The 72,089-nt window shown below is 40.6% G+C and overlaps 1 protein-coding gene and 1 pseudogene across 1 annotated transcript; both read right to left on the bottom strand.

Moving 5' to 3' along the window:
* Positions 1–33,021: 33,021 nt before the first annotated feature.
* LOC118906728 lies at positions 33,022–34,124 on the bottom strand (annotated as a pseudogene).
* A 2,501-nt stretch (positions 34,125–36,625) lies between these two features.
* SKA1 (spindle and kinetochore associated complex subunit 1) lies at positions 36,626–51,420 on the bottom strand. Its single transcript, XM_036823375.1, has 7 exons — positions 51,211–51,420; positions 50,476–50,574; positions 47,671–47,795; positions 45,411–45,508; positions 41,839–41,976; positions 38,092–38,261; positions 36,626–37,244 (listed from the first exon to the last, which is right to left on the bottom strand). The coding sequence occupies exons 2-7, from the start codon at positions 50,561–50,563 to the stop codon at positions 37,096–37,098; spliced, it is 768 nt and encodes a 255-aa protein (XP_036679270.1). The 5' UTR covers positions 50,564–50,574; positions 51,211–51,420; the 3' UTR covers positions 36,626–37,095.
* Positions 51,421–72,089: the final 20,669 nt, after the last annotated feature.

Below are 72,089 nucleotides of genomic sequence, written 5' to 3'. Positions count from 1 at the left end.
AGCACCTGAAATGATGCTCAACATTATTAACATCAGGGAAATGCAAATTAAAACCATGAGATACCACTTCACATCTACTAGGTTGGCTATAATCAGAAAGTCAGATAATAACAAGTATTGGCAAGGATGTGGAGAAATTAGCACCCTCATATACTGGAGGGCCCTCACCATGATCTCAGACTTCCAGCCTCCAGAACTATGAGAAATAAATTTCTGTTTTTTATAAGCCACCCAGTCTGTGGTATTTTGTTATAGGACCCAAATGGACTAAGACATCATTGAATGGGATGCAGAGATGAACACTATGTGATGATGATGATGATGATGATGGTGACAGGACCTGACATTTGAAAAGCATTTGGACCTACCTAATGGAAAAAATTCAAACCATTATCATTGTCATTAATAATATTACAGTAAATGAAGATAGAGCTTAATCTTGGGAATGCAAGAGGACCTGGAGCATTTTCTCCAAGATAGCCTCTTGACTGTGCTCTTTCTTCCATCCTCAATAAATGGGAATTATTTGTGTTTTCTTTTCTGCAGAGCATTCAAGCTGTTTCAAGTTGTTCTCACTCCCATCGTCCTGTACGAGTGAACTCCTCTTTCACTGATATATGAGCCCATGTGATTTCTTTCCAGCTTAACTTCTGACATTTAATGGAAGGGGAGAAATCTCCACCACTGAAGTAATTGGCTTTTAGAGGAAAGATGACTCTGAGTCTTGTATAATTGATTAATGGGAAAATGCGATTATTCCACATTTCATTCAGCTGCACAATCTATTTGACACCAGCCAGTTTGGTCAGCTTGCAAGAGCAGAGCCTGGCTTCTAAAGAAAGTGAATGTGGAACAACAGCTGTGGGACTGGAATGGACCTTGGCCTTAGGCTTGACCAACTCTCCCTTTGTAGGTTAATGTGCTTATCCAGAATGCTGCACAGAGAAGATTCTGGGAGAAAAACATGACATCATTTCCCATGAAGGAAGATCATTTTATTATATATAAATGTTCAAAGCATAAAAAAGCTGAGGAAATATTATATAATGAGCATATCAGAAATTCTCTGCCTCTGAAAAATTTCTCCTTTTAAGATTAGAAGTAGAAAAAAACAGAGATAGGAGGAACAATCACCAATTTCTACACAGTTTCTTAAAATGGTGTAGTGAGAGGAGTCCTGGATGGAGGCTGGTGGAGCTGAGTTATGTCACTTACTGTGTAGGACGTGGACAAGTCACATCACCTCCTTAGGCTGCAGTTTCTTTTCTTGTAAAATAATGGTGTTAAATTAAATAATTTCTAAGGACTCCTACAACCATCAAAAGTTCTATGCAAAGTTATTCCTCCTGCAAATCCTCACCAGTTTCTTCCAATCTTATGAGAGCTTGGTTGATAATGATCACTTGAGAGAGTGCAGTGAGCCTTTTTTCATTTTAATTAAAATCCTAGCCTGCCTGAAAACTATTTCTATCAAGCCAGGGACCCAGAAGCCTATGTGAATTAACATAGATTGACATTGCCAACATTCTTCATCAAATCATATTTTCCATCTTGGAGACTAATATTGTGCAACTTCTTATTTCTGAGTTGTTTTTAATAATGCTTGACACAATTTTGGGTGGCCATGATGTGTGATTTATTCTCTTTTCCAGATCATTTAAGTTAAAAAGAGTTGGGCCAAAGGGTACTTCTTCAGCCCTCTGTCAGATGCCACCAACCAAGCCACCATATGGTCTTTTGCCCTGAGTGTGGCCTTTCAGGCCGAGACAGTCTGTTTAGAATTAAGAGATTCTGAATGTCAAGTTTCAGTGTACCGACCCTTGTATTTTTCTGACTGCTTCCCTATTTTAATTAGAAACAATAATTTGTATCTTCACTCTACATCCCAGGAACCTTCCTCACTTGCAAGAGAATAGGCCTAACTCAAGAAGATAATGGTGATGTTGATGATGATGACAGATGACATTTACTGAGGGTTGATGACACACCAGGCACTATGCTAAATATGACTGTGGTACAGGAAGAAATATATGGGGCTTCCCTGGTGGTGCAGCTGTTGGGAATATGCCTGCCAGTGTAGGGGATACAGGTTTGAGCCCTGGTCTGGGAAGATCCCACATTCCACGGAGCAACGAGGCCCGTGCGCCACAACTACTGAGCCTGTGCTCAAGAGCCTGCAGGCCACAACTGCTGAGCCTGCATACCACAAATACTGAAGCCTGCACACCAAGAGCCCATGCTCCACAGTGGGAGAGACCACTGCAATGAGAGGCCCACACACCACAACAAAGAGTAGCCTCCACTTTCCTCAACTAGAGAGGGCCTGCACGCAGCAATGAAGATTGAATGCAGCCAAAAATAAACAAACAAACAAACAAACAAATAAATAAAATTTATTTAAAAAAAGAAAGAAAGAAATATATGTGGTCTATGTCCTCAGTTCCTGGCAAAGAGCTCCTAAAACAGTTGCAATTTCCTGAATGATAGTGAAATCTAGCAGGACCCTGAGGGGCTCCTGGAAAGGCTCATGGAAGCCTTTCCATGTCCCCCGTTTCTTGTTTGTAGGGAACAGACTCCAGCCTCCACGACCTTCCCTGAGTTCCAAAGGGCAGATTCAAACAGTTGCTGATCAGGGAAGGGAGGGGATGAAGAGACAAGGGAGGAATAGCCAAGACACAATAGTGCAGCCTTGGGGCAGGGTCCTGGTTCCACCTCAAGAGATACACATAACAATATCTTTTGAGCTCTTTACAGAACTAAAACCCCCAATAAATGGAAGATGTCAGTATTCTTCATTCCAGAGAAGACCACCTGAGGCCAGAGTAAAGGAACCAGAGAAGCTCATCAAGAGATTACCTGAGACCAGCTTAAAGGAGTTCAGACCCTGCACACACCCTAATTTTATCAGCAACCCCATCCTTGAACTATTGCTATAAAACTCCTCACCAAATCCTCCCAGGTTGGGACACACAGGTTTTCAGGGCAAGAGCCTGCTGTGTCCCCCTTTGCCTGGCAAAGCACTAAACCTATTCTTTTCTACTTCACCCAAAACTCTGTCTCCAAGATTCATTTCGGCACTGGTGCACAGAGGCCAAGTTTTCAGCATCAATAGGAGTGTCTTTTGTTCTTTTAAGGGACCCCTTTCATCACACCTGAGTTTATGCTAATGAGGGAGCTTAGGGCAGGGCCACTACATAACCTTAGGATGGGGCTTGTCACCAGAAAGATCAAGTGAGTAGAGAGTGGGAACTTTCAGCCCCACTCATCAACCTCTGAGAAGTGGGAGGGGGCTGGAGACTGAGCTCTATAAAAACCCTTGAACAAGATTCAGAGAGCTTCCATGTTGGTGACCACATCAAGGTGCTGGCAGGGTAGCATATCCAGAGAGGGCATGGAAGCTCCATGCTATGTCTCCCACCCCATTCCTTACTTGACCCTATGTATCTCTTCCATTTGGCTATTCCTTAGCTGTGTCTTTTAAAATCAACTAGTATATATAAGTAAAGTATTTCCTGAGTTCTGTGAGCCATTCTAGGGAATCACTGAACCTGAGGAAGGGGTTGCAGGAACCCCTGATTTATAGCCAGTTGGTCAGAAGTATGGGTGCCCTGGGACTTACAAATAGTGTTTGAGGTGGAGGCAGTCTTATAGGACTGAACCTGAGCAGGACCCTGTGGGGCTCCTGGGCACAAAAGTCTTTTGGTGTCCCCAGTTTTTTGTTTGTAGGAAATAGGCTTCATTTAGCCTCCATGACCTTCCTTGAGTTCCAAAGGGCAGGTTCCAACAGTTGCTAATCAGGGAAGGGAGGGAATGCAGAGACAAGGGAGGAGGAGTCAAGAAACAATAGTGCAGCCTTGGGACAGGGTTCTGGTTCCTCCTCAAGGGATACACATAACAATATCTTTGAGCTCTTCTGCAGAACTAAAACCCCCACCAAATGGAAGATGTTAACCACTTGATGTTAACTTCTTTCTTCTTTCCAGAGAAAAGGGAGAAGTTCACAGTTCAATAACCTTGAGAACAACAGAAGCCAGATGATCCCTGGATTGGAGGAATGCAGGCCCTGCAGGCCCTGCAGTCACCCTGATCCTTATTCAACAATCCTGACCATAACACTCCTCACAAACCACCCTCCCTCCCCCTGGGTTGGGACACGGTTGTTGTTGTTTTTAATTTTTATTTATTTATTTATGGCTGTGTTGGGTCTTCGTTTCTGTGCGAGGGCTTTCTCTAGTTGCGGCAAGTGGGGGCCACTCTTCATCGCGGTGCGCGGGCCTCTCACTGTCGCGGCCTCTCTTGTTGTGGAGCACAAGCTCCAGACGCTCAGGCTCAGTAATTGTGGCTCACGGGCCTAGCTGCTCTGCAGCATGTGGGATCCTCCCAGATCAGGGCTCGAACCCGTGTCCCCTGCACTGGCAGGCAGACTCTCAACAACTGCGCCACCAGGGAAGCCCCTGGGACACAGTTTTGAGGGCATTAGCCTGCTGTGGCCCCCTCTGCCTGGCAAAACAATAAAGCTACTCTTTTCTACTTCACCCACAACTCTGTCTCCGAGATTCAATTCAGTACTGGTGTATAGAGGCCAGATTTCCACTTCAGGACTAAACTCTTAAATCTGTGGTAGTTAGTGTCATAATTCAAGAATTATTGGGTACCCAGTTGGTGTCCAGAGAACTGGTTGTTGGTGTTGAAAAACACCCCAGAATGACACACATATTATCCCATATTGAATCCTCACAACAGCCTTATGATGCCAGTACTATTATTACACTCATTAGACAGATGTGGACCCCGAAGCTCAAAGAGATGTCCTTGAGTGACTGTCCAAGGTCACACCATAAGTGGTGTAGGCAGGATTCAAAACCCCACCGTCTGACTCCTAACTTTTTTGATACCTCAAAGAATGAAAGGAGAATGGGATGGTCCCCATACGTGTGAGCACTCGGCATAGCAGGAGCAGAAGAAAAAAGACCCCGTGGTTGAGTTGGTCAGCCTGCACTTGCTTCTGCAACAAGGATTTATGAAAAATCTACCATGTGCTTAACCGTATGCAGCATCTTTAGCGCCTGCAGTGGTCCGACAGAGTCTCTGCACTCAGAGAGCCTGAATCTAATGAAGGAGACACTAAATGTGTAGAAATATTACAAAGGAGGAACAGAACGTGATAAGTGCATGGAAGATTCAAAGTACAGGAGGTTCAGGGCAGGTCAAGCATTTCGAGCTGGAGGGACCAACAGAAAATTGCAGGCTCTATAAACAACTTTGCTTATCTGAAAAACTGACACCACCCACCTCAGGGCTTCCTTTTTTGTTTTTATTTGTGTGTGTTTTAACACAAATGCATGTAGAAAGTCAAATGCCCGTGATCTATTGTGAGTGAACCAGCCGCTTTATGCTTTCTTCTTTTGGGTGGAACCCAGCAAGTTCTACCCCACTGATGGGCAGGAGGCTCTTCCTCTGGGGAGCAGGGTCTGCTGCCACCATAGCATCTAGCCCAGATGACCTGAAGTTACAGCATCTCCTTTTCCTGGTGATAAAGGAGGCTCTCCACTGTTAGCCCTGCTCGCCAAGACCGCCCTCTTAATGGTAGATCTCAGCAGGTGAGACCCCTGAGCTCAGGCACCATGTCAGTTTTATGCAGAGCTGTGAGGCTCTTTCCAGGGTGATCCTGGTTTAGAATGCTATCCTGCTGTCCTACAGTGCTCTCCTACTAGTCAGACACACTCCTACTTTTAATTTTATGAAATGTGGTTACTGGAAACTTAACAAAGGGTACTCTGAAGCATCCCATCCTACTCTGGGACCTTGGACCCAGCTCCGGTACTAACCCGGATGATCTTGGACAAAAGACTTCCTATGCTGGAACCTCAGCTTTCTCATCTGTAAAATGTGACAATCAGTCTAAGCTGAACACTACTGACCTTTTAGTTGGGACGATTCTTCTTGGGAAGAATTGCTCACTGTGGCAGGATGTTTAAGGTCCCTGAATTCCTGGGCTCTAACTGCCAGTTATAAGGCCGCACCCACGGTCATCATGAAAACCAAAACCACCTCCAAACATTTCCAGATGCCCCGTGGGGGGCGGGTAGGGGAGAGTGGGGTAATACTACTCCAGTTAAGAGTCACTGAACTAAGTGATCTCCAAAAGGGCCTTCCAGCCATGATTCTAGTTGATAAATGTTAGGATAGAGGCTTGTCCCCAGGCTATTCCTCTGAAGTATATGAGGTGTGCTGTGTCAACAGGGCTTGCAAGAGCTATCAATAAAGACCTACTTGGTTGTCAGGTGTGCTGGAGTATTCGATGTTTTGATGTTGATGTTTTGTTCCATCCAAATGCCTATAGTTGCACAGAGTGCTGAATTGAAGCCATCTAGGCCTCGGGAAAAGGTTACTCTTGACAGCCCAGCTCTTGATTCCCACCAGGCAGAACATCCAGTTACGAGATAACGAGTTTGCTGCTTCTTCACCTTCTCTAGTAGGTTTGCTATTTCTAATTTGTACCTCTTCTTAGCTATCAAGAAAGTTCAGATACTAAGACTTTCTAGTTTATCACAACAAATTGCACCAAATTAAGAAAAGCCCAAAATGGCCCCAAATGTCTTTCCTGTAGCCAAGGATGCCAGCATTTCCCGTATTCACATCGGTCACTAGAGCTTCGGGCCTGACAGCTAGCCGCCTCCTTGCAGGAGCTCTCTCTACACTGGCAGCTGGCAGGATTTGTGCTGCAAATGGCACCACTTTGCTGTTCATTGAAGTGAAGTGGCATACTGTGTTTAAGGGACCCGAATGCCTGTGTGTGTTTATGAAGCATGAATAAGTTATGACTTTCTGTCTAAGAATCTCCTTTGAAAGCAGCTGCTCTGTGCTCCCGGCCGGGCCCCCGAGCTTTGAGCTCTGTGGCGGTTCCGGGCTGTGGCTTTGCTTAGTCAACACCTGTGATATGCAGCTCATTGTTTGGCCTTTTGAGATCTCTTCTTCTAGCAAGGGCTTCAGAAAGCAACCCATAAAATGAAATGCTTGTCACATTTGCTTTATGGCCCTCCCTCCTGAGCCAGGAGCAGAGGACCCCGTGGCTGAAATTAACAAGCACTGATGGGGACCTCACCCAGCGGGTGGGGAGCCGGAATAGCTCCACTGTGTCTTGGGTTCCCTCTGCTCAGGCCAGCAGCGCCAGGGGGTTTTCTCCAGCAGTAACTGACAAGATGAACCAAGTCAGAGGGAGCGCCAGGAAGCCAGCCTGAGGCGGCAGCCAGGACTTCAATGCTTCCCAGGCTGAGGAGGACGGGCCAGGCACAAACGCACTGTCTGAGCCAAGGCCAGAGCTGGCGTTCATCAAGGCAGTTAGAAAAGTGGCCCTCTTGCCGGTTTTACTGCTAGGCTGACATATTAAATACTCTGCTCTGTAGAGAATCAGTCTTAAAATGTGCCTCTCCTGAGAATGTCCACTATGCAGAAAATGGAAGCATTATCATTTTTCTCTATCCTCAGCCACTGCAACCTCATTAAGCGCCGTTCTTTATCTCTAGTTTCAGTTTCTAGTCTCCTCTCTCTTTCCCCAGCTCTGGCCAACACCCTGATCCAGACCCTGACTGATGCACCCTTCAATTACCGTTGTAAGCCCTAGGATAGAAACCAAGTAAAGAGGGTTATAAATGTTCCTCTTCCCATAGACCAAAAACCTTACAGGCTCCCAACGAAGACCATTTAATTCACTGATAATCATGGTAGAACAAGTCAAAAGCTCTGGTTATCTAGGATTATCTGAACACTCTCTGGGGAAAAGACATGGGAGGGATCCCCACTGTCAACTGAAAAAAAAAAAAAAGCACAACCTAAAAGTTGAGAATTGTTTTATTCAGTGGACTTGCTGAGGATCTATGCCCAGCACACAGCCTCTCAGATAGCTCTGAGGGACTGCTCCAAAGAGGTAAGGAAGGAGCCAGGATATATAGGAGTTTTTGCAAACAAACAGACAAAAAACCCAGGTAGTCAGAACATCAAAAGATTATTGTTAATTAAAGAAAAACAAGACATCTCAAGTTAATGAATTCAGCCTGTTTCTGTGTATGGGAAGATGCAAGAGTCTGGGCTCATTGAAATCATTCCTTTGATATGCACCTTAACCATCTAAGGCCAGTATCCTGCTTCTCTGCATCCTGAACCCCCTCGGGGGCGGCTGCACTGGTGATGGCTTGATGGCGGCAACACCTTTAGTTTACTGATAAGGCAGGAGACGTTTTTGGTCCACACGTCCCTAATCTGCTTCCCCACCCCCACTTCTAAACCGCACCCACAGTGCCCTGTCCCTTAAGCGCTCCCAGCTAGAGAGTATCTGTCTGAGTCGCTGCCTTAGGGGGATAGGGGAAGCAGTAGATGGAATCAGAGGTCGAGACAACCTCACCTCCCAGAATTCTCAGGCAGGCACCACATCCCTCCAGCCTCCCAGGGCTGCCTTTCCAAATACCCTAGGGCGCTTGGTCATAACCCTTCGTTTGCGAACCTTTCTTACTTACTCAGTATTTAGAAATCAACTCACGTTATGTTGGCCCAAATCCTGCTATTGAAGGATATAGATAAAAACTTCTCAAAAATGCAACACGGGATTTGTGTGTTGAAATTTTACATTTTGTCGTAAACACTTAAATTAGACTCAGTCAATATTTCATACAATGACACTTGTAATTAAAACGTAGGCTCTAATTCCAGAACATTTTACTCTGTTAGAGGGATGGGCAAACTACAACCCCATAGGTCCGCTACCTGTTTTGGTAAATAAAGTTTTACTGTCACACATCCACACCCACTCATTTGCATATTGTCTATGGCTACTTTTGCTACAAGGGCAGGGTTGACTAATTGGGACAGAGACCATATGGCCCACTAAGCCTAAAGTCTTTACTATCTGGCCCTTGGCATCACCTGCCCTAGAAGCACCAGGAGACGACTAACAAAAGTCCCAGTGTTCCTTCTGTATGCAGGGCAACAGTCTGAGAATACGGGTTTTGCCTTCAGACCAACTTAAATCCCGGGCCTCTCACTTATTTGCTGTGGGATCTGGTGTAAACGGGCACCCTTGTCCTCCTCTGCCTAGATTCTACCCACAGTAACAAATATCCCAACTCAAATAGGCTAAAAAGATTATAAAAGATGTCATCTCACATAACAGGAAATACAGAGGTAAACAGCCCCCAGGGTTAGTGGAATCAAAGACTCAGCAATGTCTCCAAGGCACCAGGTTCCTGGCATCTCTCTTTCTCTGTCACTCTCAGTGATGTCTACATGCTCAGGCTGATAGCAAGTGAGCTGTAGCAGTGCCAAGTAACACATCTAGACTCAGATTTCCAGAGGAAGACAGAAACCATCTTTCCCTTTGGTTCGCTCTTGGGAGCAAGGACGAACTCCCCAAAGCCCAACAGCTGGTCTCCTCTCATCTCTCGTTGGCAGATATCAGGTCACATGGCCATAGCTCTGGGTTGTTGAATTACAGCATTGGTTTAATTCACAGCCTCATTCATTCTTATGTAAAAATTTGGGCATATAAAATGAAACGGATATAACGGGAGGATCTGAAAGCCTCAGAAGGAGCCTTTCCTTTCCCTTCTGATGAGGTTATCCTTTCCTTGCCCAAGGACCCCTAAAGATCATGGCTGAGGCGGTATCGACTAAAAAAATATTCCCAACCTAAAAGTTGAGAGTTAGGTTTTATTCAGCAGAAATGTTTAGGACTTCAAGCCTGGGAGGCAGTATCTCAGGTAACCCTGAGAGAGAACTGCTCCGAGGAGGTGATACAGGGGAGCCAGGATATATAGAAGTTTTGCAAGAAAGGGCAGGTAGTCTGAACGGCAAAAGATGGTTGTTAATTAAAGAAAACCAGGCATCTCAAGTTAAGAAATTTAGCACTTTTTTATGTATGGGAAAATGCAAGAGTCTAGGCTCACTGAAATCATTCCTCTGATACGTACCTCAGCTATCTGGGGCCAGTATCCTGTGTTTTCATATCCTGAGTTTCCTCAGGGCTCGCCAGCTCACCAGCAGGTGGTGGCTGCAATGGCTCATGACTGTGACATCCTTTGTTTCCTGACATGGCAGGCAATATTCCATTTCTCAGTGGGTACCTTGCTGAGGGAGCCCATTCTCCTTGTGATTCAGGTCTGCCACCCCTATTTGTTTCCAGGCTTTTGACTAGATTCCAGTTTTCAGTACCTGCACAGCCTGGGATGTAATTACAAAGACAAACCCAGGAGAAGATGAACCACACCAAAAGATATGCAAGATATTGCTAATTTTTATTTTCAAAACCTTGTAGAATAGGGGTCTAGACCAAGGAGAGGGAAACATAATGTTACATCAGGCTGAATTTACTGGTGTTTGTGTGTACCCGAAACTCTGAATTCAATATGCCAGGTCGAGCAGGTGGAAATGATTTTCGTTGTGTTTTCAGTTAGGTGACTGATACCTGGGCTCAGGGGTGGCCTAACTGCAAGATGCTGAGATGCCAGAAATTCGCTGGCATAACTGCAAGTTAGTGCTTCTCAGGCTTTAACGTGCACACGAACAGCATGGAGGTCTTGTTAAAATTCTGACTCAGTAAGGTCTGGGAGAGAGTCCAAGATTCTGGATTTCTAACAGGCTCCAGGTGATGCCATTGTCCCTGCTCCTCATACACTTTGAGCTGTGAGGATGCAGGGAAAGGATCCAATGCCTTGGGGTACAGGAATGTTGAAGTAGAATTATCATGGGCATCCCACTCATCCATCTCCCATGTACCTCAAGAGAATCTATACTGTACTTCCTTTACCAAGCTCTTGAGAATTACATCGGTGAAAGTATTGCCATCATCTTCAAAAGTAATGGTAGGGCCTATTCTCTACAGGCTGAGGATGCTGGTGGGAGACCCTGCAATGGAAATGAGTTTCCTGATTTCAATGACAATGCTGGGGTTCCAGGGTGGATAAAATCTAGGAGCAGTGTTTAACTCCCAGAGACAAGGTAGAGGTGGTTATTGAATAGGATGTGGGACCAATGTAATAGAATAGTCTGACCCATGGGGACCTTTGGCAATGGTCGTTGATCATGAGCTCTTTACAACTGAAATAAATGGCCAGTCCATTTAGTTCCTTCTTCAGTATAACAAACGAACAAACAAAATCAAATTCTGATGAACAGAGACCTGAGCCACCAAAATTGTTATGACTCCTGTTTTAGGTCAAGTTCTTTGGAAGCAGACCCTGAAATGAAGATTTCTATGCAACTTATTTACTAAGGAAGTGCTCCCAGGAGGAACTGGTAAGGACAGAGAAAGCATGATAGGAAAGGAAAAGAAACCAAGCAAGGTGCAATTTCTGGCAAAGTCTCTGCCTCTGATCCCACTAAGAAATCTGGAGTTTAAATTATCTCAGAGTTTGTTCCAGCTCCAGGCAAGGAGGCTATGCTTTCACACTCTTGCTCCAATCAGTCATTGACTAGGAGTCCCAGGAGGGAGGGGGTCATAAGCTCCCAGGCATTTCCGGCTCTCTGTGTATGTGACCAAAGTGGCTCCAAAAGCCAAAGGGCAGGTGTCTGAAGACAGTTGCAGATATGGACATCAGAAGCAGAAGAACCCCCAAATCAGGGGAGGGTTTCACAGAAATGGTAAAAGGGATCCAAGGGGATGTGGGTAGACCCAGAATGTCTACTAAAGCACCTCATCCCAGACTTTGTTAATTTAGACTTAGAGTGCCCTGAATGAAGGGGCATTGTAAGGGAAAGATCCTGCTGACCATCCCAAGGATACACTCCAATTGTTCCTTTTAGTCTTGGCCAAAGGGAACTGTGGCAACTTACTAGGGTAAATGGACTTTGGGGAATGGTAATTATCCAGACTTCTTGGGGATTATCAAACACAGGTTCTGAGCTAACAGTAGTTCCTAAGGTCCCAGAATACTACAGTGGGTCATCGATTACAGAGGGAACTTGTGATGGTCAGTTGATGAGTGAAATTTGGCCCAAGTTCATCTCATGGTGGTCCTAGTGGGACTCCAACACTGATTCAAGGTTTTTGCCCCATTCTTGAGGGTAGAGTTAGAAAAAATATACTCTACAATGGGCAGAAATTCCACATTGACTCCCTGATCTGAGGAAGAAGGGCCATTATGGTAGGAAGAAACCAGAGGAAGTCCCTAGATCTCCCTGTCCTCCTAAAATAATAAACCAAAACCAATACTGCATCCCTAGAAGAACTGAACATCTTTTGAAAGGTGCAGGGGTAAAAATTCCTATTGCATCACCTTCTTAATCGTATGTTGGGTTAGTATAAAAGACAGCTAAGTCTTAGAAAAATGATACTAGCTTAGTCAAGTGATACAGCATCTGTGACTGCTGTTCCAAACGCTGTTTCTATCAAAACATATTAACACAGTCTCCAGAAACTTGTATGCAGCTGTTGATCTACTGGGTGTTATATAAAAATCTATCCTAAAAAAAACAGAAAATGCCTGAAGAAAATTCTTTCTCCTGTCAGTGGCTGCAGTACCCCTTCACAGTTTTGTAGAATGTTGCACTTTCCAGATTTGTCCTACGGTTTTCTTGTAGCTGTGTTGCTCTGACCCATTTATATGCTCCAGCTCTGAGTGGAATCCACACCGAGAGAAGTCTCTTCAGCTGCTTCAGTCTGCTGTATCAACAGCTCTGCCATGTAGTACTTTTGACCAAGGAGATCTGAGTGACTATGGCAGATTGGCATGCCATAAGGAACCTATAGCAAGCGCCCAGTGGACAATTTCAGCCACAGCTCTGAAAGGTTTTGAAGTAAAACCACTCCCTCTTTAGAAAGTGAATTCTACTTTTGAGAAACAGTTCCTGGATTTCTACTAGACACTGGTAGTGATTGAGTACCTGGTCACCATGTGACATAGAGTGTGAGTTTCTCCTCATTAACTGGGGGTTTTCTGATATACTAAGCAATAAATTCAGATGTGCCCAGTAGCACTCCATTAGCAAGAAGAAGCAATATGTGGTAGTCAGTCTCACCCCAATGATTCCACCTCTGGTATTCATGCCTTATGTAGTCCTCTCCCACATGGTGTCAGGGTTGGTCTGTATGACCAATGGAATACAGCAGAAATGATGGTATGTAACCTATGAAGCTAGATTATAAAAGACATTGTGGTTGATGCCTTGTTTTCCTTCCTGGATCACTTGCTCTGGGACAACTAAGCTGCCACGTCATAAAGACACTCAAGTAGCCTATGGAGAAGCCCACGTGGCATGCGACTGAAGCCTCCTGCCAACAGCTAGGTAACAACTGAGACCCCCTGCCCTCTGCCGTGTGAGGGAGCCACCATGCAAGTGGGTCCTCCAGCCCCGGTCCAGCCTTCAGATGACTGCAGCCCCAAATGACACCCTGATCACAGCTTTGTGAGAAACCCTGAGCCAGGACCACCCGGCTAAGATGCTCCCAGATTCCTGATCCTCAAAAACTACGTGTGATAATAAATGTTTGCTGTTTTAAGTTGCTATGTCTTGGTGTAGTTTGTTATGCAACAATAGATAACTGATACACAGCATAGTGTATTTGAAAAGCTCTTAAAGTCACACGTAAGTGTCATGAGGAAGCTCATATTCCCAAGGGCTTACATCCATCACAGTGACACCCCTCCGTCAACAAATGGGGAGTTTGCTAGAGAGTTTGAATTTTCGGAACACTCTGTATGTTATGTAGGCACCAGTGGAATGACATAATGGGCTTTAAGGTCAATACAGAAGGGAATTCCTCATAACAGGCAGAACTTGAAGCTGTGCATCTCATTGTCTGCGTTGCTTTCTAAGCCTGCCTTGTGCCCAGAGTATGGACATGTAAAACCAGGCTCCACCAATTAGACATACCAGAGTGGATATTACTCAACAACTAATGCAAAAAAAGCAGGAATCTATTCTTGTGAAGGTGGTGGCAATAGGAAAGGCTATGTCCAGTTTCCAGTGGTTACAACATTGTCCAGGGCCCAGTATTGATGGTACCTGTGACGCCAGTGTAAGTGGTATCTTCTTGGCACAAGCTCCATGGAATTATTTTGGACATTGTTACTGGACTTGCTTCTACAGCACTCTAGGATTGATCTCTATTATTTTCAATTAAGAACCTTGAGTATGGGACCTAATTAAACTTAAAAGCTTTTGCACAGCAAAGGAAACCATAGACAAAATGAAAAGACCACTTACTGAGTGGGAGAAAATATTTGCAAATGATATGATCAATAAGGGGTTAATATCCAAAATATATAAACATCTCATACAACTCAATATAAAAAGAAAACCACAAACAACCTGATTAAAAAATGGGTAGAAGACACAGATAGACATTTTTCCAAAGAAGACATACAGGCACATGAAAAGATGCTCAACATCTCTAACCAAAGAAATGCAAATCAAAACTACAATGAGATATCACCTCACACTTATCAGAATGGTTGTCATCAAAAAGAACACAAATAACAAACATTGGTGAGGATGTGGAGAAAAGGGAACAATTGTACACTGCTGGTGGGAATATAAATTGGTGCAGCCACTGTGGAAAACAGTATGGAGGTTCCTCAAAAAACTAAAAATAGAACTACCATATGATCCAGCAATTCCACTCCTGGGTATATGTCAGAAGAAAACAAAGACATTAATTTGAAAAGATATGTGCACCCCAATGTTCATAGCAGCATTATTTTCAATTGCCAAGATATGGAAGCAATCTAAGTGTCCATGCAACAGAAGAATGGCTAAAAAAGATGTGGTATATACATACAATGGAATACTACTCAGCCATAAAAAAGAATGAAATTTTACTATTTGCATCAATATGGATGGACTTGGAGGGTATTATACCTTGCAAAATAAGTCAGACAGAGAAAGATAAAGACTGTATGATATCACTTATATGTGGAATCTAAAAAATAAAACAAACTAGTGAATATAACAAAAAACAAAGCAAACTCACAGACACAGAGAACAAACCAGTAGGGAGAGGGAAGGGGGGGGAGGGGCAAGATAGGGGTAGGGGATTAAGAGGTATAAACTAGTATAAAATAAATAAGTTACAAGGAAATATTTTACAGCACAGGGAACATAGCCAATATTTTATAATAACTATAAATGGACTGTAACCTTTAAAAATTGTGAATCACTGTTGTACACCTGAAGCTTACATAATATGGTAAAGCAATTATACCCAAATAAATAAATAAATAAATAAATAAATAAATAAATAAATATTTTAAAAAGAAATGTTAAAAAAAAAGAACCCTGAGTAATAGATTTGTTATAGTTTATTCCCTCATATCACTATACTTCTTTCTGCCACAGGACCTTTGCACGTTTTCTTCCATCTGCCTGGAACATGCTTTCTTCTCACTTCATGAATGAATTATTTCCTCTTCATTTTGAGGATCTCAGCTAAAGTATACTTCTTAAAGAAGCCTTATCTGGGGCTTCCCTGGTGGCGCAGTGGTTGAGAATCTGCCTGCCAATGCAGGGGACACGGGTTCGAGCCCTGGTCTGGGAAGATCCCACATGCCACGGAGCAACTAGGCCCGTGAGCCACAATTACTGAGCCTGCGCATCTGGAGCTTGTGCTCTGCAACAAGAGAGGCCGTGATAGTGAGAGGCCGGCGCACTGCGATGAAGAGTGGTCCCCACTTGCCATAACTGGAGAGAGCCCTCGCACAGAAACGAAGACCCAATACAGCCATAAATAAACAAACAAATAAATAAATAAATAAATGGATTATCACGTTTAAAAAAAAAAAAAAAGAAGCCTTATCTGATTCACTATTAAATATTCTCATAGTATCATTTACCTCTCCTTCCCATTATTTATCATCTTTTCATGGCTATTTGATTAATATGCATGTCCTCTCTAGCATATAAACTCCCTCAGAGCAAGGACCATATCTGTTTGGGTCAACACTGTATTTCAGGGACTAGTCCTATGCCTTGAGTGTAATAAGCACATAATAAATATTTGTCAAATGAACAAATGAAAGAAATTGAAGATGTTTCTCCAGCTACTCAAAGGATCACTATGAGGAATAAAAGGAGCACATATGTAAAGCAGACATCAGAGTTTCTGGCGTAAAGAAGTAGATCAGTACATGTTTATTCATTTCCTTGTAGCTTTTTTTCCTCTATTCTCCCAGCTCATGTCCAATCCTTTCTTGGTCTTCAGCTGTATCATCTAAACAGCTAAATGATATTTTATAAATCCTCGAAACACAGTTGGTGGCAACTACTGCAGCAACTAAATTGTGAAAACTTTAGTTACTCCAAAGCTTCTGTAATCAAAACTAAATTGCTAAGTTGAAAAAGACTTTTCAATTTTGTTCTACCTGCAGAAAGAATCAAATCACTCTCAAAGACCAGGCTGTAAGCTAAGAAGTGCTTTTTTGTTCTTAGGTTCATTCATACAGCGTAGGCTTGTCTGCAGACTTTCCATCCCCCTCACTGATAAATTTATTCGGTTTCTTTCCTTGTTCTTAGCTGCAAGTACCGATTCGAAGCTGCTTTGGGATAGCTGATATAAGAATATGTGACGGATCACATATGGTTACATGAGGCTTTACCAGGGAGGGTGATCCGCGTGAAACTCACAAGCACACACACAGGGTGAACTTGCACTTGACACAGGCCCATCCGCCCACACGCGTCTTCACAGACACGTTGCCATGGCATTTCTCTGACAATGAGAAAGACTCCCTGTCTGCATGCTATTGTTCTTCTAGGGATTCTCCGGCACCTGTAATGTGTGTTTAAATGTCAGACCCCAAAACAAGGCCCTTACTACTTTGCTATTCACTTTTGCCCAAACGGAATACAAAGGCACCAGCACCCTAGGACGGGCTCATCGACGGCTTCAGGGGGAGATGCTTTCCATTCAGAAGGTTTTAATGGCTGAGTTTTATGCATTCACTTAATCTTCTGTAAATTCAAAAAGGGCAAAAAGCTATTGTTTTTAAATCCAGTAATTTCTAGTTCTCCATTCAGTTTCATTTTGAAGGCTAAGATTAGGCAGAAAGTCTAAATTACCTTTGCAAAGAAGACAGCTCAGTTCAAATTACATTTTATGTAACTCACCCTAATTAGACTGCAAAAGCACTCAGCAAGGAATCCAGCTGTTTGCTGTACTGATGCTCTCCTTCTCTCCTTCTACTACTGAAATTAGAGCAGTCACCCATTTTTCCGTCACAAAAACCAGACATGTAACACTCTGGAAATTATTCTTCCTACCAGTGTAGGAGGAAAATATAATAAAAGGAAGTCGTTTAGGCAGTAAAGAACATTCTAGCAGCATTGAGATAACACTCACCTAGATTAATCCTAATTCAGTTTCTTTATCCTGGAAAATCAGTGCGCAGCATCAGGACCTCACCCCACCCCTTACAGATCAGGGAGCTCCAGGCAATGGATGCAGGGCCTGACCCAACCATGGCGTCATAAAACTGTTGGATATCAGCCTCTCGGAGATGCTGTCCTGAAGTTTTATGAGGTGTGTGGGTTTTTTCTTTTTATATCCACTTCATCTGTGATATTTACTTGCTGCTGTAGGCCAAACCAGGACCTTACTGAACTGAGACTGAAAACAGCAATTGAGAAAAAACAAACAAACAAACAACAATTGAATCTGCCTTGCTTCCAGGAGCACAACACACTTTTCTTTTTTTTTTAGGGGAAAGGTCGGGTGAGGGGTGTGGAGGATTTATTTTTATTAAAACAGGAGAGTAAATTGACTTTGAATTTGTCAACTTGAGTTCTATCCCAGTGGCATCCACCATCTAGCTGGGTCCTGTAGCCAAATTACTTTCTTTCTCATTTGCAAAATTGGAGTTGGATTAAATATTCTCTAAATATCAGAAATCAGAATGGAATTCTGTTAAACCAAACCTAATAAACCTAACCTATTGTAGTAAAACAGGTATTAATCAGAGAGACAATTTCAGAAAAAAATGTAAATAACAGAGATGCCTGAATGTCCTTTGCCAACAGATCAGCAAATATTTAGTGATGACCTGCTTTATGCTGGACACTTTCATAAGTGATTTTGGTTCAGCTTGTTTTCTTGATGGCCCCAGGAAAAGGACTCCAGGGACCTAATTTTGCCCATGGCACTTATTACTGTTAAGCTACACAGGCCTGGCCTCTCTAGGAAGTCTTAGTATGGAGCGGCTCTCAGCCCAAATATGTAATATGGACAAGAGTCTCTGGAATAAATTGTCTTTCCTCTGGCTCATGTTTCTAGTTGGGCTCAAACGTGCAACAGCTTAACTGCCTTAGGCTAACTGGCCAAAGGGCATTCAGTGGAGATGATTTTAAAATATTTAATGAGTGGTAAGGCCCTTGCTCTCACCAGTCAGAATGAATACTGACCATCCTGACGGTCTGACCAGTGCAAACAGCTGAATGTCAGCCCTGAGTTGATGCTAACCGGGACGTAGCACAATGCCACAGGGCTTTTGCACGTGCTGTTCGCCCTGCCTGAAATGATTTCTCTCCCCTCTTCACCAAACTTGCCTCTGAGTCACTCAGGTAAGCTAATTCCAATCAACCTACGCACAGAGGTGCCCCGGAACCACTAATTTTCTATGCAGACCCAACGGTCCTTGGTCTTGCTACTTCAGCAGCAGCACTGATTAAACACTAGCAGTATGCATCACATTGAAACATTAATATCTGCAATTCTCTACGTGGGGTGAGAATGACAGAAGTTTAGCAAAAATTCCCACAGTAATTCCTTAGTTCCCTCGTCTCTACCCACCCCAACACCACCACAATCCCCAAGAAAGGTATTAGTTTGGCGAGGCCTGATCTCGTATGTCCATGAATTATATGCATAGACCAATAGAGGCTATTGAATCCAGGTCTGCTTCATGTAATAACATCGGCCTGCTCTTGAAAGTGGTTTGTAAGACAAAAGTTTCCATTATTTCCCATTGGTCTTCATTAGAATTTCAAAGTTAATGTTGCCACAGAGGAAACACTTGTCTTCAAGAACAATTAAGGATACTGTTCAGGGGGCTTCCCGGGTGGCGCAGTGGTTGAGAATCTGCCTGCCAATGCAGGGGACACGGGTTCGAGCTCTGGTCTGGGAAGATCCCACATGCCGCGGAGCAACTAGGCCCGTGAGCCACAACTACTGAGCCTGCGCGTCTGGAGCCTGTGCTCCGCAACAAGAGAGGCCGCGATAGTGAGAGGCCCGCGCACCGTGATGAAGAGTGGCCCCCACTTGCAGCAACTAGAGAAAGCCCTCGCACAGAAACGAAGACCCAACACAGCCATAAATAAGTAAACAAATAAATTTTTAAAAAATTTAAAAAAAAAAGAATACTGTTCAGCAATTAAAAGGCTACAAACTGTATGATTCCATTGATATGACATTACGGACAAGACAAAACCACAGGGACAGAAAACAGATGAGTGGTGTCTCAGGACTGGGGATGAGGGAAGGAGACTGACAGCAAAGGGCCAGGAGGAAACTTCAGGGGTGGTGATAGAAATGTTTTATGTCTTGACTATGGTGGAAGTTACATGACTGTATGTGTTTGTCAAAATTCAAAGAAGTACACATCTTAAAAGGGGAAATTTTTACCATATTTAATTTTCACCTCAATAAACCTGACTTACAATAAAAAAAAAAAAAAAAGTGCAACTAAAAGTGAAATAAAACTCCAAACCTTAGCATGTAAGAATATGTGTGACTTTCTGGACAGAATAATAGCTGGCTCGGGTGATATCGCCCTTTCTTTTACGGCACAAGTGTCCCTAAGTTTAATAAGCAGGACATTTTCTGTGACACCCCTGACAGGGTCATGTCTGAGAAGGGGTGGGTTCTGGGATTAAGGGGCATGTCCTCAAGGCCAAGTCGAAGGCCGCATTGCTTTGTTGTCAGGCCGTATGTGCAGGGCAGAGATGACGGAGTAACTTCGGAGCTGAACAGTGGGAAGCAAAGTAGTGGGCCAGGCTGGACAGAAGCACAGAGAATCCAGATGTTGGCTGGACAGGGGGCAGAGCATATAGAACTGGTGGAATAAACTGAGGCTGACATGGAACTGGGCCCTAAAGGGGTGGAAACCAGGGAATTTTGTCGCTCAAAACAAATCCTTGCCCCCTTCATTCTCTACTTCATTAGATTCACACAAGCACACACTCCAACGAGGGCAGTATTCACTGCTGTATCTTTGTCACCTAGAATAGTCTCTGGCATATGTTAGTGATTTAATATATATTTCTTCTTAATGGAATGAATCTTACATACCACCTGGTGGGCAGTAATCACGGACTTTGAGTTCGAAAGAGCTGGGTTCAAATCCCAGCCGTGGGACCTTGGGCAATTTATGTCACTTCTCTGTGCCTGTTACTCATCTATGCAATGGGGGCTAGCCATCCTGGGGCCATATTGTAAACTGAAGCGGGAACTTGTATGAAAGCCTTAGCACAGGGCCCAGCTGGCCGTAAGCACCAATAAACCAAAGGTCACAAGTGAGCGGTTATCGCAGCCTAAATCCAGCTCACGGAAATGTTACGGCCCACACAGAGATTTTTTTTTTTTTTTTTTTTTTTAGTTAATTGCCTGCATTGAAAAATTGGGAACTTTTACCTAAATAGATGGATCTGGGGCTTTTCTTTAACAACTGGGCCTGCCTTCTCCCAGGCAACCAGATGCTGGAACTCACTGGAAGCTTCCCCTTTTAGACAAGTGCCGTCCAGTTTCGTGTTGTCCCAGCCCACATCCCTGTGACATCGCCCATCTGGTCGTTGTGGACCTGTGTGTCTGCACACAAGCAGTAAATGGTAGCGGCATGATTCACGCTTTTATGATGGCACTTAATACACAGCTGTTATTCCACTTGCTATTCCATTCCCTTTTTACATTTTCACGGTCACTGGAGGGCAATACAGATGCAATTTTTTCAAAAACAGCAAAGTTAATATTTTTTAAAAAAACATTTTACACTTGTAATGAGAATAACTTTTTTAAAACAAGAACAATGTTGATAGGTGACACACTGCTTTTATTGTTAACATCATCCAATATAAAGAATAGGTGAGACTCCATCCACCCTCAGCAGGGACCAGAGACCCAGGTAACTGAGACTCACCCACCTAAGCAGCACATATGTTCTTCCAACCTCCCAGAGCGTGAATCCTGGCCTTGACTCACATATCACAGGCCAGCGTAAGGGTTAAGAGCAGAAACTACAAGGATAAATCACCCAAGTTCAAATCTCAGTTCCGTGATATCTGGCTGGTAACTCAGCCTTTCAGGGCACTGTTTTCCACATCTGTAAAAGGAGGATGAAATGAATCTACACATGCAGAGCCAGCGTCACCGGTTTGTGACCAGTACAGTCTCACAGACCCCCTTCCCTCTCCTCAGAAAGGCCTTGTTCTTGGGGTTTAATGCCCACTCACCCACCCCCATCGCCATCTTGGAATTCTTAACAATTTTATCTTTGATTTTCTTGTGGTTTGTAAGTGAAGTCTGATGGGACAGGGGAGCACGTGCCAGGGACTTGGAGCCTCAGCCCACATGGTCGTGCCTTCCACTGTCACCCAGGATGGACCCTCTGCCACCTGCTCCATGGCTCCGGGCCCCCGGGGCAGTGACAACAGTGAGGCCAGTGAGAAGGTGTCCTGTGGGAACACAAAGCCCTGATCACCAGCCCAGCCTTCAGGGGATGGGGAGGCCTCCGCGCTGAGTCTGAACAGCCCACAGAGGAGAGAGGGGGAGGGAGGGAGGGGGAGAGAGTGGGGTGGAGAGAGAGAGAGAGAGAGAGAGAGAGAGAGAGAGAGAGGAGTCTGGAAAATAGGACAGAGAGGAAAGCAGGGGCCAGGCTGGAATCAACCTGTAATAAGCCGGCTATGACTGCCAAACAGTCCTATTAACTCCAGCAAGAAAAACTGTGGACCCAGATAGAATTATGAAAGGTTTAGCACTTCCTTCAAAATTAAGTATGTTTATATGGCTTCTTGGTGGGTGCTTCTAGATGATCAAATATCTATGTTGCAAGAAATTTTCTTTGATCTAACTACTAATGATCTCAAGGTGGTATAAACCATATTGGTTCTTGGAGGAAATAGAGATTTAAGAGAAATTCAAAATCAGATGGACATTAACAAAATAATAATATTTCAGCTTTTTTAAATTAACATTTTAAAGGATTCATAAATCCCTATGACTCAACTGAGAATTCGCCAATGACTGTAAACTCACAGTATCATTGATAGTATTATAATAAGGAAAGCAGGAATAAGTTTAAGTAGCTTAAAATGCCTTAAATAACTAATCTGGGACTTCCCTGGTGGCCCAGTGGTTTAGAATCCACCTGCCAGTGCAGGGAACACGGGTTCAAGTCCTGGTCCGGAAAGATCCCACATGCCGCGGAGCAACTAAGCCCATTCACCACAACTACTGAGCCTGTGCTCTAGAGCCCGCAAGCCACAACTACTGAGCCCACGAGCCACAACTACTGAAGCCCGCGCGCCTAGAGCCCATGCTCTGCACAAGAGAAGCCACCACAATGAGAAGCCGGCGCATCGCAATGAAGAGTAGACCCCGCTCGCCGCAGCTAGAGAGAGCCCACGTGCAGCAACAAAAACCCAACGCAGCCAAATAAATAAATTTATTTTTAAAAAAAATAACTAATCTGATCTTAGAAGGAGTTCAAGCCCCTCTCCCCCTGAATTTACATGAAGTATTAGTCTTCTACCAAATTTGATTACAAGTTACGAAAGCAATTTAATTATCCCCTTACGTTTTTGATGGTAAACATTTTAAGAAAACATTATGATTTTAATTGTATGTTTAAAACTATTATCCATGGCTTTTCATTTTATTCCTCAAAGTTCTATAGAAACTTGGTAAATAATATCATCAACAAATGATAAATTTGTCATGCAGACATAGATTGAGAACCTTATCTAGATTTATGAAAAAGAAAATCATAATGCTTCTTTTTACTCTTGCAGCTTTCACAATCAATTTTTCTCAAATTACAAAAAAAAACCTCTTTTGTTGTATCACTTACCCCATTGTATGATGAGTGAATCTCACATTTAACTTAAGAAATGGAAGAATCACTTTATAGAAGTTCCAAAGCTAGAAAGATTTAGCAACATAGCTTACAGACTTTTCTGAGATACTATAATGTTGTTTAGAAAAATTTGGAAGCACCCCAAATGCCAAACAATAAGGAACTAATTAAATAAATACATCATATGAAAGAGTACCTAACTTAAATGATGCTGTAGGATAGTATTTAACAACATTGGAAAATGCTTATGATCTAGTCAATAAAAAGGACCAATTATACATATATTGCACAAGACTATTTTATACACTTAACATATAGCTGGAAAGAAAAAAAACCTGGAAGAATGTATCCCCACTCTTAACAGTGTTTATCTTTGGGAGGGGGTGCATTTTCTAATGACTTTTCTTGTTTTCTTTACTAATTGTTATGTGTAAGGCACCACATCTGGTACATTAAACCATTTCTGAAGTACATGTCTCAACTATGGGTCATACCTGGATTCCTAGTGAGCAGGCAGTTTGTAAATAATTTATGATTTATCTTTTTAAAAAGAGCAGATTCTGATTTATCCCCACAATGACTTTACTGCTCCCCTTGCAGTCTATATACTCTCTTAAGCAGGAGAGAAAAGGGTGGGTAGAGGAGGTAGTTGGAGATGAGGCATTACCCCTGGATCCTTCCTGGGCATGTGTCCTGCATGAGGATGTGCATGGTCCTTCTGCTTGGATCCCTCTCCTCCTAATCGCCCTTGGGCCTTGGCCTAGAAATCACTCCTCCCAGAACACTTCCTTGATCCCTATACATTTATGTTTGGTGTTTCTGTGTGTCCCTACAATATCCTGTACATGCACATCAAAGCGTTCATTACACTAATATTTTTCACTTACTTAGCTGTAATCCCTCCTAGAATATAAGCTTCATGGAAGCAAAAACTCATATCTTTTTTTTGTATCACTGATCCCCAGGCTCTAACACATCTGAGTCAAAGTAGATGTTCAATAAATATTTGTCAACTGGAGGAACGGATCTATCTTGTCTATCAGACTGGAAAAAAAAGATGGAGGACCACTGTGCTAAAGTTTCTTGCAGGATCTTCCATAGAAGCCATACTGGCTGAAAGGGGCATGAGGGAGCATACCTCAGGAGGCTAAGGGTTCAGACCACATGCAGCCAGAACAGGCTGAAAATAAGGTTGGGTTTAGGAATAGATGCAGGGTGAGCCAAAGGGTAGATACAAAAGATGATTCAGAGATGGTCAAACTAGGAGATCCAATTAGATAACAAAGGGAAATTAGTAGCTAAGAAAACTGGGCAATCACTTTCCATCCTCATAAATAATCCACATGATCCATTATGGCAGCGAACATATTTCACCATCTAAGATTATAGTCACCTAGAGGAGGTCCACATAACATGAGACTTAACCTTCTATAAAATTAAACATTATACCCCACCAAGTTTCTTGGGGTCCAATCTCTTAATGTTGTGAACAAATATTTTAAAAACACGAAGATTGTTTTTATCATTGTGTCCTTGCTCTGGTGGTACACACAAGCAGAAAATCACATCTGACTCATGAATTCCCAACCTGTAGGGTCAGGACACTGCTGTTTACTCATCTCAGAACTGGTGCTCTGGGCTTCAGAATCTGGGAAACATGGCAGTTCACGTGGCATGGAGTCTCTTCTGACTCAGAGAAGGTCAAAGAGGCAGAAAGAGTAAATGCCCTTCTCACTCCTCCCCCAAGACAGAAGTCAGCTCACACTCAGAAATGGCAATGGTGTTTGTGAATAAGCATCTCTGAATCCAACCCCACCTCCGAGGAGAACCTCAGAATAGAAGAGAACCGCCCACTTCCATACCCTGCCCACACGTAACAGAAAGGCTTGGGTGTTCCAATTTAGGGAAACAAATGATTGTGTGATCTATCATGGTCTCCAACTTGGAAAGGATTACCAGAAGTGAATCATTATTTCTAGCTTATTAATACCAAGAACTGCTTCTAATAACACAAAGGACCAGAGAAGAAGAGAGAGCTGGCAAATGCACATTCCTCAATTATTGGAGTTGATAATAAAAGTATAAACAGAAGCACGCTTCTGTCAATATTCTTCCAAGCTGTAGAAACAGGCCAGGATTAAGTCTGGGTATATATGTGTCCTGCTGGAAGAAATTCCTAAATCCAAAACACACATGTCTAAAACAGAAAATTGTGGCTCTCATTACTCTTTACTCTCAGTAGGAAAATATTAATGGATCCTTCAGAGCACACAGCAGGCACATGACATTTTTTATTACTAGTGATCCAGGGAAATAATACATGTAATATGTCTATATCCTAGAAGCTTACCTTGTTGTTCTCATCAAAAAGGTCAAGAGACAGCTTCCTAGGTTCTAGTTCCAGTAATGGAGGAATAAAATGAACTAACTCCCACAGATAACAATAGTCAACTCTATTCAAGTTATTTAAAGAAAAACAACTGTTTGAAGGCTCTGGAAAATGACCAAAAGCAGGCAGAAGTGGAAGGACTGTGCCCCTTGGAAAAAGGGAATTGCACTGGGTAACTTCCATATTTAGAGAGGTTTTTCCCCGAAGGTATTCCCCAGCTGTGTGCAGGTAAACTAAAATTCAAATAGAAAGCTGCAACCTTATCTTGATTCAAGGTATCACAGGAAGGACTTTGGGAGTGCCAGGGGGGCTGGAAATAAAAGGGTGAAATCCCAGAAACGAAGGAGCCACAGAGGGAGAAGCCCCCAGATCTACTCATACATTCCACTCAAGCACTTGCTGTGCACTGAGGAAAGGAGGGGTCTGCAAGGAGCACGTGGGCAGCAACAGCTGAAGGGATGAAAAAGTCGAGTAAAGCTATCAGCTGCTGCTCATAAAGGGGAGACAGAGCTGGATATTGAATCTTCCTGGGTTAGAGGGCTTTACTAAACATTGCTAGCTTTCCACTGAAACGGCAGAAGGGCCTTAAGAGTAAACAACCTATGTCCCAGGACTAATGAGTGAGCAGATGGGGAACATACACATCGTGGGAATACCAGAAGGGGAAGAAAGAGAGAAGAAATATTTGAAGTAATAATGCGTGAGAATTTTCCAAAATTAACGACAGATACCAAACCACAGATCCAAGAATCTCAGAGACCATCAAGCAGGATAAATACCCAAAATCTACACCCAGGCACACTACATTCAAGTGGCAGAAAACCAAAGCAAAAGAGAAAAAAGAGAAAATCTTGAAAGGAGTCAGAGGAAAAAATACCTCACTTAGAGAGGGACAAGGATAAGAATTACATTGAACTTCTCATCAGAAACCAAGCAAACATGAAGAGAGTGGAGTGACATATTTAAGGGGATGGCTTAAAGAAAAAAAAAATAAAAACCAGTAAAAATTATCCTTCAAGAGTGAAAGAAAAATAAAGACTCTTTCAGACAAACAAAAGCTGAGGGAATTTGCTGTCAGTAGACCAGCCTCGCAAGAAATGTTAAAAGAATTTCTTCAGGGAGAAGGAGAATTATACAGGTCAGAAACTCAGGTCTGCATAAAGAAAGGAAGAGCCTTTAGAGAAGAAATAAATGAAGATAAAATCATTTATTTTTCTTATTTTTAATTGATCTGAGAGATAACTGTTGGTTCAAATAAAAATAGCAATATTAAAAAACTAAAAATAGAGCTACCATATGACCCAGCAATCCCACTACTGGGCGTATACCCTGAGAAAACCATAATTCAAAAAGAGTCATGTACCACAATGTTCATTGCAGCTCTATTTACAATAGCCAGGACATGGAAGCAACCTAAGTGTCCATCGACAGATGAATGGATAAAGAAGATGTGGCACATATATACAATGGAATATTACTCAGCCATAAAAAGGAATGAAATTGAGTTATTTGTAGTGAGGTGGATGGACCTAGAGTCTGTCATACAGAGTGAAGTAAGTCAGAAAGAGAAAAACAAATACCGTATGCTAACGCATGTATATGGAATCTAAAATAAAAAAAAAAAAAGGTTCTTCAGAACCTAGAGGCAGGACAGGAATAAAGACGCAGATGTAGAGAATGGACTTGAGGACACAGGGAGGGGGAAGGGTAAGCTGGGGTAAAGTGAGAGAGTGACATGGACATATATACACTACCAAATGTAAAATAGATAGCTAGTGGGAAGCAGCTGCATAGCACAGGGAGATCAGCTCGGTGCTTTGTGTCCACCTAGAGGGGTGGGATAGGGAGGGTGGGAGGGAGATGCAAGAGGGAGGAGATATGGGGATATATGTATATGTATAGCTGATTCACATTGTTATACAGCAGAAACTAACACACCATTGTAAAGCAATTATACTCCAATAAAGATGTTAAAAAAAATAGCAACAATGTATTGAGTGATTATAGCTTATGGATAAATGAAACAAATGACAACAATGTTATAAGGGATGGGAGGGAGCAATTGGAAATATTCTCTTATAAGCTACGTGCACTACCTGTTATAATGTTATTTGAAAGTGGACTTAAATTAGTTGCAAATGTATGTTAACAAATTCTAGGGCAATCACTAAAAAAAAATTTTTTTAAGAAGTATAATTTACAAGCTAAGAGAGAAGAGAAAATTGAATCGTATAAAACACTCAAAACCAGATAAGGCAGGAAAAAAGAGAAGATTTTTTTTTTTAAAAATGAAAGACAAATGTAGCAAATAGAAAACAGTAACAAGTATGGCAGATGTTAATCCAAATATATCAATAATCACTTTAAATGTGAATTGTCTAAATATACCAATTAAAAGATAGAGACTGACAGAGTAGCTAAAAAATCAAGACTCAACTATATGTTGTCTACAGAAAACCCACTTTATTATAAAGACAGATAAAAGTAAAGGAGTAGAAAGAGAGATGCCTTGCTAATAATAATCAAAGCAAAGGTGGAGTAGCTATATCAATTTCAGATGAAGCCAACCTCAGAATAAGGAAAATTACTAGAGATAAAGATGGGCATTAATGATTAAGGGGTCAGTTCTCCAAGAAGATATAACAATCCTTAATGTGTATACACCCAACAACAGAGCAGCAAAATACATGAGGCAGAAAGACAGAACTGCAAGGAGAAATAGACAAAGCCAGTATTATAGTTGGAGACTTCAACATCCCTCTCTCAGTAATCAACAGATGCAGCAGGCAGAAAATCAGTAAGGATGTAGTTGAGTTGAACAGCACCATCAATCAACTGGATTTAATTGACATTTATAAAATACTTCATCCAACAACAGCAGACTATACATTCTTCTCAAGCTCACATGGAATAGTCACCAGGATAGACCACATCCCTGGCCATAAATAACACCTTAACAAATTTGTAAACTAGAAATCATACAAAGTATGTCCTCAGACTAACATGGAACTAAACTAAAAATCAATAACAGAAAGATAGCTGGAAAACCACAAAATATTTGGAAATTAAACAACACACTTCTAAATAACACCTGGGTTAAAAAGGAGTCTCAAGAGAAATTTTGATGAATTTTGAAAGATTCTGAAGGAAGAAAAATAAAAATACAACTTACCAACATTTGTGGGATGCAGTGAAAGCAGTGCTCAGAGGGAAATTTAAAACAATACAGCCACGTTCGGAAACAATTTGTCAGTTAAAAAAAAAACTAAACTAAGAAACTAAGCATGCAGCTACCACGGGATCCAGCAATTGAACTCCTGGGAGTTGCAGTCCCAGATAAATGAAGATTTACGTTCCCACAATAACCTGTACGTGAATGTTTGTAGCAGCTGAATTCATGAGAACTACAAACTGGAAACAAGGCAGCTGTACTTCAACAGGTGGAATGATTAAGCTAACTATGGTACCTCCACACCGGGGAGCACTCACTACTCAGCAATGACAAGGAACAAACTGGGATTTTTTTTTTTAACTTTTATTTTTTTATATTTGGCTGTGTTGGGTCTTCGTTGCTGCATGCAGGCTTTCTCTAGTTGCAGCGAGTGGGATCTACTCTTCATTGTGGTGCGCGGGCTTCTCATTGTGGTGGCTTCTCTTGTTGCAGAGCACAGGCTCTAGGCACGTGGGCTTCAGTAGTTGCAGCAGACAGGCTCAGTAGTTGTGGTGCACGGGCTCTAGAGCGCAGGCTCAGTAGTTGTGGCTCACGGGCTTAGTTGCTCCGAGGTATGTGGGATCTTCCCAGACCAGGGATCGAACCTGTGTCCCCTGCATTGGCAGGTAGATTCTTAACCAGGGAAACTGTTGATATGTGCAACCACCTGGATGAATCTCCAGAGAATTATACTGAGTGAGAACAGCCAGCCAGTCTCAAACAGTTTCATACTGTATCGTTTCATTTATATAACATTCTTGAAATGACAAAATTATGGAAATGGAGAACAGATGAGTGGTTGTCAGGGGCTAAGGAGGAGGTAATGGTGGGAGGGGAGTGGGTGTGGCTATGAAGGGGCAGCGTGAGGATTCCTTGTGCTGATGAAAATGTTCTGTGTCTCCACTGTATCAATGTCAATATCCTGGTTCCGATATTGTACAAAAATTGTGCAAGATGTTACTATTGAGGTAAAAAGTATAGGGTACAGGGCTCTCTCTGTATTATTTATTACAACTGCATGTGATCCTATAATTATCTCAAAATAAAAAGTTTAAGAAAAAAACAAAAAAATGATACAGGTGTAGTTTACATGGGTATGTGCACTGGTCAATATTGATCTGTATCCTTAAGATCTGTGCATTTTACTGTAGGTAAATTTAATCTCAATTTTAAAGAAATGATGTAGCCTCCTAACCACCTAATTTACTACTTTTTAATACAGCAGAGCAAAAGAGTGCTCACAATAAAGAATTTGAGGTACAACTTGCTAAATACCATAATTTCCTCTTTTTTTTAATAAATTTATTTTATTTTTGGTTGCATTGGGTCTTCGTTGCTGCGTGCAGGCTTTCTTTAGTTGTGGCGAGCAAGGGCCACTCTTCATTGCTGTACTCGGGCTTCTCTTGTTGCGGAGCACGGACTCTAGGCACAGCACGCAGGCTTCAGTAGTTGTGTCTTGCAGACTATAGAGCGCAGGCTCAGTAGTTGTGGCGCACGGGCTTAGTTGCTCCGTGGCATGTGGGATCTTCCCGGATCAGGGCTCGAACCCATGACCCCTGCATTGGCAGGTGGATCCCCAACCACTGCACCACCACCAGGGAAGCCCATGCCATAATTTCTGATAAATATTTCTCGTGTGTGTTCCTTAGAGAGTTAACCTAACTTGAACAAACTCCAATTGATATTATATTAAATTATTTCTACTTTCTATTCATGCATATAGTCTTGGAACCAGTTTGAGTAATACTGTTGGAAATATATCCAGGAAGAGTCCTCAATATCTTGAGTAACCCTTCTTTTATGCCACTTGTATTAATAGATATATTTATGGAACAATGGCAATCATTTATTAGGAGATGGAATGTTTCATAAAAGAAATCATTTGGGAATTCCCTGGTGGTCCAGTGGTTAGGACTCTGCACTTCCACTGCACTTGGCCTGGGTTCCATCCCTGGTCGGGGAAATAATATCCCACAAGCCACGTGGTGCGGCCAAAAAAAAAAAAAATTAGAAAGGGAGAAAACTTTAAAAAAAATTTTAATATTATGAAGCAAAACTGCATTCTATAACATATAGGTCTATTCAACATACCACAGAAGTTTCCTTTATGATCAGGCATAACATTTATAAATTGTGAAATCTTAAAACTATTTCTAATAAGCAAAACTAATTAGAAAACTAAAGATGTTGGCTGAAAAAATTTTAATATATTTCCTTAGTCAATGGAAGCTTCTTTTTATTATTTAACTAGTAACTTAAAATTTCAGTATTTCTTGAAGCTTAATACTTTACAGATTCTTTGGGTAAAAGATGAGCGTTCCATGTAATTATCAGCAGTTTTTTTTTTTTTTACCATTTTTTATAATCCTGTCAGAGAGAAGGATTTCATCATAAGTATATTTCCCAGAAGTAACTGGGAATATTAGAACCATAGAATATTAAAACTAGAAGGTCCTGAGAGAAATTTTTGTTCAACCATCTCAATATATACAGAAGAAAACTGGAGTCTGGAAAGATGAAATCTCTTGCCCATGGCCACAAACTGTGCCAGTTACTGTGTATTCAGGAAATGTTTATTTAGCGCCCTCTACTGGAAAGCCCTGTGAAAGTAGCTGAGGACACCACAGTGAATAAAAGGGACAAAAACTCCTAGTGTCGGTAGTTTATATTCTAGTGGGAAGAGAAAGACAAATAAATTGGTAAAATATATAAACCGTGAGATAGACGTTCGTGCTAGGAAGGAAAATAAAGCAGGGAAGGAGAGAAAGTGTTGCAGAGGGAGATGTAAATATAAATGTAAGGTAGTCCAAGAAGCCCTAAGGGATCAAATGACTTTTGAGCAGATATAAAAGATGTAAGGGGGAGGGTCACATGGGTGAAGGATGAGGAACTTTCCGGGCAGAGCAACAGCCAGTGCAAAGGTCTGGGGAGACTCATGCTGGGCCTGTTCCAGAAAGAGCATGGCGGCCAGAGTGGCTGGAACAGAGTTGGGAAATAGAGGAGTAGGAGACGGTACCACTGTGCTGAGGAGGGACCCATGAAGGGCCTCGCGGGCCTTTGTGAGGATTCAGCCTTCACTCTGTAAGAAATGGGGAGCTATTTAAGGTTTCTGAGTAGCAGAGTGACCTAATCTAACTTTGGTTCATGTGGAGAATAGACAGTAGTAGGGCAAGAATTAACACAGAGACCAGTTAGGAAGCTTTGAATTAATCCAGGGGAGATGTTTAGAACCAGGGTGGTAGCTTGTGAGACGGGGTCAAAATTTTTATTTTTGAAGAATGGTTATATCATTTATTTATTTATTTATTTATTTATTTTTGGCTGCATTGGGTCTTCGTTGCTGTGCGCAGGCTTCTCATTGCAGTGGCTTCTCTTGTTGCAGAGCACGGGCTCTAGGCACGTGGGCTTCAGTAGTTGCATCACTCAGCCTCAGTAGTTGTGGCTCGCGGGCTCTAGAGCACAGGCTCAGTAGTTGTGGCACACGGGCTTAGCTGCTCCGCAGCATATGGGATCTTCCCGGACCAGGGATCAAACCTGTGTCCCCTGCATTGGCAGGCAGATTCTTAACCACTGCACCACCAGGAAAGTCCCTGAGAAGGGGTCAAATTTTTTTTTTTTTTCATTTTGAAACCACTCAAGAATCCAAATTTTTAATTTATTCAAGCAGGACTAAGATTATTCAAAGGAAAATGTCAATATACCTAGAACTGGATCACACCATGTTTCAAAAATATAGAAATAAATGACTGTGAGCTTATCAACTTGACAACATAGATATATGTTCCAGTCAATGTTCTAGATGGGATAACAACTCCAAAGTCCTTCCTTTAATGTTACAAAGTAACATTAAAAAATGAACAAATGACTTAGATTTTAGGATTGGGGTCACTAAAATCAGACTGGTCATCCAAAATTTGTATCCTACTCATAAACTGAATGTAATGATATGCTGACTCATGGTGCTGGCTTTTCTTCATAATAGAAACATGTCATTTTTGAGAATTATCAAAGCTACATTTAAAGAGGAGAGCACAATAGGAATGTGAAAAAAATCTTTTCTTCCTAGAAATGTCTAGGCAATTGGCAAAGAAAGGAGGAAAAAACAGTCTGAATATTAAATTCAGATTGGCCACAAGCAATCAGCTTTCCACATTTGCAAAATACAATACCTGTATCATCTCTACTGAATGTTACTGAAAATGAAAACAGGGTTAAATACAACTGTAGAACACTGCTTAGTTTAGAAAAACTCTTTCAGAGAATCCTATTTGTTAAGTATTTTCACTTAATATAGACCTGATCCATTCATTCACCATTCACTTAATATAGACTTGATTCATTCACGCCATAGTGTTTGTTTAAATTCTAAAGTAACGAGTCTACTACTTGTAAGCACTGCATCTCTCACAGCATCAATACATATGTATACTCTGAGACTAGTCTTTGGATTCCTTTTCTTCCTCTGAGTCCCTTGACCGCTTCCGGATATTCAATGAACCTTCTGTTTGCAATGAATGTGCAGTAGCAACAAGAGCATCTCTAAATCCCTGAGGTGTGATTTGGAATAGTACTGTAGCATCCTTCTGGCTTGGTGATTTGTACAATGTTGCCAACCTTTGCTTCTGGTCCCAATGAAAGATTAGTCATATTGTAGCAGCATGCCCCCAACTTCCCCCCAGTGCAGGAACCAGCAAGGCCTGATTTTTATCAATCTCTGTTGTCATCTGATTGGTTAAAATTACAGCTAATCTGTGGTTATTTGCAAGGCTGATCATTTGCTGCGCTAGGCCATTTAGTAATCAAGTACGAAGGGATAGGTCATCTAGGTCATGATGAAAAGAAAAAGCAATACCGTCCACTATCACTAATTGAACCTTTGAGTGTTCTGAAAGGAAGTCTGGAAGCAGATAAACTTGTGCCAGTAGCTCTGTGTAGTCACGACAACGAAAATAATAAATATGGGAAAGAATATTTTCAAGAGTGAAATCCTGCAAAGCTTTTGGGTGCTCTTCCACTCCTCCAAAACATTCTGGTATCTGCACATCTACTGCCAACTGCATACTGTCAAGAGAAAGAACATAATTGTGTTTTTCCAACACCTGGTGCACCACAAATTTCTGTTGTTTTGGTTAAGGGTACGCCACCCCCAAGAATATTATCTAGTGCTGAACAGAGGGTAATTATGAAACTCTGGGTATGCTCCTGCTCAAGAAGTTCCAGTGCTGTACACTTCTTGGTCTGACTCAGCTGTACCAGAATAACTTGTTTTATTTGTAAGGCATTCTCTTCTTATAATTTGCAGAGTTTCTAAGGCTTCCTCTTTAGATATCCCAACTTCTTTGCTGAGCTCGGAGGGTTTCACCTCTAGGAGTTCCTCAGCAGTCTGGAAACCTGCAGACACCAGCTTCACCCGCACCGATAGGGATAGGGGCAAACTCACTAAATCCCGCTGCATTTCGAAGCCGAACACCAGGGGTCAAATTTTTGAAGGTAGAACCAAGAGAGAGCAAATGGCAGAGGTAGGGCTAGAACCAGGTTTCTGAGGCTTAAGTTTTCTTTTTGATGCACCATGTTGCTGAATTATTTTGTAAAGTTGAAGAGAGTATCCCCAAGAAATAATTTGATTTCTGAGTCACAATTAAGGATTAGAGTTGTAATTTTTAGTATACAGCTGAGGCACAGCTCACAATCACTCTGCCAAGAAAACTTTTGTAGTTAGAAGTGCCCACATTTGTTATGTTGACCCATCAGAAGGAAGGGAATTTTAATTACTTGAGCTTTGTGAGTTGCTGCATTGATCCTCGATTTAAAATATGAGTCTGAGGGGGCTTCCCTGGTGGCGCAGTTGTTTAGAATCCGCCTTCCAATGCAGGGGACACGGGTTCGAGCCCTGGTCTGGGAAGATCCCACATGACGCGGAGCAACTAAGCCCGTGCGCCACAACTACTGAGCCTGCGCGTCTGGAGCCTGTGCTCCACAACAAGAGAGGCCGCGATAGTGAAAGGCCCGCGCACCGCGATGAAGAGTGGCCCCCGCTTGCGGCAACTGGAGAAAGCCCTCGCACAGAAACGAAGACCCAACACAGCCAAAAATAAATAAATAAATTAATTTTAAAAAAATGAGTCTGAAATTGCACTACAGTTGTTAAAAAGACAGGCAAGTAGGCTCATCAAGTTAAACCTGCATTAGAAATGAACATCTGTCCATATTCATCACCTGCAGAGCGTATGTCCTGCCTAAGCTTATTTGAAAACATGGTTCACTAAAAGTGACACATTTCCCAGATATCAAGCTTTGTACACTGTGCATCATTTCTCAGTGCAGAAGTTAGATGCCCAATACATTGCTTTGTGTGCAAACATAATATTTACATCCAGCATAATTCAAGAAATTTCATCTGACGCATCAAGTTCAAACACCCAGCCTAGGCTCAGTGAGCAGTGCTGGGAAGCACGGATGCAGGAACCTGAAGTTCACAAGTGCCTGAAGGGGCACATGAGCTCATGACTGATGGCTAACAACCCTTCCTTCCCAGCTTCACGTCACCAGCCCGCAAGTTCTGATCTGTGTTTTCATGAAATGTAAGTATCTAATCAGTACATTTGTTTCACAAGTATTCTAAATTTTATTAGGAAAAAAATGTTAACACATAAAATTAGAATAATACAACGAATGCTGTTCTAACCATCAGCTAGATCGAACAATTAACACTTTACCATATCCGCTCTATGTGTGTAAGTATGTATGTATGTATCCAATTATATTGCTTGGCCATTTTAAAGCATATTATTTTATCCCTAAATAAATATCTCAGATGCATCTGCAGAAAATAAGGATATTCTCCTTCATAACCATGACTATTATCATAACTAAGAAAACGGATACTAGTTCTCTCACAGCATCTAATACACAACCTATATTAAAATTTCTAAAATTGTCCCTCAATCTTGCTTTCAAATGGAATCAAGGTTCATGGTTCATATTTGACTAAGCTCTTAGTCTTTTAATCTAGAACAGGAGCCCTTTATTTTTTTCTGTTATTGACTTGTGTTTAAGAGACCAGCTTACTTATGTTATATCTGGATTTGTCTGATTGCTTCTTCATGATAACATTTAACTTGTTTCTCTCTTCCTTGTGTTTCCTACAAACCAGATGATACAGTTAAACCAAATCATGAGCATTGGAATCAGTGGACTCAGTGAAACAGACTACCCTCCCCTGTGTGGGTGGGCATCCTCCCATCCGTCCACGACGTGAACAGAACAAAAGGTGGAAGAAGGAAGGAGGAATTTGCTCTTTTTTCCTGCCTCACTGCTGAGCTGCAACATCTCGTCTCCTCTGCTCTGGCCTGGCTCCCCTGGTTCTCAGGCCTTCACACTCAGACTGAATCACACCACCAGCTTTCCTGGGCCTCCATAATCCATAAGCTTGCAGACAGCAGACCTGGGGGCCTCTCAGCCTCCATGATCACATGAGCCAATCCCTCATAATGAATCTCCATAGATAGATAGATAGATAGATAGATAGATAGGTAGATAGATAGGTAGATAGATAGACAGAGAGATAGAATGGATAGATAGATAGATTGGGGAGATAGAATAGATAGGAGAGAGAGAATTAGATAGATAGAGATAGATAGATAGAGATAGAAGAGATAGTCAATAGATAGATGATAGATAGGTAGATAGATATAAAGATAGATAGATAGATGATAGATAGATATAGAGATAGATATAGATAGATAGCCTTTTGGTTCTGTTTCTCTGGAGAACGCTCACTAAGACATAGATAGACAAACAGCCTCCCCAAGTGTGCAAGAGAAACTCCATTAAATTCTTACAATCCAACCACTCATTTTCCATGACCTTACACGTCTTATTTTATCATCTTTTTCATCTCAAAATACTTTTATTATAATTTCATTACAGGTCAGTGTTTACAGACTGATTTACACTGAATGCATTTCAGGTAAGCTGTTCCTTAACCACAGATGGGAAGGCAGAATAACCACGTGGATGGGCTGCCTCCAGATCCACCTTTTGCCTATAGACTGAAATATCATTAGTGGAATTTAGACACTAATGACCTTTAATTCCAAACAGCCTGGCTATCCTTGATCTTATCCTCTTGAACTTTGACTTTTATTGTCACATTTGCAACCTTCTTACTGGGGTCAGCAGCACTGTCACTAAACACAAAAACTAAATATGAACATTTTTATGCCTAGAGCAGAGGCTCACATGGTAGGTGATTAAATATTTACTGTAAGGAAGTAGATTTTAAAATATACATGCTTTATTTATTTTTAAGTTTTATTTTTACAAGAAACAAAGAAAAAGAAAATGAAACGGCTAAAGAAATTATATATAAAGAAATTACATATAAGGAAACTATGGGAATAGCCTCTATACCCTACTGTTGGCTGGTTCAAAAGCTCACAAGGGCCTTATGTTATAACATATCGGGTAAGTCCTCCCCCTCGGACCTCTGATAGCCTCCGGCAGTGTCGTAAAATATTCAGTATCACGTGAAATCTCTTGTCAACTTTCAAAGCTGTGAACTCCTTTATGTCAGCTTCCACTACAAAATAATGGCCTGAAAATAAAGATATTAATGCTAATTTTTATTAGGACAACTTTCAAGATGACTCTTTAATGTATTACATTATGACTATGAATGGCATTAATCACTTTTTCCTATCATTATCCAACCACAGTGACAACTGGTATTCTTGCTAAAATAATAATTATTCTTTCAACTGAAGTTGCATAATGTTTACTGTAGCATTTCAGAAATGTAGCCCTGCTTATTATATCACTGGCTATCTGCTGGTATCTTTTGAACAATTCACTTTTCAAGACGTGATATGGTAGTGGTTAAGAGAATGAAACCCACAGCAGCTTTATCACTTAACTGAATGACCTTGGACAAGTAACTTAAGCCTTCTTTGCCTACTCTGAAAAACAGGAAGAATAATAGTACACAACTCATAAGGATGCTGTGAGGACTAAAGCCCTTAGTACACTATCTGGCACATAGTAAGTGCTATAGTATAAGCATGAACAACTGTTATCATTACTATTCTAATTCTGAAAATATTGGGTATCATTCCATAATAGACTCTAATGTTGTATTTCTCAGCCTCGGCACTACAGACATTTTAGGCTAGATAATTCTTTTTTTGTCAGGGCTGTCCTCTGCATTATAGGGTACTTTAGCAGCATCTCTGGTTTCTACTCACTAGATGCCAGTAGCACCTCCAAACCCAGCTATAACAACCAAAAATGTCTCCAGAGATGGCCAAATGTTCCCTGGTGGGAAAACTGCCCCTGATTGAGAACTACCTCTCTAGAGTTAGAAGTTTCTGGAATTAATCTTGTTTCTCATGTTTAGTTACATTCCAAACAGTTGACATGTACACATATATATACTCTCATTTTACCTTTGGTTTCCTTTGTTTCTTCATCAATAAATCTGTGATAGAGATTTCTGGCCACAGAACTCATAGACTTTTTTGGTTGATGTAAGATCTTATATTTACTAACTACTGCCTTGTTGATTTCTTTAATAACATCATTAATTTGACAATAGGTTAAGCGTGATTTCATGTACCTGTAAAAAAGAAAATGATTAATTTTTCTAAAGAATCATCATACACAACTGTTTTCTTTGCAAAACATTTACATATGATGACTTTATACAGTAGCAAAGCTATTAGTACTCTATATAAAAAATTTTATACCAACTTCCAAATAAACCAGACACATCTCAACCGTTGAAAAATTAGAGACCACAATATATTAGTGCTTATCTTCCCTAGTTATGTCTGGATACATAAGTTCCTATTCTCCACCTACAGAATTAACATTACAATTTAAAATAGGCTTTCAGACTCTGATTCAAATAGACTGATGAATTGCAAATAGAAGTTTATTTAAATATTTTTAAATGTTTGTGAGCAAGGGAAAGAAAAATTTAAATATTAATAAATTATATGTCATACCACTCTAATTTCCTGCAAAAATGGATCTGTTCAGAGAGAAAAAGAAAAAGGAGGAGGAAGAGGGGGAAGAGAAGATGAAGGATGACAAATGTGACAACAAAGATGACAAAGCTGATTGAGACGAAGAAGAACTGATGGTGCAGGGGCTGCAAAGGGACGAAAGGGCCCGGAAGTTAAGCTGCACAGCTGGCCGGCAGAGGAGAACTACAGGCAGCCTCGACGGACAGCTCACTATTCATTCTGAACTCAAATGCCCTTAAGCATTGTCTCTTTCACTCTAAAGCCCACTCTTCCAATCCAATCTCCCTCCTGCCCATCCTCCCAGTCACCAGAGTCTTAGAATATAAGAATAGGAGACCCTTGATTTTGAGTGGTCTGTACAGACCAAAAACAAAATTTTCATCATCTGCTTCAATTTTTCCCTTCAACAAATCGTGGATTCATTATGTTAAACTCTGTCCTTTGCCTCTATTCAAAGGGGCAGTTTTCTAATCGAAAATTCCTTAAGATAAAATAATATATAAATATGTTTAAAGGAAAATGTTCTTATTGACCAAAACCCATTCATTTTCATTATTCCCTTCCTTTCTAGATTCATTTTCACCACTCATTTTTCTAACCACAATTTCCACAGTTGATGCCACAGCTCAACACAATGCAATTCCTTTAAATCATGTGAACTATTTCCTAATTTCCTCAAAACAAGTGCCAATGTTTTCCACTTTAATTCCATCTCAGTATTAATTTTTTAAAGATAAATAAAGTCCCATGCTTGGAACACATTCTTCCTTACCCTAATCTTCTAACTTCTCGTTATTTAACGAATGACTTCTCATAGTCATTCGTTAAATAACTCCTTAGTTTAAAAATGAATACTCTACCATGACTATTCTAATATCCTCCCTTCAAGGAAGCATTTTCTGAAGACCCTTCTATTCCAATGTTCTCACAGCCATTTGTTCTTCCCTTTAGCTCAGCCGATGGGCAACAACAATAACAACAACAATTTAAAAAACTGAATAGCATCAAACAGAATTTTGGTGACAATAAAGCTGTCAATAAAGGAAAGGACCAAGTGACCAAATCAAACAAACAAACAAAAAAACTAAAGAGAATTGTCAGCCTCATTCCTAGTCTCAGAACAGTGAAACTGCCAGATATTTTTCAAGTGGCTACTATGCATATGAAAAGATGGTCAACATCCTATGTCATCGGGAAACTGAAAAGTAAAACAATGAGGTACATTATACTTACTAGAATAGCTAATAGAAAAAAACTGACAAAACTAAATGCAGGTGAGTACAGGGAACAACAGGAACTCTCATTCTGCTGGGAATGCAAAATGGTACAGCCACTATGGCAGACAGTTTGACAGCTTCTTACAAAGCTAAACAGTTTTACCATAGGATCCAGCCATCACACTCCTAGGTGTTGACCCAAGTGAGCTGAAAACACGTCCACACAAAAACCTGCACGTGAATGTTCACAGCAGCTTTAGTCATAATTGCCCCAAACTGGAAGTAACCAAAATGTTGTTCAACAGATGAATTGATAAACAAACTGTGCTACATCTACACGATGGAATATTAGTCAGCGATAAAAAGAAAGCATTATCAAGCCATGAAAAGACATGAGGGGAACCTTAAATGCGTATTACTAAGGCTACAGTGTATGACTCCAACTATATGACACCCAGGAAAAGGGAAACTATAGAGACAGTAAAAAGATCAGTGGCGCCAGGGGCTCAGGGGGCAGAGATGAGAGGGTGGCATACAGGGTATTTTTAGGACAGTGAAACTATTCTTATCATGGTGGACACATGACATTACGCATTTGTCAATATCCATAGACTGTACAACACAAAGAGTGAACCCCAATATAAACTACAGACTTTAGTTAATATCTAGTTAATAGTATCTAGACTGGTTTATCAATGATAACAAATGTACCACACTAATGCAAGACGTTAGTAATAGGGGAAACTGTTTTCAGGTATGAGAACAATGTACTATCTGCTCAAGTTTTCTATAAACCTAAAACTGTTCTAACAAATAAAGTCTATTAATTAAAAAACAAACAACAAAATCCAGATGGACAACTCTCAGACAAGTAAAATAATCATGCCCTTTGCCCCAGGGATTCTCCTCCTAGGACACTATCTCAAGGGAATAAGGAATTATAAAATAGACTTGTCCAAAAGAAATTTCATTGTACCATTCTTCATAACAATGCAATCAACCCAAATATTTAATAAGGTCATGCTTAAATAACTTATAGAGTAGCCACACAATAAAATATTATACAACTATTAAAATCCAAGTGTTCCATGATAGTTAATGATGGAAAAATGCTCATGATAAAAAAAAAGTAAGTAAACTATATTCACAGAATAACTACACTGTTGTAATGACAATCAGAAACAACTTGTTATGTAGGTGAAATTAAAATATAGAAGGAAATACTCTCTCTTGTCTGAGTGGTGGAATTACAGATGAGTTATCTTCTAACAACAAACATTTTCTAACAACGTGCATTATTTGTATAAGAAAATAACAAGAAATGTAATAATATAAAGCCTAGAAGTTAATTAAGTAAAGCCCTGGAATTATGAGAGTTTAAAAACATGGATTTCCATAATTGGTTCCCCATCAATGTCATCTGTGAAGAGCAAAGGTGCCCTCTCTCAGGGGAGGCATCCTGTCTTATTCACCCTGTATTCTTTTCCTCAGTGACCCAGACCCCAGAACAGAGCACAGACTCAAACAAGTGTGTGGCATAAGTTAATGGACAAATGGAAACCAAACAAACACAGCACTCTCTGTTCTAACTGTCAAACCTATACAACACACTCACTTTCCTTAAAATTATAGCAAAACTGAAGCTACTTCTGAAATGTAACTGGATAAATCTGTATCATAAAATGACCCTGAGAGGACTCAGCAACAAACTGATCCATCTCTAGATCTCTCTATGAAAAGGTTTTACAACTAAACAAAAAACATAGTTTTAAACATCTTCAACAAAAGATTTCCTGCATTTTCACAGTACAACGGAAAACTATTTTAGAAAAGATTGATGTTGGAACACAGCATGTTACAATTAATATAATCAAGGCTTATACTTATCAACATGTATGTTGATTATTAAAGAGTTGAATTTATCTTAAAATTTATCTTAAATACTTACGCAGGAATGCCATTAAACTCATCAGAAGTTATAAATGGCATTTCTTTAACATTTTTTTGTTCTTTGGAGGGCTTCTTTGTGGGTGCAGGTTCCTCAACTTTGACTGGTTCTTCAGGGTCAAGATCTGATCCATTAACACTACAGAATAGAGATGCACAGATGTACAGGTAATCGTCAGAATTCTGCAGCATACCAGAAAGCTTTGCAACTGAAAATGATCAGTATCAAACACATGATTCATCTTGTTATAAGTTTATAGCCAACCTTTTTTTCTATCCCTACCATTAATGCTCATGAAGATCTGAATAGTGAGAATGCTAAAAAATCAAGTCCCTAAATTTTCAGTAATATAATTGTTCTTTACACACTCAAAACATGGTGTAAGTAGAACATGTGCCAAACATCTTCATCAGTTATCCCACTGGCTCCTCAAAGTCAATATGAGTAAAGTTGAATTTAACTTCTACATGGCTTTTCTTCCTGACTTCCCTATTTCTGGACATGGAAACATCAATCACCTTATATTTCTGTCTTTCTAATTTATCCCATTGGTTGCTAGTACAGTAAGTCCCCTACATACAGATGAGTTCCATTTCAAGAGTGCGTTCGTAAGTCCAACAAGTTAGTCTATGTACCCAACTAACACAATCAGCTACATAGTACTGTCCTGTAATAGGTTTATATACTTTTCACACAAATAATACCTAAAAAACACACACACAAAATAAAGAACACATTTTTAATCTTACAGTACAGTACCTTGAAAAGTACGGTAGTACAGTACAACAGCTGGCGCTTCTTAGCAGTACCAGCTATATCACCGCTGCTTTTACTCTTGTTTCTGGATATCCTGGGCTTGAAATAAAGATACTGTACTACTGTACTCTATACAATACTGTACTGTATAGCAAAGTACACAAAAGCACAACCACTTGTAGAGGATGCACGCATGTGGCAATGTACGCCAGACACGTGAACTAACTTACATGACTGGACATGCGAACGCATGTTCACATCTTTGAAAGTTTGCAACTTGAAGGTTCGTAAGTAAGGACTTACTATATCAATCCTGCCTGCTACAGACTCATTTTAGTTGCCAGCAATGAGCATGGGTCACCCTTGGCTCAGTCCTGCCCAATTTCTGGAGTCAGTGAGAAGCCTAGTATAGCTCCTACCCACAAGCAAATAGAGTCTACAAATAGGCTGTATCTTCTAGGTTGTTTAGCTGCCAAGGAAGGAACGGAGCCCTGTTGCCAGCAGCAAGTCAAGCGATAAATGGAGACGGGATACAGGAAAGAGAAGATCCAACCCAGGAGCAAGGGAAGGGAATCCCAGGAAAGACAGGGAAGTGAGATCCCAAGACGACAGCTGAGTACCAGACACAGAGGGCAACCAGGCCTGACTGAGGCGGTGTGATGAGGATACGGCCACGTGGTGGGTTGTCAAGATGAAGATGCCCGATGTCATGGTAGCATGATCCTTACATGAATCCTAACCTGAGACTCCACGGTAAGCCTGGCTGATTCTTACCTGTACTTGCTTATCTTTAGGCCCTGCTGTGTGTATCAACTGAAAATAACCATTTCTACCTATAGAAAGGTTCTGCTGTGGCCTGGCCCTAAAAGCTGACGCTAGGCCATAGTGAGTTTAGAAGAAAATTCCTCCTATTCCTCGGGCCATATTCCTGCTGGGTAGCCAATGTCCAGCCCAACAACCCTGGCAGATATCCTATGATGATCTCTGTTCCTAGCATTTATTCATGACCTTCTGCCCACTAATTTTCTCTTCTTGGAGTGAAATTCCAAGGTACCCTGACATGCAAGGGACTCTGTTGAGCTTATCTGTTCCTGGAGACCTTCAACTATCAGCAGCAACATGGCTCTTTTCCTACACAGCAAGGTTCGTGCCTTCCTTTCAGTTTTCAAACTTAAGCAGTATGTTGTTTGTGGAAACACATACGCAAAACTGTGATTATCATAAACTCCAGGATGATTACCTCTTTGATAGAGGGAGGGTCTGCAATAGAAAAAGTGCTGTAGGTACTGGTAGTGTCCTATTTCTTAATCTGACTGGTGGATATGCTGATGTTTATCATGCTTCTTTAATCTACACTAATAATACTTTAATTACTTTTCTGTATATACGATACATTCGAAAGTTAAAAACTTAAGTTAGCTATGGAATGTTTTTACGTACTTGGAGCCCCCTTTTAGAAATATAATTTTGTAAATCAACTATACTTCAATAAAGTTAAAGGAAAAAAGAAATACAATTATGGGCAGAGGACTGGAGAGAAGGGAGTGGAGAAATACTGGAAAGACAAAACACAGGAGCTCCCCAATCATGACGACAAAAGATGACAGAAGACCTCATGGAGCCAGACAATCAGAGGGAGGGCAGGGACAGACAAAACCCCGCAGAGGCCGAATGGACGGCTGGGGCTATGAGACAGAGAGACAGGTTGAAGATGCCGAGTTCCTGTCTAGGCGACAGGAACACCTGTCTAGGTGGGTAACAAGGAGACAGTTTAGTCTTAGACACGCGAAGCTGGAGGAGAGAACAGCTCATTCATGAGATTCCCAGCAAGCGATTAAAACAGAACTAGATGCCAAGTCAAGGCCAGAGTTGGACATTTGAGAGCATTAATAATGGTGTTAAGTAAGCGTGAGTAAAACAGAGCTTTAGGACATACTTGTAATTTAAAAGAGGGCAGAGAAAAAGGAGGCAGCCTAGTCGAAGATGTAGGATGACAACTAAGACAGCACAGTGGCAGTGCAAATAACAGAATTTCAAAAAGATGGGCAGCAAAATAAAATCTGAAAAGAATCAGGGCTGAAGAGGTATTTTTTACCTCTTTGTGACCTTCAAGCAATCATTTTCATAAGTATGGTAGTAATTAACAGCCAAAGGCTAGGTTTTAGGGGCTTCAGGAAAAGGGCAGGCACAAACATACACTGGCAGGGAACAGAGGTGGGACAGTACTTTGAGGGTAAAAACAGAGCTAAGTTTTTGTTCCTTGAGCTGTTTTTAAAATGGGAAGCTCATTAAGTTTAGTTTTACCCTAAGGCAGTAGTTCTCAAGGGTCAGGGGAAATTCTGCCCCCCAGAAGACATATGGCAATGTCTGGCGACATTTTTCATTGTCACAACTGGGTGGAGGGGTGGAGGTGGGAGGGGATACAGGGGGCTACTGATATTTAGTTGGAAGAGGGCAGGGATGCTACTAAACATGCTATTTTCACAAAAAAGAATTATCTGACCTAAAATGCCAATAGAGCCAAGGCTGACAAACTCTGCTCTAAGGGAAAGAAATGAGAAAAAGTAGAAAAAGACAGTCTAGAGGAGACTTACCCTTGGGAAAGAGGGGGGACATTTTTCCCAGAGACTGTGGGATAAGAAAACTGGTAAAGATGGGGGAAAGACTATTTCTTGTATAAGTAACAAAACAAACAAAAAAAACCCTGGATAATCACTAACAAAATTGCAAGTATATAGAAAAGCAAAAAGATTTGAAGTGTTTGTTTTAATAGTTTTATAAAACCAGATAGTAAAAATAATTATAAACACACTTACAAGTTCTGGGTTACTGTTACTTGAGGCAAATGGGGAGGAATGTTTTCTTTGAGATGTTCCACATCTTTATAATCTTCTTCAAGACATTCAAAGAGTTCCTAAAATAAAAAAAAAAAAGCTCACAAATAAGCATCTGTCCTGCCTGTGTGTGTTTTAACATGTTAGATAGAACATGAAAGGGGCTCCCCTGGTGGTCCAGTGGTAAAGACTCTGCGCTCCCAATGCAGGGGGCCCAGATTCGATCCCTGGTCAGGGAACTAGATCCCGCATGCTGCAACTAAGAACTCGCATGCTGCAACTAAGAACTCGCATGCAGCAACGAAGATCCTGCATGCTGCAACTAAGACCCAGTGCAGCCTAATTCATTAATTCATTAATTAATTCATTAATTAATTAATTCATTAATTAATTTTTTAAAAAAGAGCATGAAAGACTATGTACCACAATCACAATGATTCTGAGTATTCAAAAAGTAGAGCGGTGAAAAAGCATTGAATACAGCAATATTTAAAAAGAGCCCTTTGGTTTCTCGAGCTGATTTTGGACGGCAATATATTATTTTTCTCTACTGGATTTTTTCAGAGGACAATTGTTAGAATAACATTACAACAGGCAGGGTTGACATTCATGTCTTTCTAAAATACTTTAACCTTGGGAAGCAACTGAAAAGTATATGAAAGATTTATGTTTCTCATTCTGGTAAAGTGCTTTTGTTGACTTAGCAAACGTTCCCCAGCACCGGAGTGATAATGCATTCCCGGAATGCAACGATGAGATACTGCTTGGAACGGCTTTCATATATTCCAGCTTAATGAAAATTCCTACTTGATCATAACCACTTTCATTTTGTGTTGTCTTTATTTAACTTTCCCTAGAACTTGAGGTTATGAACTCACGCAAGTTTAATAAGAAAAATACTCTGTACCTTCAGATTCCCGTCATCTGATTTTCAATCATAATGTAAACAAAAATTCCAAAGAGTCTTTAATCCTGAGTTGAACATTCTCGAAACCCACACCTAACCCTGGGCATTCTTGGGCAGGGTAGAAGTGAAACCATTATTGGTTTCTGTTTTGAATTTGTATAACATCTTTCTTTTAAACAGATGAATGATGTTCAGAGATACTAATTTCATTTCAACTGATAGTAGCATAGGCACAATCATGCCCAGTCCCAGAGCTGAAAAATCTTTACAGACATTGAGGATTATAAGGCTTAAAAAGGACCATAGAGGCCACCTTGACCATATCAATGGCTCTAAGAGCATGAGGTAATTATGGTACAGATTGAGTATTTTCCCATCCCATCAGAAAGTACACTAGCACTTTGATTAGGTGAAGGCTTATTTAGAATAAAATGTGTGTGTGAATGAGGCTCAAGTTTTTCTTTGCTTGAGAATCCTTATACTATATTCTATAGAAATAGAGAAATGCAGAATAGAAGGGACCCAAGAAATAGTTCAGTATGACCCATTACTTTTCAAATGAGGACGCTGAGACCCCAAGAGGAAAAATGACCTTCTCAGGGTGGCAGAAGGTGCTTCGGGGAGCCAGCGTGAGAATCCACATCTCCAAACCCCAGGGCAGGCATTCCTCCTACACCACACTCCCAGGAGATCATTTATTTAAATTAAACCTACCAAGAATTATTTAGGAGAGACTTCCCTGGTGGCGCAGTGGTTGAGAATCTGCCTGCCAATGCAGGGGACATGGGTTCAATTTCTGGTCTGGGAAGATCCCACATGCCACGGACCAACTAAGCCCATGCACCACAACTACTGAGTCCACGCATTGCAACTACTAAAGTCCGCATGCTCTAGGACCTGCGTGCCGCAACTACTGAGCCCTCGTGCCGCAACTACTGAAGCCCGCACGCCTAGAGCCCGTGCTCCGCAACAAGAGAAGCCACCGCAATGAGAAGCCCGCACACTGCAACGAAGAGTAGCCCCCGCTTGCCATGACTAGACAAAGCCCACGTACCACAACAAAGACTGAACACAGCCAAAAAAAAAAAGAATTATTTAGGAAATATTCCTTTTTAGTAAATAGATTGGCTACCACCATGCAGGAAGAAACACATCTGGAACTCTGGAGTCCTTTATACTGGGAAAGTAAAATGCAAATGGCACTTTTTACCGTTAATAATAACTTACAAAGCTAAGAACATTATAAACTTAAAGAATCCTTAAGAATTCCCTGGTGATTAGGCAGTCTGTATCTATTGCCTTTTTATTTTGTTTTTTTCACTAGAAAACCATTACCTTGAGTGAACTGTTGGTTTGTTCTTGATACTGAATTTCCAATTCCAATTTATTTAGAAGTTCATTTACTACAATGATCTCATCTCCTATTTTATTTAATATAGTCTTCAGGGTAGGTTCTTGCCCTATTAATAAACAAAGATAAAATGGAAAATAAAATGTATAGAAAAGCAAAAAACATACACGTATCCAACTGAACTCTTGGGACAGAGCTCTACCTTAAAGCGACACTGAGGGTTGAGAAAGAACTATTGTTTCAGCCCCTAAGAACTGTCTCTATGGATAATCTTAAGAACTCATTTCTAAGTAATATGAAAAAAAAGGAAGGGAGAGATAATTACACTGTATCCCCTGAATCTTTTGCTTCTGGAGAACTGTTCCACTAATAAAACACCTAGAAATGCTAGATAAAATACACACCCCTTTACATGCATAGTTGAGCTCTTATGAGAAAAAGGTAAATCACCAAGGGCTTCCACATGAAGAGTGAACCACAGACCAGGCAGTACGTGTCAGCCGATGCTGCAGCAGCCCTAATGGTGGTGGGGTGGGGGACGAGGTACAGAGGAATGCTGGAGAGAGGAGGCCGTCACTCTCAGCAACCTAATATATTTGGTTTTAATGGGGATAGGAGCCAAGGCTTTGGGACTTCAAAGCACAGGATGCTGAAAGTGAGAATCCCAAACGAGGCCAGGATCCCTCTTCATGGGCTGTATCTTCAGTGAATGTGTAAACCTGAAAAATTCTAATCACTGGCCAGGAAGATAAGCTTATGTTTTGGACTGGCCTGCAAGTATGGGTGGGAGGCGGTGGAGAGTAGCCTGCTCTCAGATTCCCAACCCCACCTCCTAGTCCCTCTCTCTAGCTTCCTAGATACGAGGATGGGAAAACCAGAGTCCCCTCCTCCCTAGAAATAAGAGAAGTAGTAAAAAAAAGAATTTTTAAGGGCAGATCAAAAGCACAAAAAGGAAAACTATCCTCACAATCAAATCTTTCCATCTTCACTTCTAGCAACCAAATCATGAAATACACATAACGGAAAACATCATGTGACCACATCTATAGATTACGGATGCAGTAGAGTGAAATGGCTAAAGCCTCCAGGCCTGAAGTCAGAGACACCAGTACCTGCCCTCAGAGGGTTACTGAGAAGTAGGAAAGTACATATAAGATGGGCAAGCACTGTGCTTGGAACCTAGTAAAGCACTCAGTAAAGGCAAACTACTATTAATCGACGTAATCTAATAAAGCAATGCAAATTGCATTTGACAGTAGGTTCATAACAACTAAAAGAAATTAACAAGTCAGAGTGTTGATGTCTTTGCTGAGATTAATTACAGGGGGTAAAACAACTAGTTGGATATACTGGTATCACAAATAACTTAGTCACCTAAATTTTAGGGCCTTGTTTGCTGATTTGTAGTAAAATAAATTCACTAAGCAAATTCACTACTTTTGATAGTAGTGATCTAGTAAATTACAGTAGCCAAAGTGGCAAACAAATTACTAGGTTTTCCTAAATAGGCCATGGAACCAAACAGACAAATTGTTCTCCCCACGTACAAATGATGGTTACCCAGTGTGTAGTTATCTAACAGGTCAGACTGCTTCATCCAGGCTTCATGCTTTGATGGGGTCATTTGAATTCAAGGTTTGATCGTTTAACAGATCTCTAAATTATATTTTTCCAATAGTAATCATGCCCTCAGAAAGAGAATCTAAAGAAGACTACTTATTAAAAACCTAAATGTCCTTTTTCAGATTATTCAATAAAAGTGGCATAGAAGAAGACAAGTACTACACTGGGAATCGAGACACAAAACCTGTAGTTCCAACTGACTACCCATGAGCTGGGGGACCGGGGCAAGTAACCTGACTTCTGAGCCTCAGTTTCCTCATGTGAGAGACCAGGTGGCTTGAGAAGATGAACCCACAGTCCCTTCAGCTTTAACTTTCTACAGAATATGTCAGCCACCAACTGTAAAATGGATGAGGCTCTTTATTAGTAGTTCCCAACAAGAGACATAGAATATCAAAGTCTCAGAAGGACATGGATAATTTGAAAGCACATTCCAACAGTATAATTTCATATTTTAATTTTTTTAAATTATCAATTCATAATACAAACTACAATAAAAGTTCAACAGGATCTTCCCAGCAGATGGAATTCCACCTATCAATAAATCTTTAGCTTTCCTAGATATGGTTGGGAAGTACATCATTTTTGTAAACAATATTTTTCCAGACTTCACAAGGATCTCCTACTTCTCTGCACTTCCATTGCATCATCCACTTTCAGCACTTCAAAATATCTTGGAAGATGGTTACAATTTACCAGTTTCTGGATGTTTAAAAAATTGACTTCATTTTCAATTAATTGTTTCCTAGTGATATATATTGATCAGCTTCCTCCAAAGCAGTCTGTAAGGTGGGTTATGGGCTACTTCTATCTCTGTGGATCTTTTCCACTTCTGGTTTTTTCCTTGTCTTTTAGTATCTCTACTTAGCTCTAGAACTAGGAACACTAAATCACCTTCAAATCTTACTATTCTGCCTTGTGTGTCTCAGAAAAACATAAGTAAATACATATAATTAATAGCTAGTTCATTGTTCAATGTAACTTACATTTTAGTATCCTCTGCAATATTCAAAATACTGAGGGCAGACTGTTTTAAGAATCACCATTCGAAACTTAAAATTACCTTTCTAAAATACATTCACTTAACCAGGCATAAGATATCAAAGTGGGACAATAATCATAATGCATTTTGTATGTACAAAGTCAGTGGAATCTGTTTTACTTACCACAATTTCTTAATGACAGAGTTTTTTTAATATTGCCAATCTTTTCATTAATATGAGAGCATAATTGTTCCAGATCTGAGGAGGCCATCCTTTAAGCCTCTGAAGAAAAAGATATACATTCATAAAAAAAGAGAAGCCAGACAAATTTATATTCACTTTCAATATCCAAGAATGGTAAATACCCAGTAAGTCACATCTCCCTGAAAAGAAAGTACAAAAACTCAAGAGCAATATCTTTCAATTCTACAAAATTCAGTTTCTGTCCAAAGTCCAGTACTGACTTGTCTTAGAGCTTTCTGTAGTTAATGCATCCCAAACCAGGGTACAGGGGATAAGCCTGTGTCATTTCCTTATAGATTTAAGGGGACAAATGCCTTTACTTACACATAAAGACAACATTGGTATTTTCTTTGAAAACTCAAAGACCCAAGAATTTTAAGGAAAAACACAGTAAGTTCAAAGAAACGGGTCCAGGTAAGCATTTCTCCCATAATGTTGGGTTTGGGCCTTTACTATTTGGGGTCGGTAAGGAGGTGGAGGGAAGGGAGGAAAGAAATCAGGTACTATTCACTCCGAGGGTTAATGAGGTCTAAAGCATCCACCCCGGCTAACCGGGCGAAGCAAGGTCAAGCCCTCTCTTCCGCCCCACGCGGCACCGCCCCGAGCCCCCCACCCCGCCCAAGCAATGCCTTCCGCCCGCTTCCGAAGGCGGGATCCTCAACACCAGACTCCAACCTCGTGCGGGTCCGGGAGCAAAGGGCCCACTCAGTGCGGTCGCGAGGCGGGAAGACCCCTCCAGTCTCCACCGGAAACCCAGGATGGCGAAACCCAACTCCGGGAGCGAAATTCAAACTGCCCGCCGGGTCTTGGTACCGCGCAAGCGCACATCAGCGCTCCCGGAACACGGCTTAGCGGCCTCCTGCGTTTCCAGGTTTACCCAGGGCCGCAGCGGAGCGGGGCCGGGGGCGGGGCTGTGGTGCGGGGCCGGGCCGGGGAAAAGGCGGGGCTGGGTTGGCTCGGGCGCGAAAGGCTGCCGGGACAAGTGCCCCTCCTACTCCGTGCCGTAACGGGTGATTTCAGTCGGTCACCCAATCCTGACCGTCCAGCAGCCAGGGCCAAGCGCTCGGGGGATCAAATCGTGAGCTTAAACTGGGTCTCCAAATTGGCTGCACGTTAGAATCACCAGGGCAGCTTTTACAAATTCCAGTGTCTAAGCCGTACCCCAAATCAGTGAATTCAGACACTCTGTAAGTGGATCCCAAACGTTAATATTTTTAAAAACACCAGCCACTTCCAAAAAGCAGCCACGTTTGTGAGCTGTAAGACTGAGACACCCTGTCTTCGTGGAATTTAGTGTCTGTAAGGGCAAATGCAAATTAAAAAAAAAAAAATTCCCTGTTGGTCCAGTGGTTATGACTCTGTGCTTTCACTGCCGTGGGCAGGGTTTGATCCCTGGTCGGGGAACTGAGATTCCCCCAAGCCGCCTGGCACCGCAAAAAAGAAAAAAGGGGGAAAAAAGTTTAATTCCCCTTGTTGAAGAAAAGGGGGGAAAGCATCCCAGGGTTGGTGTGGTTGCTCCACAGTCATCAAGGATCCACATTCGTTCCATCTTTTTGGTGCCACCGTCCATGGCATCATGCATTCTGGAGTTAAGGTTGCCTGTGGTGCAAGACAACTGCCATTTCCTTTCTCATTTCTTTGAGAAAGACTTAGCTGAAACAGCACTTTTTATTAAAGAGTTTTCCTGGAAATCACCCCTAATGGCTTCTATTTGCTTTCCACTGGTCACTCACATCTGCAAAGGAGACTAGAAAAAAAAATCATTAAAATTTTTTTGATCTGGACAGTTACATTGCATCCTCAACAATATAGGGTTGCTTTTTGTAAGGGAGAATGAGAGCATAGATTCTGGGTCGGTGAATACCTGCCTTGGCCATTTCTACTTATTACTTTTAAAAACCTTTTATTATGGAAAATTTCAAACATATAAAATTAGAAAGAAGAGTACAATGAACCCCATGCTCAACCCATCATCCAGCTTCAACCGTCATTAATTTATTGCAAATGTTGTTTCATCCGTACCTCCTCTCCTCCCACACCTTGCCTCCTGGAATATTTTGAAGCAAATCTCAAACATTGTATCTTTTCATCCAAAAACATTTCCATATTTACCTCCTAAAGATAGAAACTTTAAAAAAAAATGTTTATTTTAAAAACTGTTGATTTGGGCTTCCCTGGTGGCCCAGTGGTTAAGAATCCGCCTGCCAATTCAGGGAACATGGGTTCGAGCCCTGATCCGGGAAGATCCCACATGCCGCGGAGCAGCTAAGCCCGTGTGCCACAACTACTGAACCCGCGCTCCAGAGCCCGTGAGCCGCAACTACTGAGCCCTTGTGCCTAGAGCCCGTGCTCCACAACAAGAGAAGCCACCACAATGAGAAGCCGGCACACCACAATGAAGAGTAGCCCCTGCTCCCACAACTATAGAAAACCCGTGGGCAGCAGTGAAGATCCAACGCAGCCAAAATAAATAAAATAAATTAAAAAAACAAACAAACAAAAAAAAACTATTGATTTGTTTGAATTAGAATCCAAACAATATTTACACATTGTTATTTGGTTGATACATTTCTTAAATCTCTTTTAATTGCAACAGGCCTACTTATTTAGAACTAAATTCCTTTAGCAGGAACAAAGCCTTTCATTGTAGGACTAAATGTAAGGCTTAAAATGTCAACATTCTATGAAAAATAACATAATAACAGAAATTTACCCTGCAGCATCAAGGACAAACATTATCAGATTACTTCCCATGAGAAAATAAACAAGAAGAAGAGAGCATAAAGGCACTGAATACAAGACGAGAGGGGGGAACTGTGGAAAAAATATAGAAATGAGCAGTTGGATCACACTGCCTACTCTTATTTCTTTCTGGGACTGGTTTACTTGGCAGGACTCCTTCAGTTGCAATGACAGAAACTCTATCCAAACTGACTTAAGCAAGGAAAAAGACTTTATATGGCTTATAAAACTGTAAAGCGTGTGTGTGTGTGTGTGTGTGTGTGTGTGTGTGTGTGTGTGTGTGTGTGTGTGTTCAGTTACAGCTGAACCCAGGTACTCAAGCGTACTATTAGGAAGCCATCTCCATCTCTCAGTTATGCGTTCCTCCCTGTTGGTTCCATTCTCAGGCGGCCTTTTCCCTATGGTGACCTCTGGTACCTCCAGACTTATATATACCTCAATGGGTTAGCAGTTCTTGCTTTCCTAAGAGATCTAGCAAAACCCCAGGATGGAATCTCATCAGCCTGACTTGGGTCATCTGCCCACTCTGAATCAATCAGTCTAATTTGGAGGGGTGAAATGGTCTGATTCGCTAGGTAGCCTGGAGCTGGAAGCCAGGACAGCCCTACCCAAAACACAAAGTCTGAGAGTAGGACACAGGTAGTTTCTCAGGAAAATCTAGCTGCTTTTATGAGACAGTGGGGACAGGGAGAAGTAAAAACAAAAAAACCTGTCTTCTTCAGGGTTATGAGTCATTCAAGGTGAAAGAGACAACTTGTCTCACAGAAATTATGTTATGGGGAATTAAAATTTATTGGTATCCCATCTCTTTCCACAGAGAAGCTATGTTCCATTGTCATCCCCAAATTACGAGTAGGAAAGAGAGCTATTCTGCATTGGAATGATTGTATTGCTGATATAATTCCTTGGAAAAATTCCAGAACCATTGCTACAATTCATTATTCACTTCCATAGTGTTCTGAGAAGGATTTTACTTACGATACTGATATTGTCAAGTTCTGAATCCTTTATATATTCATCCATTCTCATCTCCATCTCTCTCATTATGTCAAGAAGATTTTTTTTTCATTCTTTTTCAAGCTGAGATGGTTGGTTGAGAGAAAGTTATTTGTGTTTGGAATCTCAATAATTTATTTCTTCCAGGATAGCAATGTCCTGACCTGCACCTATCTTCCCTTTCCTGTTGAAGTACCTCTGGACAGTCATATGACAAGAGGAAAAAAAACAAAAAGAGCAAGATGTAAGAAATTGCTGGACTGTTCCTTGCAAGAAATATGAGCAAAAGTAATGTGAACTCTAGTCTTCAGAGAAAAATAGTAATAACAATAACATCAGTTAACATTTATTGGGTACTTATTCTAATTCAGGCATTTTACATAAATTATCCTGTTTAACCTTTGTAATAAAATTATGAATACTTAAATTATGATCTGCACTTAACAGATGAGGAAACTGAGGCTTATAATTAAGTAACTTAATTACTTAATTATAAGCCCAATCAATAAATGGCAAAGTGGGTCCCTGACCTCAGAACTGTCCTCTTTACCATGATGCTCTGCTGCCTCCCCAGGAGAAAGGGGTCATTTGCTCCCATGTTTTGTGTTTCTGAACCTATAACTTCCATCATCATTTAATTCCCTCATGACATATCACCATATGAGCAATTTTAGATTACCTATAAACTTGAAGTTTTTGATACCCAATTGACTTTGTCAGAAAAGACTTTATTCGTACTTTTTGTACTTCTCTTTGTCTTTCTCTTGCAGCTAAATGTCGAGCTTAACCTCTGGATGTCCCTAAACTGTCACTGTAGACTAAAGATCAAAGATCTCGTTAAGCAACAGGCCTCTGCATTTCTAGGCAACTTGGGAAATATTTATTCCTCTGGTTTTGACCGATGGCTAGTGACCAGTGGGTCCAATAAGTTTTGGGACAGGTTCATAGCTCTCTAGTGCTGATGGGACTTCCTTTCTGAGATGCCGCACTGATCACGCAGGATAAGTCTGACCTTTTAGGGAGTTATAACATCCAGACAGATTATGTTTTTACATTTACCTATTAAAATACTCTCCTTTAGCTTGTTTAATTAATTAATTAATTTATTTATTTATTTATTTATTTATTTCTGCCCTGCGTGGCTTGCAGGATCCTAGTTCCCCAACCAAGGATTGAACCCAGGCCACGGCAATGAAAGCACCAAGTCCAAACCTCTGGACCACCAGGGAATTCCCTTTTGGCTTGTTTTTAAAAGCCATTTTCTAGATGACAAAATTAAAATCCAAAGCATGCACTTGTAATACAGATCCCACAGGGACTATTTCTCAATTCTCATTAGCTGTCACAGAAGCTGAGGTCATCCCAGAAAATCAAAACTTGTCACTTTTACAATGTTTCATACCCTAAAATGATTTATAGGGGAGTTTTTTTAAAGCAGAGAGGAGAGGAAAAAGAAAAAAGTTTACACTTTGCCCCAGTGGTCTTTCTTAACTTTATTGAGTCTTTATCTTATGTATAATTTTTTAGTTTTATAGTCAAGCCACAATTTCTGTGCCAGCAGGCTGCTCTTAACAATGGCCCAGAGGTATGTAATATGATTAGAGGCAGGAAAGGAAAGTCCCCAGCATGAAAACTTCCCTCTCTCTCTCTCTCTCATCTAAAAATTCCACCCAGTAGTAAGACAGAGGAAGATGCAAAACAAAACCATCAGGAGAAATTTTCATAGTCCCAGCTCAGTCATTAACTGGCTCTGTGAACTAGAGAAATGAACCACTTCTGAGATCACATCCAGTTCAAAGCATCAGATATTTTTTTCTTCAAAAAAAGTTTCTCTCTTCCTGTAACTTGCTTTTTATATATAAATATGACTAGGTAAGGGTAATAGACTTTTAAGTTAGAAAAGAGAACTAAGATTGTCCCATGGATTTTTCCTTTCCTTACTTCTTAACAAATGTACCTCAAATAACTTTTTTTAAAAAAAAAACACCCTTTCCAAAAAACCACTAATAACTGTCAACAAAGAAAGAGAGAGAATGTAAGGTAATAAACATTTAAAACTGATGTCAAGGAGGGAAACAAGATTCTGGGCAGAGAGGAGAAGCAGAGCATGGCCTGGCTCCTAACGACACCACCACCCTGGAAATCATATTGGAGAACCTACATATCTGAGAATTGAAGGAAATCTGAAGATTACCACCTGAGGGATAGTCTTTCTTTTTCCCTCTTCTCGGCCATGGCTTTCTCTCTAACTGAGTCTAGTTTCCCATTGGAAAATGATCCAAAGTTTGAGCTATTCCCCAAAGCAATGGACTATTACTTGAAATTGTGAAAAGCAGAACATTGGTTTAGGGTGTCTAACAATGAAAGAAAAAAGGGAGAAACGAAGGCAAGGAAGGAAGAAACCATGCAAAGACTGATAAAGAAAATGACCTACGGGAATACATATTTAAAGGAATGGAAGAAATTTTATATCCATATGAATTGTATATATATTAATTAATTAAAAATAAGACCTCATAGAAAAGAGAATAAACAGAAACAAAAGAAAAAGATGTAAGGAGAGCATTAGACTTAAAAATATAAATTGAGGGTCCAAACAACACCATTACAGAACTAGTATACTGAAGTACAAATAGCAAGAAATAGAAAAGACACCATTGAAAATCAAGTTAAAAGAGAAGTTTAAGATGATTACAGTACATGCAGTTGAAAAAGAAAAGTAAAGTAAATACAGAGAAGCCCACAGAAACAGAAGATAGAAATGATCCAACATGACGATAACTGGTGTCCGAAATGTAAAGTACACCAAAAATGGGCCAGAAGAATCCAAAAGATGTAATAAAGGTGATTACCTAGCGGGGGGAAAACGTTGAGCCTCTAGATTGCATTCCAGGAAAATTTACTAAGAGACACTCTACAACTAGAAATATTCAAGTTAGGTTATTCAACTTTAAAGATAAAGAGTTCTTTAAGCATTAAGGTAAAAAGCAAATTGGCTACAAGAAGGGAAAATATCAGGGTGCCTCAGATAACTGCACTTAACTTTTTATTTTGAAAAATTTCAAACAAACATACATAAAAATCAAAACAGTTGAGCAACAAACACTCATATATCCTTCACTTAACTTCTTCAAATGTTAATATTTTGCCATATTGTGATATATATGTACTTCAGAAATATTATTGTATATTGCAAAATCTAGGGAAACCACTTGTATTTGGCCAGACTGCTCAGCTTGCGGGACCTTAGTTCCCCAACTAGGGATTGAATCTGCACCATGGCAGCGAAAGCGCCAAGTCCTAACCATTGGACCACCAGGGAATTCCCCAAAATTTTTTAAAAGAAGAATAATTGTTTACTAATAAAGAATGCTCAACTAAAAGCAGAGAAGTTAGGAAAATAAGCCTGTGGTGACAAATAGAAAATAGTTACAAACATTGTTGATATTAATCCAAATATACCAATAATCACTTTAAATGTGAATGGGTCTAATTACACCAATTAAAAGATAGAGATTGTCAGACTGGATTCAGAAAAAAAAGAAACACACACAGGGCCCAACTATATGTTGTCTATAAGAAACCCACTTAATATATAAAGAATCTAATAGATTAAAAGTAAAGAGAGAGGTAAAGATATACCATGATAACACTAATCAAAAGAAAACTGAAATAGCTATATTAATTTTGGACAAAGTAGACTTCAGAACAAGAAAAATTATCAGAGATAAACAGAGACACTACATAATAATAGAGGGGTCATTTTCCAAAAAGACATACATTCCTAAACATGTATGCACCTAACAACAGAGCATCAAAATACATGAGGCAAAAACTGATAGAAATGAAAGGCAAAATAGACAAATCCACTTTCACAGTTGGAGACTCCAAAACCCTCTGTCAAATAACTAATAGATCAAGCAGGCAGAAAACATAAAGGATATAGTTTAACTGAACAACACTATCAATTTGATCTAATTAGCATTTATAGAATACTCCATCAAACAACAGCAGAATACACATCCTTTTCAAGCTTGAATGGACCATTCACCAAGAGAGACCACATTCTGGGCCATAAAATATACATTAACTAATTTAAAAGAATAGAAATAATACATAGTATGTTTTCAGACAACAATGGAATTAAATTGGAAATCAATAATAAAAAGATAGCTGGAAAATCCTCAAATATTTTGAAATTAAACAACAAACTTCTCAGCAACACATGGGTGAAAAGAGGAGTCTCAAGTGAAATTAGAAAATATGTGAGGGTTTCACTCCTGGGATGGCAATGTGGGGAGCCCCTAGGACCTGCTCCCCAGCAGAACAAACATAACTAGTGTAGACTCTGAAGGGGAAAAAAGCCATTTAAAATGTCTGGAAGTTGTCTGAAGGGCATACAGAAAATTAAGAAATATTTATTCATAAAGGCTACTAAAACTTAGTTAAGACCCAGTGAAAGTCCGTGGGCCTTGAGCCAGCACCTCCTTCCTCTCTTTGCAACTCCAGCTCAGCTTGATGGAAGCTCTACTCCAAGCAGTTGTGGCCACGAAGACAGTGGGGATCGCTCTCCCCTCGGGTTTCTATCAGGGAACACAGTATCTCACCAGCAGGGCAAGCCACCAGGATTGCTCATTCCCTCCAACTCTGAGTTGAAAAGGCTGAATTTCTGGTGAGAGCGACCAAAAAGTCGGGAGATCCCCTTCCTCTACGCAGCCCCTCCCTACGAAGAGGCTCCACCCCAGGCTTGGCAGGCTGAGACTACTAGGGCCCCAATGGCCCTCGCTCCAGCTCATTCACAGGGCAGAGGGTCCATGCTGGGAGGGGCCAGCCGCGAAGACCCCACCCAGCACCCAGAGTAGTGGTTCAGAGATTTTGCCCTTTGTGTAACGTTTTAATTTTCACTTTTGCCTTTTGATGTACTCTTTAAATCTTTATATGTAAGCATCTGTCATTTGAATGAAAAAGTAAACCAGTATGGGCTTTCTTTAAACGGGGTGAGGGTGGGGTTTGGGCTGGAAGCAAATATGTCAAGTAGGCTAGCAGTGGTTATATCCACTGTTACTGCTGTGATAGGATTTTTGTCCCTGCATTTTCAATACACATAAATAAAACACGCACGGTCTTAGCTTGAGCTTCTTTAACAAAATTCATAGTCTCGGTGTCTTAAACGACAGACATTTACTTCTCACAGTTCTGGAGGCTGGGAAGTCCAAGATCAAGGTGCCAGCTGATTCGCTTCCTGATGAGAACCCACTTCCTGGCTTGTAGACAACCACCTCCTCTCTGTGTCCTCCCGTGGCAGGAGTGGTTGGGTTGGGGTAGGGCGGGGATGGGGAAAGAGGAAGAGAGAGAGAGAGAGACATCTCGTCCTCTTCTTATAAAGACCACCAATCCTATCGAATTAAGCTCCCCAGCCTTATGATTTCATTTAACCTTAATTGACTCCTAAAAGTCATGTCTCCAAATAGTCACAATGTTGGGTTAGGACTTCAATATATGAATTTTCAGGGGACACAATTCAGTCCATAGCAAGGTTGGCAGTCTCCAACTGAGACTGAGAGGCTAATCTTTTATATCTCTGGCTTCTAGAGTCTAGCATATTTTAAATTATTATTTTTTTTGGCCGCTCCCTGCGGCATGCGGGATCTTGGTTCCCAGACCAGGGATCGAACCTGCGTCCCCTGCAGTCAAAGCGCAGTCTTAACCACTGGACCGCCAGGGAAATCCCTAGATTCTAGCATTTTAATGGGACAGAATGTGTATATGTAATAATAGGATAAGATGAGAAGATCAGCTGCCTATTGAGCGGAAGGGACAAGGACACAAATGAAAGAAATTACTTAATAATTTTTCAATAATAAGAAAATCCATCCTCTTTCTCATTCACATATTCTAGAGGATGGTTGCTGCATACAGGGGTATAAAATGTCCAACGCAAGCACTAGCAATGTATGAATAATCCCTTGAATCCTGGCAGGCTGTGGGTGACCTGACCTCAAGAGAGACTCAGAGCTGCCTGGAAATTGGAGCATTGGTTTCTATCAATACTTAAAAGGAAGAAGAGAGAAATATTAATAGAGCACATTTGTAATACACAATTTCTCTGGTTTTTCACAATTAGAGGTTGTGTTTTAGCACTTTTTTGGGCATATGCTTAGTTCACACAGAGGAAGAGAATAACCACATTGTATCATTCAATACCTTGGCAAGAATCAGACTGAAAACTCAAACGGGATAATTGGAGGAAAATTTAATTAAAAAGCTACCCACAATGTGTAGGCAGAGACTACAGAAGGTAACAAGTGATGGCAAGGTTCCCTGGCGTTCACAAACTCAAGGACCAGTTATTACCTCTAAGCACGAAGACTAACGGTCACGTGAGCCTGGGGAGACAGTTCTATGGAGGTGCCACCAGGCAGGAGCTGTGGCCTCTGGTTAGGTTCAGAGCACACCTGTCAGGAACGTAGCAGGAAGGAAGCTGGGAGAGTAAGTACCTGCCTCTACTGTCCTCCCACCTGTGGATCTTCCCAGTCCCATTGGCTACATCCATCCTGAAGTCAGAAAGCAAAGCAAACTCTTGAAGTAGTCTGTATAGGTCAGGCCCCGTGGGTCCAGGGCTGGATGGAAGACCATGGAGAGTGGTTACTGAGGGGCAAGTGGAAGGCAGCCAGGACATACAGTCAGATTACGGCATTCACATATTGACATACTTTGTGAATTTGGTAAAATATTTCTTAGAACAGGCATCAATATTTATATACAAATATTTGAAATTGGGTACTATAATAAGTTACATAACTGTATCTTTTATTTGATAGACACTTTTCCCAAAGCACTTAAAGGATATTATTATATTGATATTTACAAAGTGGGCCGTTGTCCAATTCTTGAGATAGAGAAGAGTAAATCTTGCCACATTTTCCAGAATCAATTAATTGTGGAAATAGCTGCCGATCAGATCTCTAATAACAGGGCACAGGAAAGCCAGAAAAGACTGTTTGGGTATCATTTATATCAGTGTGTCCATTTTGCTGAATATGTTCTAATTTCCTGGAACTAAGGTGTTTTTCTTGCTTACCTTCTGAAAGTTCTTCTCCTTAAGAAAAACTTAGCAATGAAAAGGAAAACTCAGTTAGAATTTCATTTTATTAACTGTCATTTTGATGTCCAAGTCTGTATGATGAGGTAATTTCCATGTTTTGGAAAACTTCTGTCTGGGTGGATGCAACCAAACATACTGAAGTACATTCTGTATAACAGGTACATTTACAAATCTTGTGTAAGCCTTATTTAAATCTAAATTAATAATAACTCATGCATTTCAAAGGTGCTTATAATAAATTGCAAGATTTTGAATCTTTGCCTCAAAGATTTATCAGAAATCATCAGAGCACTCTTAGGATTTACTATATCCCCCAAACCTCCAGATAAACTTCCTGGATAATCTAGAAAATGGTCAAATTACACCAGGAATCTCTCACCATGTGTTGTAATACTATTGAAGGAGAGGCAACAAACCCAAGCACAGCACATTTACCCTCCCAGTTGCTACTGATGTTTGAGAGACAAGGTCACTCAGGAGTCTGAACTGCAGATGAGGGCTCCCGGCCGCACTCACAGCAAGCAGCACAATCACACCAGCCCACGTGTGTCTGCGCCATGCCAGTGCCTGGAGCAGCAAAGCTCGGCCCTCCAGAGCTTGGCAGTTGTGCACATTCAGCAGTTGAGTGGCTCTACTCCCCTTCACCACATCCCAATGAAGCTGCTCCCAGGACCTTCACTAGCCCAGACTTTCCCCTCTGCCTTTTCCCTTGTACCCAGCATGGGTCCTTATACCAAGTCTTTAACCTCAATGCCTGGACCCAGCTGTTCACCTCCCTTCTCCCCCCCCCCACACAATGCATTTCTGCACAATCCACCCCATTGTTTGTCTGGGTCCAGATCTCCCCACCATCCATTATGCTCCATGAGTCTTGCCCAGCTGTTGTCCTGCCCCTTCCGTTCTACCCTGACTCACTGCCATCCATGGCACCTTTGGATGTGGTAACAGCATTCTTCTTCGTATCTTTTGACTCACACTTGTTATGGTTTACAAAAGTAGAATCAGAACTGTGATTCAGCTGACAGGAGGGCAGCCAAATCGGGGAGGCAAGGACGGGATGGTCAGGCGTGAGCGCAGTGATCATGGTGGGTCTCAAGGCTCCCTTTCTGAAATGCTGAAATTGATGCACAAGTCCACCCTCGACCTGGGCCCTGCCTGCCTCCTCAGCTTCATCTCCCAGTACCTCTTGTTTGTAGGAATACACCCGTGCCCCTGTGCATGAGCCCTGCCAAGACACACGCAGACCCTGCCAGCCCATCCGTGTTATTCGTCCCCTCTGTGTCTTTGCTCACGATGTTCTTGGCTATGTCCCTCTTTATTTTCTACCTCAAGCATTTCCATTCATTTTTCAAAATTCAGCAAATAAATCCGCTTCTATCCAAAGCCTTCCTGAATCCCTTCATTTGGGTTAGGTTTCCTTGCAAATTTCCTCCAGCAATTCTGATTCAATTGATCTATGGGTAGGGCTCATGATTAGAATTTTTTAAAAATTCCTCAGATAATTTTAATGTGCATTAGGGTTAAACACTATTGAGGGGGAAGAAAAGGAAGATGGGAAGAACCAAGGAGCTGAGGATTTGAGGTACCAACATGAGGCTAACTGGTCTCCTTCTGAAATGTAACACTGGGAGGTATTATGGGTTGAATTGTGTACCCCACCCCTCAAATTCATATGTTGAAGTCCTAACCCCACTACCTCAGAATGTGACCTACTTGGAGACAGGGTCTTTCAGAGGTAATCAAGTTAACTGAGGTCATTAAGTGGGCACAAATCCAATATGACTGATTTCTGTATTAAAAGGGGGAGATCTGGACGCAGATCCCTTTAAAGGGAAGATGAAGTGAAGAGACACAGGAAGAAGATGGCCAGCCACAAGCTAAGGAGAGAAGCATGGAAGGAATCCTTTCCTTACAGACCTCGGAAGGAAGCAAACCTGCCAACACTTTGATTTTAGACTTCCAGCCTCCAGAACTGTGAGACAACAGATCTCTGTTGTTTAAGCCACCCAGCCTGGCACTTTGTTATGGCAGTTCTAGCAAACCAACACAGGGCGTAACTGTAAGAAACTGCTACAAACATGCCCTGGATTTACTGATTAGCTACAACTAAGCCTGGGTTCTTCCTGATGATGGAGCTATGTATCATTTCAAAAGACCATGAACTCCAGAGGATAGGTTGTTGTGTCCAATATATTCAGTTTAAGAACTGAGTGAGAATGTTCATTTAATTTTTATGTAGTAATGTAGAGTTAAGCTTTCAGTGGAAAACTGTATTCCCAGATGATGCAAAAAAGATGAGATATTATCACGAAACAGAATACTTTATCTGTGTTTGGTATCACTAAGCCTTCAACCAAATCAAAGTTTTACCTAGAACACAGTATATTTGTTGTCTTCTTCAAACTTGATAAAACAGACTTTGGCTTTACCGGAATGCTGGTTGGAAGGCTCTCTTGCCACATGGTCACTAGATGGCAGGGCACACCATTCTTTTGAGGGCACCAGCAAAACAAAATGCAAACTTAGGGAATCATGGCCACAGATGGGCAGTCAACCTGCTCTAAAAGTTTATGAAATTAAACTTCACTATCTTCCTTTTTAGCACTCGCTTTTTCTACTATAAAAGGAGCACATGTTTTTAATTGAAAATTTGAACAACACAGAAGAGTATAAAGAATAAAATGAAAACTCTCATTATTCCACCTGTCAGAAACAAACTTAGGGTCCACGTGCTTACTCCTAGGATAAAATGCGTAAATGTGGACCGTTTCCTGCATACTCTGTAAACACCCTCTGCTCGTGGTTTCCTCTTCTCTCACTTATTATGACTTTTACCCAAACCTAACCATAATCCCAACTCTGATCCAACCTTACCTAAACCATAATCTCCCTTTTAAATGTATAATGGTTATTTTTTGAAATTTTTTGGCACTGTGGGTGAAAGGATACAGTCACCATTCATAGTACTCACCATGGATACCAAATCTTGTGACAACAGCAGCAGTAGGTACCAAACGAAAAATTTTTTTAAATTTTAAAACAGTCATTTTAAAATACAGGTGAAACACTGACACCTGAGGAGATGTCACAGAGAAATTCAACTTTGGTGAAATGTTTGTTCAAATCTATTGCCTGTGTTTTAAGATTGGGTTGTTTAGGTTTTCTTACTTTTGAGTTTTGAAAGTTCCCTATACGTTTTAGATGTCTTTTGTTGGATATGTGTTTTTAAAATATATTCTCCCAGCCCTTCTTGTGTTTTCATCCTCTGAACAATGTCATTCACAGAGCAAAAGTTTTGAGTTTTGATGAAGTTCAGTTTATCTATTTTTTTATTTAATGGATCTTAATTTGATGTCATGTCTAAGTACTCTTTGCATAACTCCAGGTCATAAAGATTTTCTCCTATGTTTCCTTCTAGATGTTTTCTAGTTTCATGTTTTACATTTAGTTGTATGGTACATTTACAGTAACTTTTTGCATAAGATGTGAGGTTTGGGCTGAGGTTCTTCTTTTTTTGCAGGTGGATGTCCAATTGTTCCAACATCATTTGTTGAAAAATACTATCTTTTCTCCACTGAATTGCCTTTGTATCTTTGCAAAAAATCAATTGGCTGTATTTGAGTGAGTCTATTTCTGGACTTTCTATTCTGTTGCATTGATGTATATGTCTATCCCTTCACTAATACCATCCTGTCTTGATTACTATAGTGTCATGTCTTAAAATGAAGTCGTGTGAACCCACCAAATTTCTTCTTTTAAAAATTGTTTTGGGGCTTCCCTGGTGGCGCAGTGGTTGAGAGTCGGCCTGCCAATGCAGGGGACACTGGTTCGAGCCCTAGTCCAGGAGGATCCCACATGCAGCGGAGCAGCTGGGCCCAAGCGCCACAGCTGCTGAGCCAGCGTGCCACAACTACTTAAGCCCGAGCACCTAGACTAGAGCCCGTGCTCTGCAGCGAGGGAGGCCACCACAGTGGGAAGCCTGCACACCACGCAGCAACAAAGACCCAATGCAACCAAAAATAAATAAATTAAAAAAAAATTGTTTTGGCTATTCTAGTTCCTTTGTTTCCATAAAATTTTAAAATAAATTTGTGTATATATACACCAAAAATTCTGCTGATATTTTGACTGGAATTGTGTTAAATCTGTTGCTCAACTTGGGAATGACTGACATATTAAATATATTGAATTATCTAACCCACGTACCTGACATGTTTCTCCATTTAATTACATCTTCTTTTATTTTTCTCATTAGCACTTTGTAGATTTCAGCATACAGATACAGCACATATTTTGTTAGATTTATACTACGTGTTTCATTATTTTGGAGTTATTTAAATGGTATTATTTAAATTTTTTTGCTTTCAAGTTGGTATGATGTTCATATGGTCACACAATTAATTTTGTTTGTTGACCCTTTATCTTGAAGTGTTACTAAACTACTTACAAGTTATGGAAGCCTTTTTTTAAAGTTTTTTTTGGATTTTCTATGTAGAAAATCATGTTGTTTGAGAATAGGGGAAGTTTTATTTCTTTCTTTCCAATCTGTATGCCTTTTACTTCTTTTTATTTTCTCATTTTACTGACTAGGCTGTAAGTATGATGTGTAACAGGAATGGTAAGAGCAGATGTTGAGCAAGTGACACCTGTTGCCTAGCAGCAACAATCCCAGGGTGTCAACCCTTCATGGTTTGCAAATGTCAGGGTAGCAGAGAAAGACATGACTCACATAGGCGCTGGATGGAACAATGCTTTCCTCACGTAGAGAAGAGACAGAGCAAGATCAGCTTCAATAGTAAGTGTCTGTCCCTCATGGCCAGCAGGGCTTGCCCAGAAGCTGACACAAGGAAATAGTCTGCATGCACCCCTCTTGTGCTGCAGGTAAAGGACCCCATTACCTCCCCTCCAAGAACAGATATAGCAATGGGGTTGGCCAGGTGCTATAGGACACACACCCATAAGCAGAACAAAGATGTACGCGTTAAGCCTGGAACAGGGGAAGATATTGCCAAGCAAAGAGATATGCCTAGCTTGGGCTGTGAGGGCTCTTTATGTCTTTGCTAGGAAATGTTCCAGGTCAAAGGCCTCTCTTATACAACTGTGCAAGGGGCAAGAAGCTGCACATGACTGCGTTTCCCAACAGCAGACATCCTTGCGTTGTTCCCAGTCTTAAGGAAAAAGCATTCAGTCTTTCACTACTTAAGTGTGGTGTTAGCTATAGATTTTTTTTTTTATGGATGCACTCTATCAGGTTAAAAAGTTGATCCTGTACCTTGTACCTTGCAACTTTGCTTAATTTGTTTATTAGATCTCATAGTTTATTTTTTGTGCATTCTTTGGTATTTTATATATATAACATTATGTCATCAAAGAATAGAGATGGTTTTACTTCTTCCTTTCTAATCTAGATGGGTTTTTTTCTTGTCTAATAACTCTGAAATTCCGGTAGAATGTTGAAAACAATGGTAAGAGTGGCCATTTCTTGTCTTCTTCTTGATCTTAGGTGGAAAGCTTTCAGTCTTTCACCATTTAGTATGATACTAGCTGTGGATTTTTTCAAAGCGATGCCCTTTATCATGTTGAGGAAGTTTCCTTCTATTCCTAGTTTTCTGGGTGTTTTTACCATGAAAAAGTGTTAGATTTTGTCAAATGTTTTTCTTCATCAATTGAGATGACCATTTTTTTCCCTTCATTCTATTAATGTGACATATTACATTTGTTGGTTTTCTTTTGTTGAACCACCCTTGCATTCCTGGAGTAAGGCCCACTAGATCATGGTGTATAATTCTTTTAATATGCTGTTTAATTTAGTTTGCTAGTATTTTGTTGAGGATTTTTTGCATCTATATTTTTAAGGGATATTGGTATGTAGTTTTCTTGTGATGTCTTTTTCTGTTATACTTTGGTATCAGGACTGCTGGCCTCATAAAATGAGTTATGAAGTTGCTATAGACTGAATGTGTCCCTCCTAATGCTCATATCCTGAAACTTAATCCCCAATGTAACAATATTTGGAGATGAAGCCTTTGGGAGGTGATTAGATCAAGAGGTGGTGCCCGCACGAATGGGATTAGTGCCCTTAGGCTCCAGAGAGTGCCATTGCTCCTTCCACCATGTAAGGACATGGCATGGTGGCTGTCACCTATGAACAAGGAAGCAGGCTTTCACCAGACACAGAATCTCCTGGTGACTTGATCTTGGACTTCTCAGTCTCCAGAACTGTAAGAAATAAATTTCTGTTGTTTATAAGCCACCTAGTCTATGGTATTCTGCTGTAGCAGCAAAAATAACTAAGACAGTGTTCCCTCTTCTATTTTTTGGAAGAGTTAGAGAACAATTAGTGTTAATTCTTCTTTTAAGTTTGGTAAAATGCACCAGTGAAATCGTGTGGTCCTGGACTTTTCTTTGTTGGGAGACTTTTAAAAAAGAATTTTCTGGCTTCCCTGGTGGCGCAGTGGTTGAGAGTCTGCCTGCCAATGCAGGGAACACGGGTTTGAACCCTGGTCTGGGAAGATCCCACATGTCGCAGAGCAGCTGGGCCCGTGAGCCACAGTTACTGAGCCTGCACGTCTGGAGCATGTGCTCCGCAACAAGAGAGGCCGCGATAGTGAGAGGCCCATGCACCGCGATGAAGAGTGGCCCACGCTTGCCGCAACTAGAGATAGCCCTCGCACAGAAACAAAGACCCAACACAGCTATAAATAAATAAATTAATTAATTAAAAAAAAAAGAATTTTCACATTTTCTTTGTGTGGTAAAATATGCATAACATAAAATTTACCATTTTAACCATTTTTAAATATATAGTTCAGTGGCATTAAGTACATTCACATTATTCTGTGACAATTACCACCATCATCTCCAGAGCTTTTTCATCTTCCCAAACTGAAACTCTGCATCCATGAAGCAAAAACTCACCATTCCCCTCTTCCCCAGCTGCTGGCAACTACCTGGGAGATTTTTTAATTATTCATTCCATTTCTTTAATTATTATAGTTCTTTTTAGATTTTCTATTTCTTCTTGAGATATTTTAGTAATTTTTGTGTTTGTAGATATTTGTCTAGTTCATATAGATTATCTAATTTGTTGGTGTAAATTTGTTCATAGTATTTTCTGACAACCCTTTTTATTTCTGCAAGATTAGAGGTAAGGTCCCCACTTTCATTTCCAATTTAGTTATTTGTGTTTTCTCTCTCTCACACACACACTCTCTACCTAAATTTTGTTAATTTTGTTCATCCCTCCTCAGAACTAACTTTTATTTTTGTTGATTTTCTCTATTATTTTTCTATTCTATATTTCATTTATCTCCACTCTGCAAGCCAGAAGGGAGTGGCAGGACATATTTAAAGTGATGAAAGAGAAAAACCTACAACCAAGATTATTCTATCCAGCCAGGATCTCATTCAGATTCGACAGAGAAATTAAAACATTTACAGACAAGCGAAAGCTAAGAGAATTCAGCACCACCGAACCAGCTTTACAACAAATGCTAAAGGAACTTTTCTAGGCAGAAAACATAAGAGAAGGAAAAGACCTACAATAACAAACCCAAAACAATTAAGAAAATGGTAATAGGAACATACATATCGATAATTACCTTGAATGTAAATGGATTAAATGCCCCAACCAAAAGACATAGACGGGCTGAATGGATACAAAAACAAGACCCGTATATATGCCATCTACAAAAGACCCACTTCAGACCTAGGGACACATACAGACTGAAAGTGAGGGGATGGTTAAAGATATTCCATGCAAAAGGAAATCAAAAGAAAGCTGGAGTAGCAATTCTCATTATCAGACAAAATCGACTTTAAAATAAAGACTATTACAAGAGACAAAGAAGGACACTACATAATGATCAAGGTATCAATCCAAGTAGACAATATAACAATTGTAAATATTTATGGACCCAACATAGGAGCACCTCAATACATAAGGCAAATGTTAACAGCCATAAAATGGGAAATCGACAGTAACACAATCATAGTAGGGGACTTTAACAGCCCATTTTCACCAATGGACGGGTCATCCAAAATGAAAATAAAAAAGGAAACACAAGCTTTAAATGATACATTAAACAAGATGGACTTACTTGATATTTACAGGACATTCCACCCAAAAGCAACAGAATACACTTTCTTCTCAAGTGCTCATGGAACATTCTCCAGGATAGATCATATCTTGGGTCACAAATCAAGCCTTGGTAAATTTAAGAAAACTGAAATTGTATCAAGTATCTTTTCCGACCACAGTGCTATAAGAATAGACATCAATTACAGGGGAAAAAACCTGTAAAAAATACAAACACATGGAGGTTAAACAATACACTACTAAATAACCAAGAGATCACTGAAGAAATCAAAGAGGAAATAAAAAAATACCTAGAAACAAATGACAATGAAAACACGACTACCCAAAACCTATGGGATGCAGCAAAAGCAGTTCTAAGAGGGAAGTTTATAGCAATACAATCTTACCTCAAGAAACAAGAAACATCTCAAATAAACCACCTTACTTTACACCTTAAGCTATTAGAGAAAGAAGAACAAAAAAACCCCAAAGTTAGCAGAAGGAAAGAAATCATAAAGATCAGATCAGAAATAAATGAAAAAGAAATGAAGGAAACAATAGCAAAGATCAATAAAACTAAAAGCTGGTTCTTTGAGAAGATAAACAAAATTGATAAACTATTAGCCAGACTCAAAAAAAAAAGGGAGAAGACTCAAATCAATAGAATTAGAAATGAAAAAGGAGAAGTCACAACTGACACTGCAGAAATACAAAGGATCATGAGAGATTACTACAAGCAACTATATGCCAATAAAATGGACAACCTGGAAGAAATGGACAAATTCTTAGAAAAGCACAACCTTCCAAGACTGAACAAGGAAGAAATACAAAATATAAACAAACCAATCACAAGCACTGAAATTGAAACTGTGATTAAGAATCTTCCAACAAACAAAAGCCCAGGACTAGATGGCTTCACAGGCAAATTCTATCAAACATTTAGAGAAGAGCTAATACCTATCCTTCTCAAACTCTTCCAAAATATAGCAGAGGGAGGAACACTCCCAAACTCATTCTACGAGGCCACCATCACCCTGATACCAAAATCAGACAAAGATGTCACAAAGAAAGAAAACTACAGGCCAATATCACTGATGAACATAGATGCAAAAATCCTCAACAAAATACTAGCAAACAGAATCCAACAGCATATTAAAAGGATCATACACCATGATCAAGTGGGATTTATCCCAGGAATGCAAGGATTCTTCAATATACTCAAATCAATCAATGTGATACACCATATTAACAAATTGAAGGAGAAAAACCGTATGATCATCTCAATAGATGCAAAAAAAAAATTTGAGAAAATTCAACACCCATTTATGATAAAAACCCTCCAGAAAGTAGGCATAGAGGGAACTTACCTCAACATAATAAAGGCCATATATGACAAACCCACAGCCAACATCGTTCTCAATGGTGAAAAACTGAAACCATTTCCTCTAAGATCAGGAACAAGACAAAGATGTCCACTCTCACCACTATTATTCAACATAGTTTTGGAAGTTTTAGCCACAGCAATCAGAGAAGAAAAAGAAATAAAAGGATTCCAAATCGGAAAGAAGAAGTAAAGCTGTCACTGTTTGCAGATGACATGATACTATACATAGAGAATCCTAAAGATGTTACCAGAAAACTACTAGAGCTAATCAATGAATTTGGTGAAGTAGCAGGATACAAAATTAATGCACAGAAATCTCTTGCTTTCCTATACATTAATGATGAAAAATCCTAAAGAGAAATTAAGGAAACACTCCCATTTACCACTGCAACAAAAAGAATAAAATACCTAGGAATAAACTTACCTAAGGAGACTTACCTAAGTCCATTATTCCTCTCCCTTGAATTTAAAAAACAAACAAAAACAAAGCAAAACAAAAAACCAAACAAACAAAAACCCAGCTCAGATCAATTAATCAGCCAATCAATAAATCATTCTATACAACTAAATATCCCAGCCTTTAATCATTTTGCTTTTAGCATTGTTTTCCATGAACATTTTTCCCAGTGCATGCTTTAGACCCTCAATAAAGCCTCTTGGTGAATTTTCTAACAACACTACCTGCAGCTGGGGGAATATGTCCCTCAGTGGGATCAGGGGAGTGCAATACAGGATCCACTATCCCTGTACATGCTATTGCTAAGCTATTTATCATCCAAAATGGAATGTCTGGATTATCTGGCCCATGATCTATTGTGCTGTTCTGGCCTTGCCCAGCTCCTGGAGGTCCTGCCCTTTCATCTGGCCTGACGCATAGATGTTCATGACAAATTTGGAATTGACAACAATATCCTCATCACACTCAGATTTGTTATTCATTAGAAAAACAGGGTCAGGGACTTCTCTGGTGGCCAGTGGTTAAGAATCTGCCTGCCAATGCAGGGGACACGGGTTCGAGCCCTTGTCCAGGAAGATCTCACATGCCGCGGAGCAACTAAGCCCCTGCGCCACAACTACTGAGCCTGCGCTCACGAGCCACAACTACTGAAGCCCGTGCGCCTAGAGACCCTGCTCCGTAACAAGAGAAGCCACTGCAATGAGAAGCCTGCGCACTGCAAGGAAGAGTAGCCCCTGCTCGCCGCAACTGGAGAAAGCCCTCAGGCAGCAACGAAGACCCAACGCAGCCAAAA

Source organism: Balaenoptera musculus, chromosome 14, assembly GCF_009873245.2.
Source record: "Balaenoptera musculus isolate JJ_BM4_2016_0621 chromosome 14, mBalMus1.pri.v3, whole genome shotgun sequence".
Lineage (NCBI taxonomy): Eukaryota > Metazoa > Chordata > Mammalia > Artiodactyla > Balaenopteridae > Balaenoptera > Balaenoptera musculus.
Note: the sequence above shows the minus strand (reverse complement) of the source record. Positions and strands in the feature narration are given on the sequence as shown.

Excerpts from the sequence above, each read along its gene's own strand:
- SKA1 (XM_036823375.1), bottom strand. The coding sequence starts at position 50,563 with ATGGCCTCCTCAGATCTGGAACAATTATGCTCTCATATTAATGAAAAG. Across the intron at positions 47,796-50,475 it reads TCTGTCATTAAGAAATTGTG|GGCAAGAACCTACCCTGAAG; the intron begins GTAAGTAAAACA and ends GTTTATTAATAG. Across the intron at positions 45,509-47,670 it reads AAACCAACAGTTCACTCAAG|GAACTCTTTGAATGTCTTGA; the intron begins GTAATGGTTTTC and ends TTTTTATTTTAG.